Below are 72,089 nucleotides of genomic sequence, written 5' to 3' on the forward strand. Positions count from 1 at the left end.
CTGGAGTACATAACAATGACAAGTCATTCGTTGTTTGGCTAATGACTGACTTTTCAAAAGTAACAGGTAGCCATCTTGTTTTAACCTTGAGTTTCCCTGTGTTCTGCATTAGTCCTGGTAATGTAGGTAAATATTAGGTTTGGTATTTTTCCAATACCTATTATCACTTTACTAAAAGTGGTAATAGGTAGGGAAAAATATTAATAATATGATATATACTTTGTTCGGATATATATTACCTACTGGCGGTCGCCAGTAGGTAGTTATAGTTAGGACCACGTTTCCATAGGAAATCCGCAACATTCTATTTGGAATAACTTTGGCGCCGGTCGACGAATCCTCGCGAATTTTTCAAAATAGGTGGGGCGCTACGCTCCGCTCCTACCCTGAAAGTCTCGGGGGGATTCGTCAAGCGGGGGCTGAGATAAAAGGGGGGTCCCAAAACACGTTTTTCCCATGCATTTTTCCATAGGACCTTTAGACAGGGCTACAGCCCGAACGGCTGAACAGAATTACTAGAAATTTGGCAGAGAGGTAGTCCTCAGGTCAAGGAAGTGCCTTTTGTAGGTCTGGTGTAAATCTGTTCAGTAGGTCCTGAGAAAATAGCCTTTAAATCAATATATATATCTGAGCCAGCTTACGGTACGCTTACGGTACGCTTACCGTACGCGTACGGTGGCGTGCGCGAGCGCGATTCTGATTGGCTCTTAGATCTTAGTAAACATTCGAATCGGCCGAAACCAGGAAGCGGCGGCCGCCATTTCGTGTGTTTCACTCAGAAAAAAAAGAGTGATAACAAGAAAAGGGGGCAAGGAGGAGAGTTACAGACCCCCTTACATTTGTGAGGGGGTCAAAGAAGGACAGAAAAGTACAAAGAAAACCTTTATTGATTTTAAAAAAAATCACGGGGTACGCGTACGGTAAGCGTATGGTAACAAAAAAAAAATAAAAGAAATGAAATGCAGATTTAAGAGTTTAGATATTAGGGGGCTCTAAAATTAGCCGTTGTGTTTATGAAGTTATTTTTTAGTGGTACCTACAAGTAAGTACCGATGCAGAGTCTAAGGTTCAAGAGGAAGACTCTGTTCCCTTCATCATTGAAGTGCACACCATCTCCTCTATAAATGTCTTGCATGTCGTAACGCAAGTTGTTGTGGTAAATGGAACCCATACCATAGTCACGGAGGAAAGCAGAAACAGATTTGTTGACGTGCTTTCTTGCTTTGTCAATCTGTGGACAGAAATGATTGGACCAGTTCCATTTTTGCCTTTGGCATATGTTAGAAAACACAAAGGCAGTTTTAGGGAAAAGTGAAAACAGTTGTGCAAAGGTGTCCTTCATAAGCATTTCCAGACCTACCCCAGTCAAAGTGCCTAGGTCATTGCCACCACAGTGCACTATTATGAGGTCAGGGTGTTGGATTTGCATGAAGGATTTCACCAATGGCATCAATTGGTGGCACTTTAACCCTCTCTGACCAATCCATTTAATGTCTACATTTGGCAAAGCAAGGTCTCTCACCATACCTGTTTTCTCTGCAAACTTTTCACTCCAGAAGACATAGCTGTGTCCTACAATCCACACTGTGAACATCTTCAAAGGAGATCTGGATGCACTCAGGAGGTGTATTTCAGTAGAATGGTAAAAAGAAATGAAAGACAGTTTGGAAATGGAGGCATACATATTTTTTTATTAAAAAAAAAAGAACTGGTTGGCTGTTTCATACCATTCTACACTAAAAACTAGGCTGTATGTGTAAATTTATAGAAGCATGTTTTGTATTGGTACAGAAAAATGTGTTACCAAAGAACAGTACTATGGATTTGCTGTTAGGTTAGAAAAGTCAAGCACTCTTGCTCTGTGGAATTGAAACATTGTTTGGCGAACTTCTGACCTAACTCCACACAGCAGTGTTCCATGAGCTGTTGCTATGGTAGCAGGCAGAAGTCAAGTTGGGGGAAGGGTACTAGGCAGAAGTCAAGTTGGGGGAAGGGTACTTTTGGAAAAGGGTTGGTTTTCAACCAATAGAAATGTGTGATTACATTTGAAAAAAAGGGGGAAGCACTGAGATTTGAAACTTACTGTATATGTGTGGAAAAATAGAGGGAAACTTTGCCATTATCTGGTTCTGCTGAGAGGAGAGAGGTGAACAGAACAGAGATCCTGGCTCTGATAATCTGCTGTTTGAGTGCCACATTTCTTTCACAACTAACTAATTTTAAAGGTGAGTTTAGAGTCTGAGAGGGGATGTATATGGTAAATTAAGAAATGAATAATAGAAATGGAATTCCTTTTGTTGAAGTTGTGTTTATTATTTTCTGTTTTGGGAGAAATTTAAATGTGAGGAACATGTAAAATAATATGGACTATGTTTTCACGATAAATTAAGGTGTATTGGTATAAAAAAAGAATAGTTTAAGGGTTTGAGGTTGGACTCAGTAATGCAAATACATTCAGCATCACTAAGGCTGGTTGCCCTTGCTGGAATGTAGGCAGTCACCCAGGTTACACATGTTGGGAAATATAGGCAGAGATTTATTGTGTAGTACTCTGGTAATTTTATATTTGCATTAGTAGGAAAAAGGGAGAGCCATTTTTTGGTGCAGAAGCAGACTCTTAGCACACACCCAGCTGCTTTCCATGTAGAATCATGCACAGTATTTACAAGCGAGTGGGGTTTGAGGTTTCAGTCTGTAATGCAAATACATTCAGCATCACTAAGGCTGGTTGCCCTTGCTGGTATGTAGGCAGTCACCCAGGTTACACATGGTGGTGGACTGAAAAAGCAGTCTGGACATGTGCTTTTTTAAGAATCTGAAAAGTGGATTCATAATGTGTCAGTCTGTAAAAGTGATTATCACTTGTCAAAAAAAAGAGTAGTAAGTGTGCTTTCAAATTGGCAAAGAAATTTCGTTTTGTGACTAATGTGAAAACATGACTCTGTGTGCATATAGGAATTACAGGTAGAGATTTATTGCGTTTTGCTCTGGTGATTTCACAGTTGCATTAGTAGGAAAAAGGGGGAGCCATTTTTTGGTGCAGAAGCAGACTCTTAGCACACACCCAGCTGCTTTCCATGTAGAATCATGCACAGTATTTACAAGTGAGTGGGGTTTGAGGTTTCAGTCTGTAATGCAAATACATTCAGCATCACTAAGGCTGGTTGCCCTTGCTGGTATGTAGGCAGTCACCCAGGTTACACATGGTGGTGGACTGAAAAAGCAGTCTGGACATGTGCTTTTTAAGAATCTGAAAAGTGGATTCATAATGTGTCAGTCTGTAAAAGTGATTGTCACTTGTCAAAAAAAAGAGCACTAAGTGTGCTTTCAAATTGGCAAAGAAATTTCGTTTTGTGACTAATGTGAAAACATGACTCTGTGTGCATATAGGAATTACAGGCAGAGATTTATTGTGTACTACTCTGGTGATTTTACATTTGCATTAGTAGGAAAAAGGGGGAGCCATTTTTTGGTGCAGAAGCAGACTCTTAGCACACACCCAGCTGCTTTCCATGTAGAATCATGCACAGTATTTACAAGCGAGTGGGGTTTGAGGTTTCAGTCTGTAATGCAAATACATTCAGCATCACTAAGGCTGGTTGCCCTTGCTGGTATGTAGCCAGTCACCCAGGTTACACATGGTGGTGGTCTGAAAAAGCAGTCTGGACATGTGCTTTTTTAAGAATCTGAAAAGTGGATTCATAATGTGTCAGTCTGTAAAAGTGATTGTCACTTGTCAAAAAAAAGAGCACTAAGTGTGCTTTCAAATTGGCAAAGAAATTTCGTTTTGTGACTAATGTGAAAACATGACTCTGTGTGCATATAGGAATTACAGGCAGAGATTTATTGCGTTTTGCTCTGGTGATTTCACAGTTGCATTAGTAGGAAAAAGGGGGAGCCATTTTTTGGTGCAGAAGCAGACTCTTAGCACACACCCAGCTGCTTTCCATGTAGAATCATGCACAGTATTTACAAGCGAGTGGGGTTTGAGGTTTCAGTCTGTAATGCAAATACATTCAGCATCACTAAGGCTGGTTGCCCTTGCTGGTATGTAGGCAGTCACCCAGGTTACACATGGTGGTGGACTGAAAAAGCAGTCTGGACATGTGCTTTTTAAGAATCTGAAAAGTGGATTCATAATGTGTCAGTCTGTAAAAGTGATTGTCACTTGTCAAAAAAAAGAGCACTAAGTGTGCTTTCAAATTGGCAAAGAAATTTCGTTTTGTGACTAATGTGAAAACATGACTCTGTGTGCATATAGGAATTACAGGCAGAGATTTATTGTGTACTACTCTGGTGATTTTACATTTGCATTAGTAGGAAAAAGGGGGAGCCATTTTTTGGTGCAGAAGCAGACTCTTAGCACACACCCAGCTGCTTTCCATGTAGAATCATGCACAGTATTTACAAGCGAGTGGGGTTTGAGGTTTCAGTCTGTAATGCAAATACATTCAGCATCACTAAGGCTGGTTGCCCTTGCTGGTATGTAGCCAGTCACCCAGGTTACACATGGTGGTGGTCTGAAAAAGCAGTCTGGACATGTGCTTTTTTAAGAATCTGAAAAGTGGATTCATAATGTGTCAGTCTGTAAAAGTGATTGTCACTTGTCAAAAAAAAGAGCACTAAGTGTGCTTTCAAATTGGCAAAGAAATTTCGTTTTGTGACTAATGTGAAAACATGACTCTGTGTGCATATAGGAATTACAGGCAGAGATTTATTGCGTTTTGCTCTGGTGATTTCACAGTTGCATTAGTAGGAAAAAGGGGGAGCCATTTTTTGGTGCAGAAGCAGACTCTTAGCACACACCCAGCTGCTTTCCATGTAGAATCATGCACAGTATTTACAAGCGAGTGGGGTTTGAGGTTTCAGTCTGTAATGCAAATACATTCAGCATCACTAAGGCTGGTTGCCCTTGCTGGTATGTAGGCAGTCACCCAGGTTACACAGGGTGGTGGTCTGAAAAAGCAGTCTGGATATGTGCTTTTTAAGAATCTGAAAAGTGGATTCATAATGTGTCAGTCTGTAAAAGTGATTGTCACTTGTCAAAAAAAAGAGCAGTAAGTGTGCTTTCAAATTGGCAAAGAAATTTCGTTTTGTGACTAATCTGAAAACATGACTCTGTGTGCATATAGGAATTACAGGCAGAGATTTATTGTGTACTACTCTGGTGATTTTACATTTGCATTAGTAGGAAAAAGGGGGAGCCATTTTTTGGTGCAGAAGCAGACTCTTAGCACACACCCAGCTGCTTTCCATGTGGAATCATGCACAGTATTTACAAGCGAGTGGGGTTTGAGGTTTCAGTCTGTAATGCAAATACATTCAGCATCACTAAGGCTGGTTGCCCTTGCTGGTGTGTAGGCAGTCACCCAGGTTACACATGGTGGTGGTCTGAAAAAGCAGTTTGGACATGTGCTTTTTTAAGAATCTGAAAAGTGGATTCATAATGTGTCAGTCTGTAAAAGTGATTATCACTTGCCAAAAAAAAGAGCAGTAAGTGTGCTTTCAAATTGGCAAAGAAATTTCGTTTTGTGACTAATGTGAAAACATGACTCTGTGTGCATATAGGAATTACAGGTAGAGATTTATTGCGTTTTGCTCTGGTGATTTCACAGTTGCATTAGTAGGAAAAAGGGGGAGCCATTTTTTGGTGCAGAAGCAGACTCTTAGCACACACCCAGCTGCTTTCCATGTAGAATCATGCACAGTATTTACAAGCGAGTGGGGTTTGAGGTTTCAGTCTGTAATGCAAATACATTCAGCATCACTAAGGCTGGTTGCCCTTGCTGGTATGTAGGCAGTCACCCAGGATACACATGGTGGTGGTCTGAAAAAGCAGTCTGGACATGTGCTTTTTAAGAATCTGAAAAGTGGATTCATAATGTGTCAGTCTGTAAAAGTGATTGTCACTTGACAAAAAAAAGAGCAGTAAGTGTGCTTTCAAATTGGCAAAGAAATTTTGTTTTGTGACTAATGTGAAAACATGACTCTGTGTGCATATAGGAATTACAGGCAGAGATTTATTGTGTACTACTCTGGTGATTTCATAGTTGCATTAGTAGGAAAAAGGGGGAGCCATTTTTTGGTGCAGAAGCAGACTCTTAGCACACACCCAGCTGCTTTCCATGTAGAATCATGCACAGTATTTACAAGCGAGTGGGGTTTGAGGTTTCAGTCTGTAATGCAAATACATTCAGCATCACTAAGGCTGGTTGCCCTTGCTGGTATGTAGGCAGTCACCCAGGTTACACATGGTGGTGGTCTGAAAAAGCAGTCTGGACATGGGCTTTTTAAAAAATCTGAAAAGTGGATTCATAATGTGTCAGTCTGTAAAAGTGATTATCACTTGCCAAAAAAAGAGCAGTAAGTGTGCTTTCAAATTGGCAAAGAAATTTCGTTTTGTGACTAATGTGAAAACATGACTCTGTGTGCATATAGGAATTACAGGTAGAGATTTATTGTGTACTACTCTGGTAATTTTATATTTGCATTAGTAGGAAAAAGTGGGAGCCATTTTTTGGTGCAGAAGCAGACTCTTAGCACACACCCAGCTGCTTACCATGTGGAATCATGCACAGTATTTACAAGCGAGTGGGGTTTGAGGTTTCAGTCAGTAATGCAAATACATTCAGCATCACTAAGGCTGGTTGCCCTTGCTGGAGTGTAGGCAGTCACCCAGGTTACACATGGTGGTGGTCTGAAAAAGCAGTTTGGACATGTGCTTTTTAAAAAATCTGAAAAGTGGATTTATAATGTGTCAGTCTGTAAAAGTGATTATCACTTGCCAAAAAAAAGAGCAGTAAGTGTGCTTTCAAATTGGCAAAGAAATTTTGTTTTGTGACTAATGTGAAAACATGACTCTGTGTGCATATAGGAATTACAGGTAGAGATTTATTGCGTTTTGCTCTGGTGATTTCACAGTTGCATTAGTAGGAAAAAGGGGGAGCCATTTTTTGGTGCAGAAGCAGACTCTTAGCACACACCCAGCTGCTTTCCATGTAGAATCATGCACAGTATTTACAAGCGAGTGGGGTTTGAGGTTTCAGTCTGTAATGCAAATACATTCAGCATCACTAAGGCTGGTTGCCCTTGCTGGTATGTAGGCAGTCACCCAGGATACACATGGTGGTGGTCTGAAAAAGCAGTCTGGACATGTGCTTTTTAAGAATCTGAAAAGTGGATTCATAATGTGTCAGTCTGTAAAAGTGATTGTCACTTGACAAAAAAAAGAGCAGTAAGTGTGCTTTCAAATTGGCAAAGAAATTTTGTTTTGTGACTAATGTGAAAACATGACTCTGTGTGCATATAGGAATTACAGGCAGAGATTTATTGTGTACTACTCTGGTGATTTCATAGTTGCATTAGTAGGAAAAAGGGGGAGCCATTTTTTGGTGCAGAAGCAGACTCTTAGCACACACCCAGCTGCTTTCCATGTAGAATCATGCACAGTATTTACAAGCGAGTGGGGTTTGAGGTTTCAGTCTGTAATGCAAATACATTCAGCATCACTAAGGCTGGTTGCCCTTGCTGGTATGTAGGCAGTCACCCAGGTTACACATGGTGGTGGTCTGAAAAAGCAGTCTGGACATGGGCTTTTTAAAAAATCTGAAAAGTGGATTCATAATGTGTCAGTCTGTAAAAGTGATTATCACTTGCCAAAAAAAGAGCAGTAAGTGTGCTTTCAAATTGGCAAAGAAATTTCGTTTTGTGACTAATGTGAAAACATGACTCTGTGTGCATATAGGAATTACAGGTAGAGATTTATTGTGTACTACTCTGGTAATTTTATATTTGCATTAGTAGGAAAAAGTGGGAGCCATTTTTTGGTGCAGAAGCAGACTCTTAGCACACACCCAGCTGCTTACCATGTGGAATCATGCACAGTATTTACAAGCGAGTGGGGTTTGAGGTTTCAGTCAGTAAGGCAAATACATTCAGCATCACTAAGGCTGGTTGCCCTTGCTGGAGTGTAGGCAGTCACCCAGGTTACACATGGTGGTGGTCTGAAAAAGCAGTTTGGACATGTGCTTTTTAAAAAATCTGAAAAGTGGATTTATAATGTGTCAGTCTGTAAAAGTGATTATCACTTGCCAAAAAAAAGAGTAGTAAGTGTGTTTTCAAATTGGCAAAGAAATTACGTTTTGTGACTATTGTGAAAAGAAATGTAGTAATATATTTAAATAAAATAAAGGATTTTTTTTTTAGTTTTTTTCAGGTATTGCTGAAGAGCAGTGAACAAAATTTAAGATGCCTACAAAATCCAGAGTTAAAAAAGACCACAAAAAAAACCTATATTTGAAGACAACTGGAGGACCTAAGTTAGTAGAAGATGCTCATGTTGGGAAAAAGAAAAAATCTTCTGGTAAGCAGACAAAACAATTTCTAAAAAACATATTCAAAAAAAGGAAAAATGTACAAAATGTCTGTACTGGAAAGAATGTTTTGAAAAGAAAAGGACAAGAAAAAATTGAGAATTTAGTTAATGCAAATATACCTTCTGCAACTGAAAAGATTTACATAAACAGAAAAACAGTGTTTAAAGAGATACGTAGAAAAATGTTTCAGAGAAGAGTTATGTCCAATTTGATAAAGGATGTGAAGAAATATAAGCAAAAGGCTAAGTTTTATAAGAGAAAAAAAGAAATTGAAGCCATTGCAGCAAAGGCATTAGAATTAAAAAGGAAACTATTCATTTTAATTTTGAATAGGATGCGTACATTAGACAAAATGGTTAATGTACTGAAATCACATAGCAAAAGGAAAAGAGTAGTGAACAGAACAAACTTTTGTAAAGTGTTTTTAGGAAAGTGGATGCATAGTTCAAGTAGTGAACCTTTTTTTAATGAAGAGAGCTATTTTCAAAGTAATAGTTTGCTGCATGCAGTTGACACCAGAGGTCGTGCTTACGAAGTGAAAAATGGTTGCATAATGGAGAAGGAGATAATGGTTCCAAGAGATGAGGTACAAGTGATGGCGGATGAGGCTATGGGGAGACGTCCTAAAGCCCCAGTGTACACTTGGAATTGTAGTAGTATTTGCACTGTGCGTCAGGAATCTATTGATACATTTCGTGAGTTTCTAAGAGAATATAGTAAAAAAAGTATAAAACAGAAGATTAAGGTGCTTCAAAGTCTGGATCCATGCAGAGTGAGAGAGAATACTGGTTTGCAGGGTCATTCTCTGGCTTGTCTATCTAGAAAAGTGTGTAATAGTGTTTTCCATCATTTTAGGATGCTGGCTGTTCATCATACTGAAATGAGAAAGTTTGTGAGACGGTTGTATTTTGCTAAAAGTCCAGCAATAAAGTTAAATGAATTGAATAGGGCTCTGTTCCGAGGAACGGTATCAGATGTAGAGAAGGTTGTTGATGAAATTCAGTTTTGTTACTTTGGTCCTGAACAAAACAGTGCAGAGAAGGACACAGTAAATGAGGAAGAAGTGGAAGAGAATGTAGAACCCTCTGTAAGTAAGACATTTAATGATCACATAACAAAATTTGCAATAATCTCTAATGAAAGACCAAATTTTACTTGTATTTGTTGCCGCAGAACTCATTATAGAAAACAAACTAGGAATGTTGATCTCTACAGAAAGAGTGAAAATGAAGATAATTATAAGTGGAAGGATTTTGCCACATATATATTTCTTGAAAATTGTTTTGAATTGGGTGAAGATCAGCGTATTTGTAAATACTGTTACAACAAGTTAGAGGAAAATAGAATGCCGACCAGAGCTGTACATAATAATTTAGAATTGGATGCTATTCCTGCTGAACTTTCTGAATTAAATACATATGAGTCTATACTCATTCAATGTGTTCATCCGTTCCAGACCATAGTACGTATGGAGCCCAAAACTGGTAAATTACCTCCTTCAGATTTACTGAGAGGTTTAAAAGGTAGAGTGGTGTATTTGCCCTTGGATTTGAAAAAAAATATGGAAACTATTGATGCGGATACTTTGGAAACGGAACCATTAATTATTCTGGTTAATGGTGTACCTACAAAGAATAAGAAGATTTGGCAGGAGCTGGTAGATGTACGGAAAGTACAAAGAGCAAATTTGTATTTGAAAAGGAATAACAAATGGTATGAATCAATTTATATAGAAGAAGAAGAAGAAACTTTACAAGAAGACACAGAAACACCAACTGGACAAATTGAAAAAGTGGACAAGTCAAAGGAAGAAGAAATTTATGAACATTTCAGCAAAAATAAGGCAAAAATATTTGTTGATAAATATGTAAATATGTGTTCTGTATTTTAAAATGTTTTAAATAATATTAATACTTTTTTCTTTTTTTTCAGATTGATATAGAAAATTTTCAAAAACGTAAAGCAATTGTTAAAAAAAACAAATGAATAAATATTTTTTTGAGCGGGTATGGTAAGTCAATAGTATCATGGTTCCTTTTTTTCTACTTCTCTACAATCACATTTTCAGTTTTTAATTGTAGTCTCTCAAGGACCTTGTAATGTGATAATTGATTTTTAGTGTTTTTTAAAAAAAAAAAAAAAAATTACGCGCACCGTACGCGTACGGTAAAAAAAAAAAAAAGTTTTTAAGAACATATATAAAAAAAAGATGAAAGATAAGGTTGGCTCTTAAAAGAGCCGTTGTGTTCATGCAGGGACAGAGGAAAGAAAGATTGGGAAAATTAGTCTCTGCGACAAGTGTGCTGATCTATTTTGCTGTTCACTAGGGAAACACTGGTCTCCCTATGACAAATTAGATCATGACAAGAGGCGCATCGAATATCAACCCTCAGAAACCGAGGGTTAATTTCCAGAGGGCCAGCAAAAGGAGATGCTCCCCCCACAGATGAAGGGCTCACCTGACCTGCAGAAAAAGGACTCGGCCCTGCAGATGATGGTCCAGGCTGAGCTGCTGTGGATGTGCTTGGTTGACTTACTGAAGGGTTACCTCTAGTAAGTCGAGCATGTGTCCTTTTGTGTACATCCTTAAGGTGTCTCATCATGGTATGATTCCCAAAGGAATACTTCCTGTCAGGATTCCCTCTTGAAAGTACACGACCACACAGCTTACAAGTCACTAAGGGTGCATTTACCTTTTGCTGGCCTTCTGGAAAAGTAAAATAATCCCATACATAAGAAGTCTTTTGTTTCCTCGCTCTCTGCCTCAAGGTAGTGCTGCTAGCCTCACTCTCAGAAGGGCTCTGCTGTTCTGCCATCGTATCACAAAGACAACCCAGCTCCTTCTCCTAAGGGATCACAAGCAGAAATGAGGGGAATGGGTGTGGTGTAGGAGAGTTCTAGAACTGAAAGTAGTTTCAACCAATCAAAAGTTGTGTTTCATGATCACATAACCTACCGTACGCTTACGGTGCGCTTACGGTGCGCTTACGGCAAAAGTACGCATGCGCGTAAAAAAGACACGCGCTTGCGCGCATGCGCTTAACAGTCACTCCCCGACACTTCCGCGTAACGTGCGCGTGTAGCGTACACGCGTACGCGCCCCACGCGGAGTACGCACGACTACGCAAATTGCGTAACTATACGCAAACAGCATAGATAAATTACGGACATTGCGTAAACCGTACGCTTACCGTAAGCTTACGGTACGCGTACTAAAAAAAAATTTAAAAAAAAGGAAAAAATGTATTGCTAATAAATTTTACCTGTTTATTTTATAAAAAATGTTTAAAAAAAACATATTGTAGAATTTTAAAAATTTAACCATAGTCTTTAAAAAAGGATAGAAAATTAAAATAAAAATATGTAAAAAACAAAAAGAAAAAAATAAATAAATTAGCATTTAAAAAACCTTGCAAATTCACTGAAAAAACCATGAGTTTCACTCACGTTATAGTTAGGAATTAGCATTTAAAAAACCTTGCAAATTCACTGAAAAAACCATGGGTTTCACACACGTTATAGTTAGGAATTAGCATTTAAAAAACCTTGCAAATTCACTGAAAAAACCATGGGTTTCACACACGTTATAGTTAGGAATTAGCATTTAAAAAACCTTAGAAATTCAATGAAAAAAACCAAAGGTTTCACACATGTTATAGTTAGCTGGACATTTCACTCGTAAAAAACCAATGAAATTCCCCCGTTATAGTTAGTTCACCTAACTATAACTCGCGCGCCCGCAATGCACTACTGATGACGTCACATATTACATCACTCATGACATGGTCACTGACATCACTCATGACATCACTGATGACATCTCAAATGACATCACTGATGACATCACTGATGACATCATCCAGTGAATGTGTGTTTTTCTGAAAATTAAATATGTTTTATATATGTATATCTCAAGGTCAATGGAAGAATAAATGGGTATATAAGTGTCTAAATGAATGCTTTGTTTTTGAAAAATTGATTGTGTAAATGACTGATTAAGTGTATCATAGTAAATACATGGCTTACTGAGTAATGTTTAAATAAGAAAAAATCTGTATTAGTCTCTCACTTTGTGTATAAGTGGCTGCATGGGTTGGTGAGTAGCTTCATGGGTGTCTATATAGGCTATTAGTTGTTTTTTAAGTATCAGTCTGAGTGTCTGTATGGTTCGGTGGGGGGTATTATGTAGTGCATAGGTGCATGAATGAGTGATTCACTCTTTGTATGTATTGAAGACAGCATGTGTGCAGGACTGTATGGGTGGATGACTGTGTGTATGGGTGTATTAGTGAGTGAATGACTGTCTCAATAGTGTCTTTATGAGTAACTACATATGTTTTAAACTAGTATATGTGACTCTTGGTGTATATAAGTGAGTATATGTAAGAGTGAGAGATTGGAAGAATTCCTATATGAATAAGTATGTGTTTCTATAAGTGATTGTTTAAAAGAGTAAGTATATGTAAGTTACTATAGAAGTAAGTGTGGTGGTGTGTGTATAACTGTATATGCAAGTAAATGGATGTTTGATTCTTTATTAGCATGAGTGACTATGTGTGTGAGTAACTCTATGGATGAGTGGCGTTGTGTAACAGGATGTGTAGGTGTATGAATACATATGATGAGTGAGTGCATGTATGAGTGAATGTAGAGGACTGTTGGTGAATGAGTGGATGTGTATGTGTTTCTTAGAATTACTGAATAGGTTGTTGTAACTGGTATTGGTATGTCCATTGTTTTGAAAATTTGAGTCTCTATTTTTGAATGTGTGTTTCAATGGTTATATTAGGGGAAGAGGAGGTCTACCACTCTATCACAAGGATGATTTCATCAGTGATGTCATCAGTGATGTCATTTGAGATGTAATCAGTGATGTCATGAGTGATGTCAGTGACCATGTCATGAGTGATGTAATATGTGACGTCATCAGTAGTGCATTGCGGGCGCGCGAGTTATAGTTAGGTGAACTAACTATAACGGGGGAATTTCATTGGTTTTTTACGAGTGAAATGTCCAGCTAACTATAACATGTGTGAAACCTTTGGTTTTTTCATTGAATATATATATGTGCAAAGAATAACTCCACCCCCACCTTTAAATATCCAGAGTCTCTCCCATTGGCGTAAATCCGCTGACCTAAGGTCACATAATTACAACTTCACTTCAGTTCTGCCACAACTACAGCTCCCAGAATGCTGTATAACCGGGTAAGTGTTGCTTGGGAGTGACTGAATGTGATTAACCCCTATGGGTATAAAATAAATTACTGGAAAGGTGCGGAGTGTCCAAATACAGAGTCTTTGCTGGAAAGTATATATATATATATATATATGTTTTATAAATTACAGAGTACCGCATTACTACCACAGTACCAAAAAATAAAAATAAATTTAAAAAACACTATAAGACGCTACATTTTGTAAAGATAGTGTACTAAAGTGTATTTTAACATTTTTAACATATTTAAATATGCGGAATACAAGGTACAGAGCAGCGCGGTAATTACTAGAAATTTACTTGCTACTTAAAATAAAATGCCATTCCCCGTAGAGTGCTACAAGAATAAAGAGAAATTCAGAAATAAAAATAGTAACCTTACAAAATAATTTTTGGGGATGCGATAGTACCGCATTATTCCTGATTCATGCAAAAAAATATGAAGATAGTTATAAATATTTTGAAAAACCTATTACCGCTTTAGTAAAGCATTAATAGGTAGGGCAAACATATCAAACTGAGAGGTATATTTATGAGGAGGTTTATGTCACATTTGCACCACGCAACAAGGTACAAGTGCAACACAAACCTTAAGTAAGATTTAGGAAGCCATGCAAAGCCACTTGTGTACTTCTGTGCACAGTCTTGTCACCTCATTTGCCTCACTACATTAACTATATCTTGCCCCTTTTCCATGCACTACCTATACCCTTGGATATTACCTAAGTTATAGCATATACAATTATTGAAGTAAATAAAACACTTATGACATCAGAAATTACATTATTAGCCAGAACACGGTGCATGGGACAGAGGTGAGTCATATTTAATGTAGTGTGGCAAGTGAGGTGACAAGACTGTGTACGGAGGTGCGCGAGTGATGTTAATTGAAAGGTGATGCATAAGTATAAATGTGAGTTATAAGTATAATTTACAGTAATATGAAAGTGGTGTGTATTAGACCTGGCACCATTGGTGTGGGTCTCCCTTCCATTTTTTGCTGTTGCCTCCTGTGCTTTTGCTATATGTTTTCTGCTGGTCTAGATGCTTTTGGGCACTGTGACACTGCTATTCAGTGCCACACTGCAAGTGCTCCCTATTGTAAAGTGTTGTATTGGATTAGTGACTCCATGATTGGTTTATTTGATTTACTTGTCAGACCCTAGTACAGAGCACCATGTGTGCCCAGGGCATGTAAATCAAATACTGCTGGTGGGATTGCAGCACTGGCTGTGCCACTCACAGAAGCAGCTTGTAAAGTGTGTCTCAGGCCTGCCATTGAAGAGCCTGTGTGCAGTCTGTGACTGCCAATGCGACTTGGCAAGTACACCCACTTACCAGTCCCTAAACCTTCCCTTTTCTACATATTAGTCACCCCTAAGGTAGGCCCAAGGGCAGGGTGCATTGTATGTAAAAGGTAGGGCATGCCCTGATGTGTGTGATATATCCTGATAGTGAATTACAGCCAATTTCGTTTTTCACTATTGCAAGGCTACCCGTTCCCATAGACCAGAATGGGCAGTTTGATTATAACATCTTATAATCGTAACTGACTCAGGGAACTAGGTAGAAATTCGAGTTTAGTATTCCTTAACTCAGAATGATAAAATACATCATTAACTGAAGTTGGTTTTAACATTCTGTGTTTGAAAATACCACTTTTAGAAAGTAGGTATTTTCTTGTCTAACCATCCAAGCCTGCCTCTGCTAGGTTGTGTATTCCATCTCTAGTTTGTGAGTGAGAGGGGCTGGGGTGGCTCCAGGAGACAGGGTGAGTCAGCACAAGGCTGAATAGACCTATCTGCATGAGGAGTGGTGGGAGGAGAAGCACCTGGGCCTGAATAGGGCTGTGCCTGCCTTCCACAATGCTGGCTCTACCGTCTGATGACCCTGGCCCACACTGTCAAAGGAAAGAAGGAGTCCTGTAAACAAAGTGCTCCAGGACTGCACAAAACTGGTTTGGACTAGGTACAAACACTCTCTGCCTTCAGAGACAAAGGATTCTGGTGTATAAAAGGGGTCCCCCTGTGATTAGCATGACCTCCTCTGTAACCCCCTAGTATATAATAGGGCAGGAGGATTAAAACTACCTCTTAAAACGCACCACAGGGCGTGTTTGCACACGTCACCTCAGGCCCCATCCCCTCCCTTCCCCACTGTGTAAACAGGCCCTGTGGCCGTTTTAATTTGGGAGATTAGGTCCCCTTGAATCCTGAGGGTCCCTAGGGGCAAAATAGCCCACTAGGTACGTCCAGTAAGCGCCATTGCAGAGAGGTGTAAAAAGGGGCACGGCCTGCACCACCTCTCTGCAACGCAGCGCAGTGGTGCTTACTGGAAGCTCCTGGTGGGCTAGTTGGCCCCCAGGGTCCCTCAGGATTGAAAGGGAATTATTTCTTCAACTTAAAACGTGCCACAGGGCGTGTTTGCACACGTCACCTCAGGCCCCGTCCCCTCCCTTCCCCACTGTGTAAATGCGCCCTGTGGCCGTTCTAAGTTGAGAGATTAAGTCCCCTTGAATCCTAAGGGTCCCTAGGGTCCAACTAGGCCACTAGGTAACTCCAGTAAGCACCACAGAGCTGCGTTGCAGAGAGGTGTTTAAAGGGGCGTGGCCTCAGAACACCTGTCTGCAACACAGCTCCCTGGCGCATACTGGAGATACCTGTTGGGCTAGTTGGCCCTCAGGGACCCTCAGTATTGAAGGGGAATTAATTCCCCAACTTACAACTCGCCAGGGGGCGCGTTTGCAGAGTGCTGCAAGGAGGGGGCGTGGCCTCTGGCGCGATGCCAGTCTTTTATTTATTTTATTTTTTTAAGAAGGGGGGCTGTGTGGCCCCCCTTCTTTTTCTAATTTATTGGCCCTGGGGACCCCATCCCCCAGGGCCTGCCTGCTAATTTTTTTTCTTTGAAAAAAAAGAATTTGGAAGGGGGCCTCCAAGGCCTTAATCGGCCCCCGGGACCCCAACCCCCGGGGCATGGCGTTTTAAAAAAAAAAAAATCTTTAGGAGGGGGCTGCGCTGCCCCCCTCCTCAGGCCACTTATGGCCCCGGGGACCCCATCCCCGGGGCCGGCCATTGTTTTTTATTACTTTAAAAAATATATATTTATAGAAACACCTAGGACATGCTGGACAAACCGTACGTACCTATCACCATGACGATTTGCGTGATATTCATTAAAAGGCGACTATGCATACAATGAATCCACGTGGAATGTATTTACACCGCAAGTGAAGCTCTGACGTGCCCCCGTCGGTGGGTACTCTCCAAGTAGCCACCCTTGTCGTTTATTTATTCCAACATGGGTAGCTATTGACGGGCACATTTAATACACACGCACACCAAGCCATTCAAAGGGGATTCGACAAAAATTAGACCAAAACTATGCAAGAAACCCCCCTCACGGTTAATAAAAAACACCTCCACCGCCGAATGTGTTTTACTCTTTGGAAAGGAGACAAACCTCACTTGAGAGTCACAGCACGCTCCTGGCTGAGCCCAATGCTGTGTTACACCCACCAGTGCCCGTCGAGTACCACAAAACTCTGTGTTGTATTCCACCAGCTAGTTCGTATGCTATGATACTCTCTAGCACATGTGCACTGTAACACCACCCCGTGAATATGTCATGCCACACTTGCCTTCACACGGGTTATATTGCCCCATCTAACGTGCCTTCCTCGATGCCTATGTTATAACGCACAGCGCTATGCCATACATATTACAATCTGGGATCCATATCTTTGTCACAGTGCATATGCAACGTTACACTCCCCAGCACATATTTTATATTACAACTTTAGAGACTAGTTAGGTTACACAACACTGCCCTGTGCATATTACACTCCAAGGCGCATATCGCATAGCACGCGCTAGTGCCTGTGCTATCTCGCGCTCTCCAATGAATCTGTCATTGCGCACGATGTATTGCATATTATATTTCACGCCCGGTCCATCTTATATCACACTTTTTGGTGCATAGTTTATACCATACACTATATCTAGTTTCATTTTCAATCGTGCTCTCAGGACTATGTTCTATATACCACTGCGTTCACCTACCCTTTTCACGGGCATTACATTTTGCGATGGGGGTGGAGGGTCAGGGGGTGTTTCTGAGAAGTGAGCCCGGAGTCACAGTCACAAACGTCCTCTTCTTCCTGAATAAAAGTGAGATTATGCTGCATACTTGTTCATATTTTAAGTAGTTTGCACAGACACACATTTTAAAAACAATAAAGTTCCTAATACCCACCTTCTCTGAACAGTTAGCTTGCTGCCCCATCCACCTCCTCCCTATCCTCTGTTGTCTGAATCCATGGACTAGCCTCCTCCCTCCTGCCATGCATGGTCTGATGTGCTGCCACTGCCCTCCATTTAGCATGATGTACCAGTCCACTCCTCCTGCCCTCCATTGCCCAATTCTATGCCCCATCATTGACCTCCTGCTTAGCCTCTGTGCTTAGCTTGCTGCCCCTATTCTCCTTCCCCCTGCCCTCCGATGTCTTTGTGCATGCCCCTGCTCCATCCTTTTTGCCCACCATGTTCCATGGACCTGCCACTCCTATCTACTCTGAGTGTTCTGTTGAGCTGCCACTCCCCTCCCAACTGCCTAGCATTGTCAGATGACTGTGACCTGTCCCTGCCACCTCCACCTTGCCTGTTCACATGCCATGCCGCTATCCCCTTCCTCCTATCCTCCATGGTCCATTTTACTGCCACACCCTTCTGCCCTCCCTGGTCTGTTGCGCTGCAACTGCTCCTCCTGCCAGCCCCGCGCGGTCTGTTGTGAGGCCCCTTCCCCTGAACTCTCTTGTCTGTGAAAAAACCAAAGGAAATGATGGACGGAGTGTTGAACATTGCAAGCACTCACCCCCAGTCAACTGATCTGGGTTTAATCCATCACCGTTCTTTAGCCCACTCTGCCACCCCAGTTCAGACATGGCCATATGCAAATCAGTCTGACCCTGTGCCTCATAGGAACAGTTCAGCCCGAACTGCCAAGCCTTGTCTTCCCTGGACCAGAAACAAGCTTCCTAGGACCGGTTTCTGGCATTTCAGCCGTTTTCAGCCAGGCTTGCTTGAATCCAGTGGCAAAGTGAGCAAGGGGCTCACGTCTGAGCATACCCTGCCAACTTATGGCGAACAAAGCAAAAACCAAAGGAAATGATGGACGGAGTGTTGAACATTGCAGGCACTCACCCCCAGTCAACTGATCTGGGTTTAATCCATCACCGTTCTTTAGCCCTCTCTGCCACCCCAGTTCAGATGTGGCCATATCCCCTGAACTCTCTTGTCTGTGCCCAGGTCCTGACCCTCCCTTCTATCCGCCATGGGCCTTTGTGCATGCCCCTTCTTGCCCATCATAGCCATTGTGCTGCCACTAACCCTCCCGCTTGCCATGCATGGTCTTCTGTGCTGCCACAGCCCCTCCCACCTTTCCTGTGTGGTCAGCTAGCTGCCCCTGACCCCCTCCCACCTTCCCTCCATGGTCTGTGTGTATGCCATTATAATCTCACTGTTGCTCTCCATGGTGTGTCTTGCTTCTAGTGCCCATCCAGCCTGATGTCCATGGTCATCTTGCTGCTCCTGCCCTCCCCCCTTACCCCCAGCCCTCTGTTTCCATGTGCAGACCCCTATCCCCTCCCTCCTGGCTTGTCTGTTCCATTGTAATGCCCCTGATCCGTCCCTCTTGCCCTTTTTGGTCTGTTATGCTGCAGCTTTCTCTCCTGTCTGTCCATTATGGTCAGCTAGCTACCATTACCTCTTTCCCCTCTGTTCTCTGTTGTCCATATGCATGGTCCTGTCCCCTCCCTATTGATTCTATGGATTGTTGTGCAGCACTCCCGTCCCGCATGCCCTGTGTGGTGTATTGTGCTGCTGCAAACCTTGAGGCCTGCCCTGCAGGGTCAGTTTGGTGCACCTCTCCATGTGCCGCCTGTCCTCTGTTATCCAAGTCCATGTCCCTACCCCAATTCCTCCTGCCTTCCATGATCCAATGTACCATACTTGCGAACATTTTGAACTTGGTAAGAGGGAGATTTTGAAAAAAACTGGGGTATTGATTTTGCCCTTTGAGTCACATTGAAAAAGAGGAGATTGTGGACAGGAGACAGATCAAATAAAGCCCATTTGAACTTAAAAACATTGGACGTTTCCTGGCTGAATCGGGTCTGTTGGCATGTGTGGTTGTACTACCACTGCCTCTTCCTTCTGCCCACAATGGTCTATTATATTGCCACAGCCTCTTTTGCCAGTCCTGTATTGTTGGTTTGTTGACCCTGCTCCCCTTTCCACTGCCCTCTATAGTCTGTTGTGCTGCCACGGCCCTTCCTGCCTGCCCAGTGTGGTCAAATTGTTGCCTCTGCACCCTCCTACCTGCCTTCATTTTTCAGAGTCCGTGCCCCTGGCCTCTGCCTCTCAACAGTATCCTAATGAACAACTAGATTGCTAACATTCTATAATTATTACAAAAGTGTGGAACGCCTGACGTCATCTTGATGTAATCAAAACTGTAATACCTAGAGCATTTCCTTTAGAAATTACATATATGAAAGGGTCTTATTTGCATCAAAATCATGGTTAGTGCTCTAAAAAACTAAAATGAGGACATATTTTCTGAGTTTTCAAATAGCGACAAAGCACTTTTAAAATTAGTTGTTATCTTTATGTTTTTTTATCCAGTTGACCACTTGATTAAATGTTTCTCTTAGGGGAGAGGATGTGGTGTTACTTTCAGAGCTGCAGACTTTGCAACTGAGGAACGAGGTTGGAGTTTCTGCTTCAGCTCGACATTCTGTGATTCTGGTCAAATCACTTAACCTCCCCATGTCTACAACTAAAATGAATTTGTTCTTGTGTGATGTAACCAATACTCATGTAAAGCACTCCAATACCTGACAAGTCTGCACTATATAAAACTGCAAAAACACAAACAATAAGTGTTTTGCACACTTCTGTTATTGGGCTATACTTGGGCTACATCTGGGTGATATTTGGGCTACATTTGGGCTCTTTTGTCTCTGGTGGCCATCTTGGGAGATTTATTTGTTATGATGTTTCCTAATTTCCTCATTTACTACAGTCTCCTCAATAGGAAGTGCTTTCAGTTTTTTACTTTGATTCCATCAAGAAGGTATTCAGATATGTCACACATTTGCCATAAATTCTGAATGTTAGCACTCTAGTTGCTCATTAGATCACTGTAGTAAAGCTACTGCTCACCACAGAAGTCTGCTGCTGGTATTGCATGTTTCAGCCTGCATGTCAGAATTTTTTAATGAAATAGAAGAGGATTTGAGAAGTCACTCAAAATGTGCCCTCATTTTTCTTTCTTCAGCACTAATCATAATTTATATGGAAAAATGAACCCCCTCATTGTGTTCCTTTTTAAATTAAATGTTTTAAGAGTTACCAATTTATTACAATCAAGATGGCTTCAGGTGTGCCATACGTTTATCATAAGTAGGACTGTTAGCGCTCTAGTTGTTCTTTGGAACACTCTGGGAAGCTGCAGTAGAACACAAAGGAATCAACTGACAGTCTCTGCACTTGTTGGATGTACATGTTTTACTGAGAATGTCAGCCTTCATTCTCACATGACCGAGAAAGATAATGTGAATTTACAGAAATTGTGCTCTCAGTTTAGCTTATAGATCACCTTCCAAACCTCTGTGGGAAAAGCATGAGATCTCTCAAACATGATTCATGATATCCCAGCAGAAGGCTTTTTCACATGGTAAAATCACCTTAGAACATACCACAATTCCTAAAATGAGTATGGTACCATCAACAAATGATTTATAATGTAACTAAAGTCTTAAAACCTTCTATTAACTGTAATGCTTTTTAGTGAGGTGCTATCATGTATATTGGTCCAAAGATGGCTGCCAACACTTCTTGGATGAAGTGCTGACAGCCAATTAGATCTCACGATGAGATGTGTGGTTAGGCTCTGCCCAGATATATATGGGATTTTACTTTTGATTTTCTCAGGAACTACTGAACCGATTTACACCATTTAAGCAAAAGGCACGACTCTGAAGCAAGGTCTACCTTTCTGGCAAATTTGGTGTAATTCCGTTCAGCAGCTCGGGCTGTAGCTGCGGCTAAAGGTCCTATGGGAAATTGCATGGGGAAAATATGTTTTGGGTCCCCCCTTTTTTCTCAGCCCCCGTTACACGAATCATCCCGAGACTTTCAGGATAGGAGCGGACCGGAGCTGGCCTAAAGTTTTGAAAATTTCGCGAAGATTCGTCAGCGGGCGCCAAAGTTATTCCAAATAGAATGTTGCGGATTTCCTATGGAAAATAGGTCCTAACTATAACTACCTACTGGCGACCGCCAGTAGGTAATATGTATATATGGGTATATGTATATATATATATATATATATATATATATATATATTCACTGAAAAAACCATAGGTTTCAGGGGTGTTATAGTTAGCTGGACTTTTCACTTGTACAAAACCATTCAAATTCCCCCGTTATAGTTAGTTCAGCTAATTATAACTCGCGCGCCCGCAATGCACTGCTGATGACGTCACATATTACATCACTCATGACATGGTCAGTGACATCACTCATGACATCACTGATGACATCTCAAATGACATCACTGATGACATCATCCAGTGAATGTGTGTTTTTCTGAAAATTAAATATGTTTTATATATGTATATCTCAAGGTCGATGGAAGAATAAATGGGTATATAAGTGTCTAAATGGATGATTTGTTTTTGAAAAATTGATTGTGTAACTGACTGATTAAGTGTATCATAGTGAATACATGGCTTAGTGAGTAATGTTTAAATATGTAAATATCTGTATCAGTCTCTCACTTTGTGTATAAGTGGCTGCATGGGTTGGTGAGTAGCTACATGGGTGTCTATATAGGTTATTAGTTGTTTTTTTGAGTATCAGTCTGAGTGTCTGCATGGTTTGGTGGGGGGTATTACGTAGTGCATAGGTTCACGAATGAGTGACTCACTCTTTGTATGTGTTGAAGACAGCATGTGTGCAGGACTGTATGGGTGGATGAGTGTGTGTATGGGTGTGTTAGTGAGTGAATGACTGTCTCAATAGTGTCTTTATGAGTAACTACATATATTTTAAACTAGTATATGTGACTATTGGTGTATATAAGTGAGTATATGTGAGAGTGAGAGATTGAAAGAGTTCCTGTATGAATAAGTATGTGTTTCTATAAGTGATTGTTTAAAAGACTAAGTATGTGTAAGTTTCCGTAGAAGTAAGTGTGGTGGTGTGTGTATAACTGTATATGCAAATAAATGTATGTTTGATTCTTTATTAGCATGAGTGACTATGTGTGTGAGTAACTCTATGGATGAGTGGCATTGTGTAACAGGATGTATAGGTGTATGAGTACATATGATGAGCGAATACATGTATGAGTGACTGTATAGGACTGTTGGTGAATGAGTGGATGTGTATGTGGATCTTAGAATTACTGAAGAGGTTGTTGTAACTGGTATTGGTATGTCCATTGTTTTGAAAAGTTTAGTCTCTATTTTTGAATGTGTGTATCAAAGGTTATATTAGGGTGAGAGGAGGTCTGCCACTCTATCACAAGGATGATGTCATCAGTGATGTCATCAGTGATGTCATTTGAGATGTCATCAGTGATGTCATGAGTGATGTCACTGACCATGTCATGAGTGATGTAATATGTGACGTCATCAGCAGTGCATTGCGGGCGCGCGAGTTATAGTTAGCTGAACTAACTATAACGGGGGAATTTGAATGGTTTTGTACAAGTGAAAAGTCCAGCTAACTATAACACCCCTGAAACCTATGTTTTTTTCTGTGAATTTCAAAGGTTTTTTAAATGCTAATTTCTAACTATGCCTACAGAGATAGGACATGTGAAGAAAGAAGAAAAAATGCACAGAAAGAAAAAAAAGAAGTGCAGAAAGAAGCAACAGAAGTCCTCAAAGTCGAAGAAAAGTGCATGAAGAAGGAGTTCATGCAGAAAGAACAAAAAGAAGAGCAGAAAGAAGCCTTGTTGCAAAATCATCCTGTACCCTCAACTTTTTCAGAAGGATACTGGTGGTAACTGAGTCTGACTAACCAGTCCTAGAGCCAGTGCTATGTTAAAAGACACTTAGAATACAGTGAAAACACCTACATACACTAGGGAACATTATGCGTTGGGGTCCCCCTGTGATTAGCATGACCTCCTCTGTAAGCCCCTAATATATAATAGGGCAGGGGGATTAAAACTACCTCTTAAAACAGGCCACAGGGCGTTTTTGCACACGTTAACTCAGGCCCCGTCCCCTCCCTTCACCACTGTGTAAACACGCCCTGTGTCCGTTTTTAGTTGGGAGATTAAGTTCATTTGAATCCTGAGGCTCCCTAGGGTCCAACTAGCCCACTAGGTACCTCCAGTAAGTGCCACAGAGCTGCGTTGCAGAGAGGTGTAAAAAGTTGCACGGCCTGGAACACCTCTCTGCAATGCAGCTCAGTGGCGCTTACTGGAAGCACTTGGTGGGCTAGTTAGCCCCCAGGGGCCCTCAGTATTGAAGGAAAATTATATCCCCAATTTAAAACGTGCCATAGTGCGTGTTTGCACACGTCACCTCAGGCCCCGTCCCCTCCCTTCACCACTGTGTAAAAGTGCCCTGTGGCTGTTCTAAGTTGAGAGATTAAGTCCCCTTGAATCCTAAGGGTCCCTAGGGTCAAACTAGACCACTAGGTACCTCCAGTAAGCGCCACAGAGCTGCGTTGCAGAGAGGTGTAAAAAGGGGCTTGGCCTCAGAACACCTGTCTGCAGCGCAGCTCCCTGGTGCATACTGGAGATGCCTGTTGGGCTAGTTGGCCCTCAGGGACCCTCAGTATTGAAGAGGAATTAATTCCCCAACTTACAACTCGCCAGGGGGCGCGTTTGCAGAGTGCTGCAAGGAGGGGGCGTGGCCTCCGGCACGATGCCAGTCTTTTATTTATTTTAATTTTTTAAGAAGGGGGGCTGTGTGGTTCCCCTTCTTATTCTAATTTATTGGCCCTGATGACCCCATCCCCCAGGGCCTGTCTCCTAATTATATGTTTTTGACCCCAATCCCCAGGGCCGGCCACTGTTTTTTATTATTTTAAAAAAAAATATATTTATAGACACACCTAGGACATGCTGGACAAACCGTACGTACCTATCACCATGACGATTTGCGTGATATTCATTAAAAGGCGACTATGCATACAATGAATCCACGTGGAATGTATTTACACCACTAGTGAAGCTCTGACATGTCTGATGCCCTACCGTGCCTAATCCCGGTAGACACCCTTGTCGTTTATTTATACAAACATGGGTAGCTATTAACGGGCACATTTAATACACATGCACACCAAGCCATTCAAAGGGGATTCGACAAAAATTCGACCGAAACTATGCAAGAAACCCCCCTCACGGTTAATAAAACACACATCCACTGCCGGATGTGTAATACTTTTTATTTTACTCTCTGGAAAGGGGACGAACATCACTTGAGAGTCACAGCGCGCTCCTGGCAGAGCCCAATGCTGTGTTACACCCACCATTGCCTGCTGAGTGCCACACACCTCTGTGTTGTATTCCACTAGCTAGTGCATATGCTATGACACTCTCTAGCCCATGTGCACTGTAACACCACCCCGTGAATATGTCATGCCACACTTGTCTTCGCATGGGTTATATTGCCCCATCTAACGTGCCTTCCTCGATGCCTATGTTATAACGCACAGTGCTATGCCATACATATTACAATCTGGGATCCATATCTTTGTCACAGTGCATATGCAACGTTACACTCCCCAGCACATATTTTATATTACAACTTTAGAGACTAGTTAGGTTACACAACACTGCCCTGTGCATATTACACTCCAAGGCGCATATCACATAGCACGCGCTAGTGCCTGTGCTATCTCGCGCTCTCCAATGAATCTGTCATTGAGCACAATGTATTGCATATTATATTTCACGCCCGGTTCATCCTATATCACACTTTTTGGTGCATAGTTTATACCATACACTATATCTAGTTTTCATTTTCAATCGTGCTCTCAGGACTATGTTCTATATAACACTGTGTTCACCTACCCTTTTCACGGGCATTACATTTTGCGATAGGGGGTGGAGGGTCAGGGGGTGTTTCTGCCAAGTGAGCCCGGAGTCACAGTCACAAACCTCCTCTTCTTCCTGAATAAAAGTGAGATTATGCTGCATACTTGTTCATATTTTAAGTAGTTCGCACAGACACACGTTTTAAAAACAATAAAGTTCCTAATACCCGCCTTCTCTGAACAGTTAGCTTGCTGCCCCATCCCCCTCCTCCCTATCCTCTGTTGTGTGAATCCATGGGCTAGCCTCCTCCCTCCTGCCATGCATGGTCTGATGTGCTGCCACTGCCCTCAATTTAGTATGATGTACCAGTCCACTCCTCCTGCCCTCCATTGCCCAATTCTATGCCCCATCATTGACCTCCTGCTTAAACTCTGTGCTTAGCTTGCTGCCCCTATTCTCCTTCCCCCTGCCCTCCGATGTCTTTGTGCATGCCCCTGCTCCATCCTTTTTGCCCACCATGTTCCATGGACCTGCCACTCCTATCTACTCTGAGTGTTCTGTTGAGCTGCCACTCCCCTCCCACCTGCCTAGCATTGTCAGATGACTGTAACCTGTCCCTGCCACCTCCACCCTGCCTGTCCACATGCCATGCTCCTATCCTCTTCCTCCTGTCCTACATGGTCCATTGTACTGCCACACGCTTCTGCCCTCCCTGGTCTGTTGTGCTGCAACTGCTCCTCCTGCCTGCCCCGTGCGGTCTGTTGTGAGGTCCCTTCCCCTGAAATTTCTTGTCTGTGCACAGGTCCTGACCCTCCCTTCTATCCTCCATCGTCCTTTGTGCATGCCCCTGCACCCTCCTTCTTGCCCATCATAGCCATTGTGCTACCACTAACCCTCCCACTTGCCATGCATGGTCTTCTGTACTGCCATGGCCCCTCCCACCTTCCCTGTGTGGTCAGTTAGCTGCCCCTGAACCCCTCCCACCTTCCCTCCATGGTCTGTGTGTATGCCATCACAGTCTCACTGTTGCTCTTCATGGTGTGTCTTGCTTCTAGTGCCCATCCTGCCTGACCTCCATGGCTATCTTGCTGCTCCTGCCCTGCCCCCTTCCCCCAGCACTCTGTTTACATGTGCAGACCCCTACTCCCTCCCTCCTGGGTTGTCTGTTCCATTGTAATGCCCCTGATCCATCCCTCCTGCCCTTTATGGTCTGTTATGCTGCAGCTTTCTCTCCTGTCTGTCCATTATGGTCCTGTCTCTTGCCCCTCTGTTCTCTGTTGTCGATGTGCATGGTCCTGTCCCCTCCCTCTTGCTTTCTATGGATTGTTGTGCTGCACTCCCGTCCCCCATGCCCTGTGTGGTGTATTGTGCTGCTGCAAACCCTGATGCCTGCCCTGCAGGGTCAGTTTGGTGCACCTCTCCATGTCCCTCCTGTCCTCTGTTATTCAAGTCCATGTCCCTACCCCATTTCCTTCCATGATCCAATGTACCATACTTTCGAACATTTTGAACTTGGTAAGAGGGAGATTTTGAAAAAAAACTGGGGTATTGATTTTCCCCTTTGAGTTACATTGAAAAAGAGGAGATTGTAGACAGGAGACAGATAAAATAATGCCCATTTGAGCTTAAAAACATTGGACGTTTCCTGGCTGAATCGGGTCTGTTGGCATGTATGGTTGTACTACCATTGCCTCTTCCTTCTGCCCACAATGGTCTATTACATTGCCACAGCCTCTCATGCAAGTCCTGTATTGTTGGTTTGTTGCCCCTGCCCCCCTTTCCACTGCCCTCCATAGTCTGTTGTGCTGCCACGGCCCTTCCTGTCTGCTCAGTGTGGTTAAATTGTTGCCTTTGCACCCTCCTACCTGCCTTCAAGAGTCCGTGCCCCTGGCCTCTGCCTCTCAACAGTATCCTAATGAACAACTAGATTGCTAACATTCTATATTTATTACAAAAGTGAGGAACGCCTGGCGTCATCTTGATGTAATCAAAACTGTAATACCTAGAGCATTTCCTTTAGAAATTACAGATATGAGAGGGTCTTATTGGCATCAAAATTATGGTTAGTGCTCTAAAAAACTAAAATAAGGACATATTTTCTGAGTTTTCAAATAGCGAGAAAGCACTTTTAAATTATTTGTTACCTTTATGTTTTTTTATCCAGTTGACCACTTGATTAAATGTTGCACTTAGGGGAGAGGATGTGGTGTTACTTCCAGAACTGCAGACTTTGCAACTGGGGAACCAGGTTGGAGTTTCTGCTTCAGCTCGACATTCTGTGATTCTGGTCAAATCACTTAGTCTCCCCATGTCTACAACCAAAATGAATTTGTTCTTGTGTGATGTAACCAATGCTCATGTAAAGCACTCCAATACCTGACAAGTCTGCACTATATAACACTGCAAAAACATAAAATAATAAGTGTTTTGCACACTTCTGTCATTGGGCTATATTTGGGCTACATCTGGGTGATTTTGGGCTACATTTGGGCTCTTTTGTCTCCGGTGGCCATCTTGGGAGATTTATTTGTTATGAAGTTTCCTAATTTCCTCATGTACTGCAGTCTCCTCAGTAGTAAATGCTTTCAGTTTTTTACTTTGATTCCATCATGAAGGTATTCATATATGTCACACATTTGCCATAAATTCTGAATGTTAGCACTCTAGTTGCTCATTAGATCACTGTAGTAAAACTACTGTTCACCATGGAAGTCTGCTCCTGGTATTAAAAGTGCATGTTTCAGTCTGCATGTCAGAATTTTTTAATGAAATAGAAGAGGATTTGAGAAGTCACTCAAAATGTGCCCTCATTTTCTTTCTTCAGCATTAATCATAATTTCTATGGCAAAATGAACCCCCTCATTGTGTTCCTTTTTAAATTAAATGTTTTAAGTGTTACCAGTTTATTCCAATCAAGATGGCTTCAGGTGTGCCATACTTTTGTCATAATGAAGACAGTAAGCGCTCTAGTTGTTTTTAAGAACACTCTGGGACATTCTGTCATTGGGCTATACTTGGGCTACATCTGGGTGATATTTGGGCTACATTTGGGCTCTTTTGTCTCTGGTGGCCATCTTGGCAGACTTATTTGTTATGAAGTTTCCTAATTTCCTCATTTACTGCAGTCTCCTCAGTAGGAAATACTTTCAGTTTTTTACTTTGATTCCAAAGGCATTCAGATGTGTCACACATTTGCCATAAATTCAGAATGTTAGCACTCTTTTTGCTCATTAGATCACTGTAGTAAAGCTACTGCTCACCAGGGAAAACTGCTGCTGGTATTGAAAGTGCATGTTTCAGTCTGCATGTCAGAATTTTTTAATGAAATAGAAGAGGATTTGAGAAGTCACTCAAAATGTGCCCTAATTTTTTTTTCGCCAGCACTAATCATACTTTTTATGGAAAAATGACCCCCTCATTTTGTTCCTTTTTAAATTAAATGTTTTAAGAGTTACCACTTTAATCCAAGCAAGATGGCTTCAGGTGTGCCATACGTTTATCATAAGTAGGACTGTTAGCGCTCTAGTTGTTCTTTGGAACACGCTGGGAAACTGCAGTAGAACACAAAGGATTCAACTGACAGTCTCTGCCCTTGTTGGATGTACATGTTTTACTGAGAATGTCAGCCTTCATTCTCACATGACTGAGAAAGATAATGTGAATTTACAGAAAATAAGCTCTCAGTTTAGCTTATAGATCACCTTCCAAACCTCTGTGGGAAAAGCATGAGAAAATATTTTTCTCTCAATCATGATATCCCAGCAGAAGGCTTTTTCACATGGTGAAATCACCTTAGAACATACCACAATTCCTAAAATGAGTATGGTACCATCAACAAATGATTTATAATGTAACTAAAGTCTTAAAACCTTCTATTAACTGCAATGCTTTTTAATGAGGTGCTATCATGTATATTGGTCCCAAGATGGCTGCCAACACTTCTTGGATGAAGTGCTGACAGCCAATCAGATCTCAGGATGAGATGTGTGGTTAGGCTCTGCCCACATATATATATGATTTTACTTTTGATTTTCTCAGGAACTACTGAACAGATTGACACCAGACCTGCAAAAGGCACATCCCTGACCTGAGGACTACCTCTCTGCCAAATTTCAAGTAATTCTGTTCAGCCGTTCGGGCTGTACCTTGGACTAAAGGTCCCTATGGAAAATTGCATGGGAAAAACGCGTTTTGGGACCCCCCTTTTTTCTCAGCCTCCGCTTGACGAATCCCCCCGAGACTTCCAGGGTAGGAGCGGAGTGGAGCGCCCCACCTATTTTGAAAATTTTGCGAGGATTCGTCAACCGGCGTCAAAGTTATTCCAAATAGAATGTTGCGGATATCCTATGGAAACACGGTCCTAACTATAACTATCTACTGGCGACCGCCAGTAGATAATATATATATATATATATATTAAGAAAATTCCTCCCCAAAGAAGAAGCAGGTCGCACTCCAACAGCTTTTCAATTGAAAAGCTGTTGGAGTGCGACCTGCTTCTTCTTTGGGGAGGAATTTTCTTAATATTGGCGGTTTGGTTCAACCGCGAGGCTACGCACCCGCCGAGTAGCGCCTGGAGCAAAGAAAAACAGAACCACCTGGGACGATATATATATATATATATAAAAATATATGTATATATATACATATATGGACATATATATGTATAAATATGTATATATATATATATAAGTACCCAGTTCTCCAAATTTGTAAAAGAACGCCAGGACACCTTGAAATTGCAGTGAAATAATACTGGTGCAGTCAGTATTATTTCACTGCAATTTCAAGGTGTCCTGGCGTTCTTTTACAAATTTGGAGAACTGGGTACTTATAATTCAGGGTGCCAATACCCTGTGCGTGGACCGCCCTATATTGACAGCCTCTACGCATCTATCGGGATTGGTATTTGTATATATATATATATTTTTTTTTTTTTAATTTATTTATATACACACACACACGTGCACACCCGCACACCCGCCTAGCCTGATTGTTAAACTGCTCTGCTGTGCTGTGAGTTGTATTGGGTTGATCGGCCTGGAACAGAAGATGACAGACCTATGACCAGGCAGCTGTACGACATGAAAGGTAAGGCTGCATGTTCATCATGTCTGTGTTGCACTTACTCGGTTTGCTGTTATGTCCACATGCAACTGTTCACAGTCTTTAAATTTGCAATATCTGATAGTGAATCAGAAAAAGTGAGTGGGATTGGTAGGCACTGCTGCCCAGACTCAAGTGATAAAATTCCAGCTGTTACGAAGAACCAACTAGAGCCCACATTGTGTCACACAGCCAGTTTGCCAATGTGTGTGAAGACGTAGCAGGAGCCACAGTTCCATAACAGTGGTCTCCTTCACGCAGAAATTCCTTTTTTCTACCACTCTTGCTAGGTATAGCCTTAAATTTCTGTTGCAATACCGAGCCAGCTGTTGTCCCATAAGCCCAGTGGTCGATGTGCATTAAAAATAGTATTGGAACTGCAATGCTGCACGCAATGGGAGCGGGGTGGGTGAGTGTGGAAGTCAAAGGTGTGGCTAAAAAACCAAAATATTCTATAACTTTTTTAAGTCTTTCACCGTCAGTAACTCCATATATTATAAATCACAGCTTAAATGAAAATTGAATGCAAGTTATGTTAATCAGTGGGAAATGCAGTCATTATGAAACCTCTATTAGTTAAGCCACTGATTTGAATCCTGGTTGGTACAGTGGTGAATAGTGACGTGTGTATGTTTAGTGCTACGAGTTCACAGTCTGGTCTGTGACAGAAAGCACAGTGAATATGTAAATCATTATTATAAACTTCCAGAACTCACAATATAAGATAGGCTGCTACAGAAGACCCTGGGTCTGAAGTCACCACGCCTGAAATATTGTCAGGGCCGGTTTTGGTTCCCAGTCCGGCCCTGGATACATGTAAAAGACAATAAAGTTTGTTTAAAAAAAAATCAGTGGTCTGTTGGGCTGTCAGTTCCCTAAGAATTTAGTGAGTGTCTGGCTTCTTGATTGAATGTGATCTGCCTGGGAACTTGGATAGAATTCTGCATTTTGTTGTTAACCTTTGAAATATTGTGTGCCTTTCGCACTAGACAACAACACTCTAATCATCTTCGGGACAGCAAATTCTTTCTAAATGTATTTCGCACCAGTTGCCATTTTATCAGACTCATTCTAAGACAAGGAATGCACACTAAAGGCAAAGGACTTCTAAGGCATAAAATATAATCTCTGACCTGATTCAGAAGACAACATCGACCTTTGTGATCCAGGGGTGTCGAATCTGTGCGCCATCCACGGGCAGCCATTTTAGGAGCAAAGGCTGACATACAAAATGCCGCGCACGCAACCGCCCACGATAGATATTCAGTAAACCAGAGCGGTGGCGATGAGTCATTTGTCAATAGAGTGTGCAAGTAGAGGGACCTAGAGGGACACAAGGAAATAATTTACCATTAGTCACTTGTGTTTTAATCTCTCTAAGAGCTTTAGTGACATTTACATTATCCCATTAATATACTCTGCATATTCCCCTTTAAACATGGATACATGCCAGGGATGTGGCTAGGGGAATGCGTCGAATTTTTAATTTTAGTGGAAGGGAAGTCGTATTAGCAACAGCTAGTCTGTCATTTACTCTGAACGCTGCCTATTTATACTACCAAGGCTGTCCGTCGATAAAACTGTGTTGATCCCCTCATAAAGAACATTATTATATCAGCCACTGCTGCACTGGGCCTTGAAAACGCATTCAACCATTTCTGTCTGTAAACTCCGTGACTAGTTTCGGGCACAATGGCTGGAACAAAACTACGCAGACGGCGGTGGTTCTACGTGTAGGATGGCCCGCTTGATGTCGAACTTATATTAAAAACACATAAAAATAAATACATAACAGCAGGGAGGCTGTGAAAGCTGCACTAAGGCAGATTAATTTTGGTGGAGAGATGGTTCTCTGTTGGGTGGGGCAGCTCAAGCCCACATTTGGTGCCTTTGCCACTAAGCACTGTGTCAAAATGTCTACTCTACATTTGTGATTTATCTAAAAATCGAATTGGAAATTAAGTTATAACCCAATCAAAGAGCAATTAAAGAATAAAGTTACCACAATAAATATTTTATTCACATTTCAATTATAAGTCAACAGCGGAAAGAGGAGATAGTAAGTTTAGAGACTACTGCTTGTGTAGAAGGACTGGGGGGTTTCACTGTGAAAAAAAGAATGAGTTTTAGCTGGTTAAATATTATGGCTCTGATTCACAACTTTGTTCCTTGACGAAGTGTGTTTATCTCAGTGTGGTAAGTGTGTTTACTGAATAATGCTTCCATTCTTTTGAGATGCTCATGACCTACAAGTTGAAGGTAATTTGTGCATGACTTTCCACTCAAGCTGTTCCTCCCCCGCAATACCAGGATCTCATCCTGAGCTTGGCTTGCCTCGCATGTTGTGGTGCGCCTGTGGGCACAGTATCCCCTGGAATAACGAGTTCTGAGGAAACTCACAAATTAATTCAGAGGTTAAGATCGAAGACATATACAAGAGTTGCCTCAGTTTAAGTTTGTACCCCACACAGAGAAGTGTGTTGATGGTTCACTGGGTAGTCATAGCAGCAGGGCCAGACTGGCCATATCAGGCATCGGGCATTTGCCGGGAGGCTAGAAGGGTGGGGGCCAGTTTTGTAGCGATAGGGGCCGGCTTTGTTAGTGGGGCCCGGTTTTGTAGCAGTACTGCTATATCGGCCCCCAGTAACAAAAGCAGTAAGTAAACAATTACAGCCTTCTGGTCCTTGCAGTGCTTCCCCAGGGGCTGGTCCGAGAAAATTGCCATGGCTGCTGAGGGTTCCCAGTCCAGCCCTGCAGGGCAGGCGTTCTGGCTGGGCTGAAAGGAGGCACGTTGGCCAAGAGGACTTTCCTTCCACAGGAATGGATGTATGTACTCTTGAAGCCAAGAAGGCACACAAGATTACCAACATGGTTGAGGCGTCCGTCTATTGGGACACCCTATGCTACTAACATAACATTTTTCCTCATCGGAGGACCAGTCCCCGTTGGTGAAATAAGAGCACACTATCATATACAAAATGGAACAAAGACATCTGGTTTTAGCCAGTTCTGAAAATGATCAATGTTCTGGAAGAAAATCCATTTTCATCAGTTAATGTATGCTTCATTCTTTCAATTTTCCCACCAGCTCTGCATTCACTCTCAGCGGGACTGGTATACTGCACAGCTGCAGCGTGAGGCTGAGGTAAGCTGTGGCAAAGAAATTGGGGTTTTAAACGAGGTTGATGCTTTGGTCTCATATAAAAGTTACATAAAACATAGACAACTAACCACAAACTGGTACAAGCAAGATATGCACACACTCGCGTCTGCTCACATGCACACGCCTCATATGCACACAGTGCCACGGTCACTGTGGTGCAGGTACAAAGACAAAAGCACAGCCACCTGCGAATGAATATACGGCAAACTACCACACCGCATACCCAAACAGACATGCTAAAAAACTACTTCCATTCACTTGAGCCCTCGAAACACTTCTTCACACACACACACATCTGCAAACACTCATACACACACCATCTCCCTTGCTCTCATATCCACATAAACATACATATAAAAAGATGCCCCACGCAGCACCCCATACACACCCGCAACACATATTTCTCACATACCTGCACACCAAGCTTTTCCCTGCCACATAAAATCGTCACTCCACACTTTCGTCTCTCTCAACATACACACAGACTACACACCACTATCCCACCTATAACACCTATAACACCATCGGAACAGCCAGTGTGCATTTCCTGCTTGTGGAGTAAACTCGCTTTGTTATTATTTGTAGACACAGTTTCCTCCAACCCCCTTGTCCTGATGTCAGTTGACCTGATTATCATTTGTTTGATACTACCGACATTTATGCGCAAACCTCCTGCAGATGTTCCACCTAAGTGTGTTTACTGACCATGTCCTTCCTAGGAAATATCTGTGAAAGTCAACAGTCTAAAACAAACTGCTTTGTAAAGATATTGCAACATTAAAACCCTCCACTCCCAGCGACATAGGAGGTCATGATTTGACGTGGGTAGGTGAATAGTTTATGGGTAGACATGCAACAGGGGAGACCAGAAATATGAGGAAGGTATATGAGTACACCGGGAGTTGTGTATACATACCTCTGGTACACATACCGAAGATGAGATATGGGGAGGAGGCACCGAGGTACCTCTCGGGTATACATTCATGGGGGGGGGGGGGGGACTGCTCTCTTTTATATTTTTATCTATATATTTTTTGTATTTTTTTTTTTACTGCTGGTGTTCCATATCTACCTCAATACGTATTTTGTATATGGATGTAGTCCACAGGGGCCTCGTATAATCGCTACTGTGCAAACTCTATAAAGCACTCTGATACCCTCTGGTCAAGTTTATGCTACAAAAAACTCGATGAATAAATAGATTGATAAATAAATAAACATGTAAATACCTCAGAATCTATGGGTTCTAAATCAGTGCTAGAGGGAGACAGATGAAAATAGGGCAGATCAATAGGTACAGGGAAGGAACGAGGAGCACGTGACAGACATTTGAATACTGCGTGAGCGTCAATTCCAGGAGAGGAAGGGAAAGGGGGATATGAGAGAGATTCATTCACCGCAGTTTTATGAATAGGGAAGGGAGAGAGAGATGGAGATATGAGAGGGGCTTTTTAATAACACAGGGCCATTACTACAATGGAGAGGTTGAGTACATATCAGCAAAAGTTTTATAAAAAGGATTAAAGGCACACAACTTGTCTGGCTGAGACTCAACCGTCACATAAGCACTCAAAGCACTACCTACAAGCGGAAGCAGCAATGAACACACCAGAAACAGAATTAAAATGCCTGGGATAGATTGAAGGAAGCGACCATAGTGTGACAGCGAAGAAAGCAAGATAGTTACGAAGTTAAGTGCTGATCTACATATTTATCTATTTGAAAGTTTTATATAGCGGGAACATGGCCCATGCACTTTTCAGGATTTTCCCACTTTGTTACTGTGCAGGATTTTCATTAGTTGCTTTTGAGTTATCTCGGTAAATCACTCTACCTTAGTACATCAAACTGTGGCCAACAAATTGGCTGAAAATCACCTGGGATTGGTTGGACTCCTGTTTAGAGTGGATCTCCCATAGGAGTTCAATTTTGTAACATCCAAGACAGAGTTGCATATGGTTGGTCCTTGCCTGCAATGGTACAAACGACCTTAACTCAGGGATGTCCAAGATGGACACTTGAGGACCTGATCCACGACACAATTGCAGGATATACATTCACATCCAATTAATTAATTGAAATAGTCAATGGCTGTCCTGAAAATCATGTATAGATCTGTCCTCCCCCCCACCTACATGGAAGTGGCCTAATTTAATAGCTTGGAATGCACCCTATTATATTTGTGTTCTATAAAACGGGGATGGGGAGGTCATGGTTTACTAATATCATCTTTTTTATGAAATGGTGCTATCCATCAGTAAAATTTGTTGTTGCGTGGCCAGCGTGTGGTGGTGCTGCAGCAAGTCGGAGATTGCAACAGGTAATGAAAGTGTTTATCCTGCAGTGCCATTTGTGTTCTGCGGGCTGCCCCGGGCCCACGAAGGGGGCCCTCCTAAGAGGGCGGCCCCCACTTAGTGCCACATGATGGCAAACGAGTCAGCCGCCCAGTGTTTGGGACCCCAAAGGGTCCACATGCCCGCGTCACTTCCGGGCAGGAGGGGGGCGGGGGCGAGGTACTTATACCTCTCCCGCCCACTGGTCGCCCTCTTTTTCTGCTGCCCAGACGCCGTTTCGGCTGTGCGAACTGCTGCTGAGATCGAACTTGGGATCACAAGGTTAGTCACCTTTGCCCCCCCTGCCCCCAGCCCCATTTGGGGTCCACCACGTTGCCTTGCCCGGGAGGGACCCCGTCCCAGTTACCAGCCCGGCCCCCGTGTGGTCTGCTTTCACCGGTACCGTGGGGGCCGTGGGGTAGGGAGCAGGACAGGAGTCTGGGCGGGAGAGGTGACGGTCGCGCAGGCAGCAGCCACTCAGGCCTACCCGGCAGTCGCCAAGGCCACGGCTTCAATCACGGGGGTTAATCCTCACCAGCACGGCCTCCCCCTACCCCCCCACACTGCAGGCTAGAGTCTTTGCACTGCACCCCTGCCCCCAGGTGTGCCGATGAGTTCCCTGGGGTCAGGTGGTAGGCCAGGCCCGGCCCGGGCCCTCGGTCTTGATGGCTGTGGGATAGGAATACCAATGAGTTGGGGGAGGGGGGGAACAGTGAGACCCCTGCCTCCTCGATCATACGATTAGGGGGCCCACATGGGGATCATGGGAGAGCGGTGAGACTGGTGGGAGCAGCACTACTGTTAGTGCTTTACCTCGGTGACGGGCTGCGGGTTGCTGGGGCCCGGTCGGAAAGCATCACCGGGGTAGGGCAGCGTTGCTTGCGCGGTGCCTGTTGGAACGGAGGTTGTCCCCGTGCGCCCGCGATTCCCCGGGGCCCGCGATGCGCTAGGCCAGGCAGGCTTGCCAGCCCTGATGGGCAGCGGGTGCTTGTGCTTGCCCTTGTCCCTGCGCTGCCCGGCAGTGGGTCCTTGCCAGTCCGATGCCCTGCGGTGCAGCATCAGACCTCGGCCCGCGGGGGGCCATTGGGAGGCGGGCCGGTCTCAGGCTCCTCCCACATTGTGGTCACGGGTGGCCCACCAGCTGGAGGACCGTGCCCATGGGCCTCTGCTGATGGCAGCACTCCACGCGATGCAGTAACATCGACAGACTGCCTCCCCTACCCGTGTTGGTGCCGGTGTGAGGCATGCGCTGCCACCCTGAGGGTTCATAGGGCAATGGTATGGCAATGGCTGTGGGGCCCTGTGCCGGTGGGGGGGGTCACACGATCTTCGCGACCATCGCCAGTTCGCACGAGGACAGCCCTGTGAACTCCCCAGGGCGCCCGGGAGATCAGCAGCCTGCAGTTTGTGCAGCAGCCTACAGTTTATGCAGTGTGTAGTTTGTCCCAGAACCCTTCCTGGGACACAGAGGGAGGACCCCTCAGTTTTCTCACCCATCTTACTGGGTTGCAGAAGGCATACATCGGGTTGAGGTTGCAGGTCAGGGCCCTCGCGCACCGCTCGCTGTAGCCAGGAGTGCGTATTTCATGCATCACTTCTGGAATTAGGTCGATTAGATGCGTGACCTCCCGCCTGGACAGAAGGATGTAATTAGTAGGGAGGGGCTGTGGTTTAGGAGTGTCTGTTTTCTGTTCCAGAATTGCACAGGGTTTTTCGATCACCACCCTACACCGAGCGGGCTAGTCTCCGCAAGGCTCAGATCAGGTGCAGCGTACAGGGCACACTGGGGCACTTGGGTCAGTGTGCAGGGTTCTGGGTTAGTGCTAGGGGTGGGCGGAATTTGCGTAGTTGCCCTACGCAAATTATCGTGAAATTGCTCTAAACCTCCGCGAGCACGCGGAATTTTCGCGAAGACGCAGAGATTGCTTTTCCCGCCCGTTCGCGATGTGTTTTTGCGTGCTCGCGGGGAAATATATCTCTAACTTGCCCATGCGGTCGCTAATGGGCGTGGCCATCTTGCTCACTTATGCTTATTTCCTGTTCCGGGTCGAATGACGTGTTCGCGAACGCAAACTCTCACGGGATAGCGCAACCAGCTATCAACAATCCAACATCTCGTGGAGCACGCGAACGGATAGGAAAAGTGTCGGCGAACGCAGTGATCCGGTAAGTCGCTACCGCGCGCGCAAGAACGCATTTTTAAAGCACGAACAAGAAAATACTTCCGCTTTCACAGCGGATCGCGTAAGTTTCGACATCTCTGCGTTCTCCGCGGAATGCGGAAATGCCCAAACTTCACAACTTCCACGAGCGGAACGGAAGTTTTCGCCCAGGCCTAGTTAGCGTGGCCAGGAATGAAGTGTAATGTTTTTTCTATTTTTACAGGACCGATTGGAACAAGCACTCAGGCACCACTCAGAGAGGGGATTGCTGGGAACAGGATCAGGTATGGCCAGGGCGCGCTCCAGGGGTGGAGACTGAACGCGGGTCCACGTTAGTGCTACTTGGAGTGCGGAGTGCTTGGCACCCAGGGGAGGGGTCTCAGGACGTGCCTGAGGAAAATGCTAACCTTCTCCTTTTCCTCCTCGCACTCAGAAGTACTCACCGTATTGACATTAGAATGCATGCAAGCATAAAGTCCAACACCCTTTCCTGATTAAGTAAGTACTAGGACTGGGCACGGGGGCAGAGCAGCTGGCGGCGTTAGAGTCTTGGAGGCCAACCTAGACACAGTGTGAAGTCCAGTGTGCTTTTTTCTGACACCAATATTTGTCTCCTCTGATTGGGTGGACCATGGGACCTTCAGTTCGGCATGGATGGCCAGGGTTCTCCCCCCCTAGTCTCGTAGACGTCCCAGGTGGAGGACTCTTTGCCGGACACCTCCCAAGACACACAGTGGGCGACATTTATACAGATGGCCAAGACCAAGGGACTGGCACGGGCCACAGGGATCTTGAAAGCTGTTGATCCGGAGGACTCGGGTATCGTCAGCGAGGCTCCTACCCCAGAGCAGGAACACAATGCGGAGGCAGGGCCCTCGAGGCCCAAAGGAGTCCGCAAGCCCACGTCGAAGGACTTTCCGGCAGACCCGCCACCTGCCAAAACCAGGGTGCTACCCGCTCCCAAGGAGTCTGGTCCCCCACTGTTCTCCCCCCGCCCATGGGCCGGAAACCCCTCCGGATAGTGTGACGGCCGCAGGGAACTACGCCACCCGGGAAGATCTGGGTAAGCTCACGGACACGCTGAGGAACTTTATGGCGGATTTCAGGGCTGGTCAGACGGGCACCAGCTCCCCGCAGCTCGGCAGCGTAATACCCACGGGAGAGGGAGGGGTGCTTACAGCTGCTGTTATGTGAGCAAGCCAGGGGAGCGTGCAGCAGGCACAACGAGGGGCCCCAGCCATGGCCGCCCCAGTGGTGGTGAAGGAGGGTGCAACCACACCAGGGTCATGCAAGTCTCCCACGGCCTCTGGGGGAGTTTTGCTGCCATCTACCCCCGCCATCCTCCCCCGTCAATGAATCTTAGCCTGGGGACAGTGGTGGGTACGGCAGACACGCCAGCCACCATGGTAGCGTCACCGACTCTCTCCAGCATTGTGTGTGTTAGTTCCCCAGCCAGCAACGGGGACCTCCCGTCAGGACCACACACATCTCCAGCCATTCCCCTGCCCGCAGTTGTTACTCCACTTCAGTTGAGCATGCCTCCCGCTCCTGCCCAGCTCGTCACAGCAGCCCTGCTGCTGTCAGGCCATTGCTCCCTAGCCTGGCAGGTACCACAAGAATCCAAGGAAGCAATTTGGAGGCGAGAATTGATAGACATTTTCTCTCTGCTCTTGCTCGGCCAGGATGGCATAGATGCCAGAAAAGGTGGGGTGAAAAAGGAGGACAAGAAAGTTAAGTTCCAGGCTTGGCCTGAAAAGCGCATTGAGAATTGGCTGGATGCTTTTTCTATCTTGTTTGCCATCATTTTAGATATATGGCAGGTTGATTCACAATGAGGCAATGAAGTGGGGGGGGGGGCAGGGCTGGTTGAATTATGACAGGGAATTCAGGAAAAAAATGCCCATGTGTCCTGAGATGGCGTGGGTCCAGAAGGAGGTCCAGTTATGGTTAGACCACATGGGATCGCACGCACTACAGAGCACAGGGGCGCAGCCCAAAGTTCAGGCGGGCAGGGCATCAGGCAACCAAACAGACACGTGCGGTGCCAGGAAGTCTTTTCAGGGGGGAGGGACAGAGGGGGGGGCCAGAGGGGGGGTTTCAGAAGTTCTCCCCGGGGACCTGCCGCTTGTTTAACTCTGGTTCGTGCTGAAGGGGCAAAACATGCACGTTTTTGCACATATGCAACAGTTGTGGGGGCCTCACCCCGCGGTCTCTTGCCATATTCAGCAGGGGCGTCAGCCCACCGCCAAAGGAAAGCAGGATAGCTGAGGTTGGGGGGGGCGCATCAAAACCACACGACACCCCCTTCCTTTTCTCAGACGCAGTGCATCCCCTGTCCCCGCGAATGCAAACGGCAACACCTCTTTCACCAACCCCCGCCTTGGGCCATGCCCTGGTCCACTTGCGCACAGTTAAGGGCCCGTCGCCAGTCTGCCTGGCCAACCTATTGCCTCTCCTCAGACAGTACCCAAACAAACAAGATAGTCTCTAGCTGCTGGCCGATTTTAGCGAAAGCTTCAAGATCCCCTATGTGGGCCCCCAGGAAAGTAGGGAGGCCGACAATCTTAAATCAGCTAGGGAACTACCGGCAGTAGTCAGAGCCAAGGTGGAGAAGGAGAGGGCCCTAGCCATGGTGGCGGGCCCCTTCCTGTGTCCCCCGTTGGACAACTTTGTGGTCTCCCCCCTGGGAGTGGTGCCCAAGAATGAGCCAGGGGCCTTTCGCCTAATTCACCACCTGTCATACTCGGAGGGAAACTCGGTCAACCATGGGCTGGAGGAGGGATCCTGCTCTGTGACGTGTTGTACCCTGGACGTAGCATTGGACTTAGTCAGGAGGGCGGGTAAGGGGGCTTGGTTAGCCAAAGCTAACTACCAGTTCACACGAGCAGTCAACACCTGCTGGGTTTCAAGCTGCAGGGCAGGTACTTTTACGACAGATGCATCCTCCCCCGGGTTGGGCGGTTTCCTGTGCCTACTTTGAGGCTTTCAGCAGTTTCCTTCAGTGGGCTCTACAATCATGCTACGGGGTGGTAGGGGTGACACATTACCTGGACGACTTCCTTTTCATCTGGGGTAAGGGCACGCAGGATTGCAGGAAGGCCCTTGGGGACTTTGAAAAGCTGGCCAGTCATCTTGGGGTCCCTCTGGCGCCAGGGAAGATGGAGGGTCCGGCGCAGGTTTTAACATTTTTGGGGATTGAACTTGACACCATAGCAGGGGAATCCAGGCAGCCAGCAGACAAGGTCCAGGACCTGGCACTTCATATCCAGTCAGCCTTATGCCAGGACAAGGCCTCCCTGGGTTTCATACAGAGCCTCCTAGGAAAGCTAAACTTTGCGGCCAGAGTAATATAAGCGGGGAGGGTGTTTGTGCGTAGGATAGCCAGGGCAACTGCTAAGGTCAAGAAGAAGCATCACCTGGTGAGGTTAAGCAAGGGGATGAAAGAAGACCTGAGCATGTGGGCTAGCTTCTTGGAGAGCTTCAATGGCTCAGTCATATGGAGGGCTCCTTGGGCGGGGAGCCCGGAACTAGCATTATTCACAGATGCGTCAGGCAGAGAAGGTTTCGGGGTGATCCTAGACAAAGAGAGGTGCGCGCAGAGATGGCCCAATGTTTGGCACAAGAAGAAGGTCATGGCCAACATTACAGTTTTGGAATTGTTCCTGATAGTGATAGCTTTTCACCTGTGGCCCGCAATACTACCAGCGGAAAGGTTCCTGTTCTGGTCCGACAACCTGGCTGTGGTGCAGGCCATCAATTCCCAGTCGGAGTCTTGTCCCCTATTCTTGTGTCTATTGAGGGAACTGATGCGGGCTTGCCAGTTTAACAATATTGAATGCAGGGCCCGACACATTCAGGGGGTGCAGAACACAGCGGCTAATGCTGTCACTCGTTTTCAGTGGCACAGGTTCCGGGAGACGTTGGCGAGAGCGAGAGAAGAGATGACGCCTTTTCCACCACACCTTTGGTTCCTTCTGAAGCTGAAAGGCGTTTGAGGGGGTTAGGCGAGCTGTCCTTAGCACCTAGGACCAGCAAGCAAAATAGGGCTTGTGTGGCCAAGTTTTATGCAGTGGCTGGCGCCTGGGAAGAAGGGAGGTCATCTTTGGAGAGCAGGATTCAAAATTTCATTGTATGGGCCAAAGGTCAGGGGAAAAGCCACCAGTGGCTTGCGGGCCACCTGTCGGCAATCAGTCACCACGCCAGATTAAGAGGACAGGATGACTTCACAAAATCATTCCTGATTAGGGCGGTGCTTAAGGGCTGGGCTAGGAGTGAGCCACGGGCACCAGACAACATGTCCCCTATATATTTTGAGACTCTGCAAGGGATGCTTGACTGGGTGCACATGGCTACCCATTCAGCTTTTGAAGCAGCCCTCTTTTCGGCCACCTTTAGCCTGGCCTTCTTTGGTGCACTCAGAATTGGTGAGCTGGTAGCCAGGTCTAAGCAGGATACATTTGGGGAGGCCTTGAACAAGCAGGATGCTGCGCTGTCTGGGGATGCCCTCAGTATATGGGTAAGAAGATCAAAAACTGACCAAGAAGGGGAGGGGAGGGTGATCTCGCTATGCAAACTAGACATTGCCAAGTATTACCCGGTGCGCCTAGTTTCGACTTACCTGGCACTGCGCCCAGCGACAGAAGGTTACCTGCTGGTGCATGCAGACAGTACGCCCCTTACTAAGTTTCAAGTTTAACGCATAATGGAAGCTTGCTTGGAGTTGTCAGGCAACAAGGTTCAGGGCAAACGCTTCTGCAGCCACTCATTCCGGATAGGGGCAGCTACCACAGCCTTTAGGTCAGACTTGCCAGCTAAGCGCATCAAACAACTGGGGCGGTGGGAGTCCCAGTGTTACAAGAGATACATTCAGTCCTGAGGGCACGCAGTTAGGCCTGGGGATCTGGGGGAAGTGTGTATGCGCTGGTAGGGTTAGGGGGGCACCAGGGGAAATGTTGCGGCACCAGATGCCGGTGGCTTGCAGTGGAGTGAAATGAAGTGCAATTTTAGATGTTGTCATGGTGTTCAGTCTTCAATAAAACAAGTTTGCAAACCTTCACTTCTTTAGTTACCAGGAACGAAGGCCTGGGTGATTGGCCATTCAGGCGTCCTGCGTGTGTCACGGTGGGCGGAAAGCAGGAAATGGAGGCACAGCCTTACTGCCACAGAGATTATTTGGCTGGGATTCCCAGGCATGTGGTGGAATTGTTTGCTGAAAAAACTGCAGCAGAGACTGGGGGGGGACAACTCTCCGCCCAATGTGTTGGTGATTCACCTGGGAGGGAATGATCTGGCATCTCTGGGGAGAAGGGCACTGCTGCAAGAAATGAGGACTACAATGTGTGAGTTGAGCAACAAGCTGGGGACCTGTGAATTATGGTGGTCTGAAATAACCCCCCGGCAAGTGTGGCAGGGGGCGCGGTCAGGGGAAGCCATGGAGACCTCGCACAGGAGGGTTAACAGCGCTATGCATAAATTCACCAAAACAAAGGGGTTTTGGCTTCATCCGGCATGGTTTACTGCACGCCAAGTCAACGGGTGTTTTGAGGAAGATGGGATACACCTGTCCAGAGTGGGAATGGACCTGTTCTTGCTTGATCTGGGGGAGGCCTTGGAATCAGCAGGGTGTAGGTAACTAGGCCTATCGTGGTGGAGAGCCCTGGGGTGACAGTGGCCACACCCAGTGCTGTGGCGGAGTTACAGGGTGATCCAGAGGCTGTAGGGTACAGAGGGGTACCCGCTGCATGAGCACCACAAGAGTGCAAAGGCCAAATATCTCCAGGGAGGTCCTCGCGTTGGACCCTGAAGGAGCGACTGTGACCCGTTAGTCCTACGGGCGGTTTTGGACCTGAGCAACCCGGGGTTGCCTGCAATGCTCCGCCTCCCTTCTGTGGGCATGAGTAAGGGGGTGGACTGGCAGTCCACCAGAGGGAGGGGCTATCCCCTCCCCCAATTCTGGCAAACACCGGTTGGCTAGGGCCACGGTGTAATTTGGCTCATCAGGTGGGCAGGCGGCGAGGGGCTGCCTGCCCTGGGATCGCCCGTAAGATAACCCACCATGTTGACATATTTTTTACGCAAATAAACCTGCAGCAATTTTCTCCACAAAGAAGGTGTCTTGTCTGTTTATTTCTCCAGGATATTACTGTGGGAGGGATGGGGAGTGTTGCCGATATTGGCACTATGAATTTGGGACCCCAGGGGCGCACAGATCTTGCCACACAAAATGGCGCCTTTGCTTTCGCAGCTCGTGCACCTGTGCCGCACATCTGACAGTAGGGCATTTGGAGTCTTTGCCCCAGAGGCACATCTAAAAGACCCTCGGTGCTCCTCAACCCCTCATCACCGTAATTACCCCTTCTAAGCCGCTCATGCCCCAGTGGGCTGCCGGCGAAGAGCAGAGCTTGCATGCAATTATTTTACCGGCTCGTTCCCCGTTTCTTTTTCAGTGGCCTGTGACTGCGTTTGTCTTTGTGTTTTGAGTTAATTGACTCCCCTTTCTACTTCCCGCCCTGGACCCTGTGCCTTTTCTCTCCAGTAAACAATGGCGCCAAGCAGAAGACAGTGGGGCAGACATGCAAGGCTTATGGAGAGGGACATGGAGGATTCATGTCTTTACACAGTCCACCCACCGCAGGGATCCAGAGTATGAGTTGTGTGATAATTATCACACCCTGGCAGTTTTTCCCTCATATTTTCCAGGAGGTCAATCTTGCCGAAATTTCTCTGGAGAAAAATCACGGCAAAAAACAGACAAAACATGCGGAATTCGGTGTGTTACCAACCGATCCTACACGTTATGCCCCACTTTCCTCTTTAAAAAACTCAGAATAGGAAGTATTTTGCACATGTGGTGGTAATACCTCACCCTGGGGTGATGGGATTTGCCACTTGTGGTAAATACTCTACCCTCTACTGACAAATTTCTAATGAGGGCCTTATTTTCCAATTAGAAAGGACACCCAAAGTGGCTCAGGAAAGTTGACTTGGCTTTTGAGCATACCAGGCAAATAGCATTTTGCCTCCTAAATAGGGTACCTGATTTTGAAAACCCCAAACTGGCATATTCCACCAACACGGAAGAAGACTGCAGGTTTGCAGCAACCACGGGGCACAAAACAACTTATTTGTTATCAGTCACTAACATACAAATCGCACACAATAAGACACACAAAAAGAAATTCAACTTTTACCAACACTGTGTGCCTTCTTTATGGGATTTTGGCTTAAGGCAGCGCAGCAGGTCACCTTGCTGCACTGCCCTACCTCAACGCGAAAGCGCAGGAATGCACATATTTATCCATACGGTGCTTTCCTGCCCTTTCCCTCTGCTCTGGTGCCGTTTTGGCAGCCTAGCGTCAACGCAGGCATCCTTGCACCATGGTATAAAGGTGCCTGTGTAGGTATCCGGATTGCTTTTGCACAGCAAGGGGCACATTCCTACACAAAAACCCTAGGAGGCTTTTTCCTCTTTCTATGTGTCATGCAGAATGCAGCACATGTGAAAAGAGGAAACAACAAGGAGAAATAAAGTTATTTCTCTTCGTTGGGACCTCCCTTGGCGAGGTGTAAGGGTTTGACACATTCCCAGGTTTACATAGTTTTGTGAACCTGGGAAAAATATCAAAATCTATGGATGTTGCGTGGGAACACCCACTGCAATGCCCATGGAACGCTTCTCTAGCACAGAGTAAGGCAATGCAGCGATTTGCGCTGCCTTGTCTTACTCCATATTTATGAGGCCATTCAACGCCACGCAAAGTGGCTTTGTAACGCTCTGGCGCGCAAGGGGCTTGTAGATATGCCCCATAGTTCTAAGTCACAACCCAATTAAAGAGGAAACATGGAGTAGTAAGCAGACTTGGAATAAAAGTGAGAAAAGTAATGATACCAAAATAGTTCACCTCCAGCGGCCCTTTCTAGTTTAGTCATATTAAAAAATCAATTCAACCATGCCAGAACCAAAGTGTTACAATCAACAAGTTTGCAACAGTATTTGAAATAATCAGCAGATCAAGAAAAAAATAGTGAGTGAAACATGACAGGTCACCTTTGCAAAGCTATGTGTGCATATATGTTCACTTACATGAAAAATTAACCTTTTTCAGTGGCATAGAATGACTATTGCTAATGACAAAGGGATGCGTTTACACTAAAAGATGCAGTCATATATACTTTTTCATGTAATTAGATCATCTACTAGGGGTGGTAAATGGGCATTTCGGGAACGGAATGCCCTGTAAGTTTGAGAACACCAACTACCACCTCTGTTTGTGGTTATTCACAACCTGTTCTCAACCGATGTTTGCTTGGAAGACAGTAGAAGATTGACTCGATTTCCAATGGGGATATAAGAAGGGAGCACTCCTGATAGTGGCGGGAGCTTGGCGAGTGGTTTCTCCGTGCAGGAAAACATCTTCCTTGATTTAAAAAAATAGTTAAAATGTGCAGCTATACTCGTGGTGCAGTTTCATCTGTGCATTTGTTTACTATGTATAATTATACATACAGAAATGCCATTGTATTAGCATAAGTGAAGTTCTCAAAGATTTTCAAGGGGTACTCTGGAGAACCTAACACTGTCATGATTTCCTAGGAGTACTTATTCTAACCTTTGAGAAGTCAAGAAATGTATAAATCAACACTGAAAATAGTTGTAAACCTAAGATTACATATGCCCTAATTTATTTTCGAATCAGAACCCCACTGCTCCGAAAGTATCCTCTCGTATTTTATTAAACAAATAGGACATGATTTTTAAAAATCTAAAAAAATCAAAAAGCAAAACCATTTTATATATTACAAAATGTTAAATGCATATTGATACATAAATGTATAACAGAAAAAAACAAAAAATGGAAAGGCTATAGAAAAATGTGCAATTATTCAGCTAAGGCTATGTGGTCAGCGACACAAAGGGAGAAGTATGTTTGTAAAAGTTGGCAGAAGTACATCTACTACTGGTTGTAGTTTTCCAAATATACAGTATTCACAAAAATCAAATGTTTACAGATGTCTAGGCTTAGACATAGATGGAAATGCCCCCTTGTGACTAAGTAAACTAGGTGTATTGTATACATATGTAAATTAAAAGAGTATGCAATTCCTAAAAGGAGATAAAGAGGTCGGACACAGCCTGAAGAGTCAGATCGGGGGACCTGATTCATCAGGAGCAAGAGCCCTCAAACACTCAAATGGGTGTCATGCTTTATCATCGGGCAGCTCCTCTTTGGGATGGCACTGCAATGGCAAGCGGGCCCCACGAAGGCTAAAAACAAAAGATCTCTGGCAAAGAACCTTTGCCAGAGTTCTTTTGTTTTCAGCCGAAGTGAACAGTGAGGTGCAGTGTTAGGTGTGATAATGTGAGTAGACTGACGTAGTGTGAGGTTAAAAATAACCAAGGAATACCCAAAGTAAATTTAATGCTTAGAAATCGAAACAATGGTCCAAGCAAGCTCAAAACGTGATACTTAAAAGAAGGTTGACATGTTTCTTGCCTATTTAATGTCAAAACTGATCATGGCCATTCATCAGGACCAAGATCCAAATCTACTCATAGTTAGGTCAATAAAGAGTGCATGATATGTAAGCCGTACCCAACAGCAGTCACACTAGTATATAATATGCCTTTAGGATTGAAAACAACCATATGAGAGGAAGTACTATACCCCAGCATTAAGTGGCAGAGAAAAACGCTCACTGGCGCTACGCAACAGTTTGTCAAGACCGACATTAGCGAACAACCTACCCCGGTCTCTGTCACCACAGAGGGGTCTACCCCCCTTGTTGATTCCTATTGTATACATATGTCAGTAACCACGACCATTAGGTACATTTTTCCTACAACTAACATTATGCAGGTAGCATGTTGCCGCTCTGCTGTGTTGCATTCTGAATGTGGGAAAGAGCAAATTTGCCACGATCAAACACCAGGCTGCAATAACAATCTGAAGCACATAAATACAATCAACAGCCGGTGTCCTGCTCTCTTCCCTTTATGCTGTGTGTTGATGTTGTGCACAAAATAAACCAGGATGCCGACAATCACACTAAATAGGGAGATTAGGTTGACTGGAGATAGGGCTTGTGGTCAGAGTTGTAGTTCTGAAGTATACAGTTATACAGTTTTGCAGTTTGCCACTTTAGTGTATTGCATGGTCTGTCTCCGCACATCCTCAGATGAGCAAAAGAAGCGGGCAGTATGGCTGAACTTCACTGACAGAATGAATTCATTGGGGTGGAAACTACACACTACTAGCGTGATCTAAAAAGGAACCAGCAAGGTGATAAGAGGCATGTGAAGGATAAGTTCGCCAAGATACAAATGGTAGCTGTAGTTCCCAATTCTACACAGAAATACATGTTCACAATCTGCTTTATTCTTCCAAGAGCCAGTGCAGTCGCGGGATCACGGACCAGTATCATTGGTCACCTACATTGTGGAGAGAGCACAAACAGTACTGGCACAACATCCTGCCCATCGCACACAGTCAGGTAGGTATCAGAGCAATGTCTGTCATACCCACACACAGATGGCCTGTCACAGGGTATGGCCACTGTCACTTAGCTCTCAACCACCCAATTCTGTGTGTGCACATCTTATACCATTCCACAATGTGGATGCATATCCTATTTCTATAGCACGAACCTGCCAAAAGGCAGTGGAGCCTTGTACATGGTCAAGAATAGATATAGAATGATAGAATTAATGAGCTATAGGAGAGGTAGCTTGGTTGTGGATTATTAATGCATTGTGAAGTTGTAGAGAGGTGTGTCTTCAAATCTTTCCTGAATTGAAATAGAAATGAGATACGGAGATGTTGTTCCAATTCCTGGGTGCATAGATGGAAAGGCCTGCTACCTTGTTTTTTCTTACTCACACTTCTTAATCTGCTGTCTGATTATGTCCTCGCTGTGGTGGTGCAGAGAAACACCATAAATGGTGTGGGCCTGTCTGGTAGGTGTGCTGGTCATGGTGGATTTATAAATGATGCCGCTGGATTTGAGGGTGGCGAAGGGCGGGAAGGGGAGCCAATGGAGTTCTATCAGAATGGGGGTGATGTAACCATATTTCGTCAGCCCTTGATGAGACGTGCTGTAATGTGTAGGATTCCTTTTAGGGGTTTCAGTGTTGGATCTGGGAGGCCATGAAGCAGGACATTACCATCATACAGAAGCAAGAGTGCAAAGGTTTGAATAATAGTCCTGAAGTCACTTTATGGAAGAAATGGTTTCAATTTCTGAAGAATAGAGAGCAGGGACCAGGCCAGGTCTTTTTTTTTTGGCAATGTATTTTTTGAGGGTGGGGTTGGTGTCCAAGTTGAATCCAGGTGACTTCAATGAAAATTTGAATTTGTAGCCGGCAAGGTTCATAACATTAAGCCAGGTTTGTATTGTTTTTTGTGTGCTGTTCTTAGCAAATAACAAGAATTCTGTTTTGGTTGGGTTGAGCTTTAGATGGGCTATTGGGGACCCTGCACAAAAAAACTATACATACTCTCTGTCTCCAATGCAGAACCTGTGCTGCCAGCTCCCAAGCCACCTACCACCCCCTCCACTGTACACTTTGAAAGCACTGTAGCCAATGCAATGCATGCCTTTTATAGCAGTGTCGTGGGTGCCCTCCTGGGATCCACGTCTACACTGCCGACACACAACACACACACCCTTCCCATAGCAGTCACGTCACTATTGTCACTTACCCCTTGGTATGCAAGCAACAAATGAGGTGTTGCAACTTTCCACCTGTATCTTGAAACTTTAATATACAGAGTTATGTTGTTACGTACAGAACACACTCTCTCAAAAGCTAGAAATGTCCTAAATTCCTAACACACTGTGTACTGTGTAGCTATCATGGCTTGTAATGTAGCTGACCATGTTGTCGACCCTGACAGTGTCATGTCACCTAATACACCACTGCAAAATGCCAACTCCACCACCGTGGCAGTATCAGTCATGCAGGATCCCACATAGTGAAGGTAAAAGCCTCACTCCATGTACAAGCTGTTATTTCACCTTCACGATGTTACCTGTTTTTTTTCACATGCCTCAATATATACTTCTTCTCTGAGACAGTCTTGCACCGCCTCCTGATCACAACACTCTGACTCACCTATAACCTTTTGTCTGGGAACCCACACCATCAGCTGTTGTTCATCCATCAATCAGGTTCACTAGTAGCCCTCTTCCTCAATAGCACCATGTGATGTCATTTATTACAATGTCAACTGACAACTAGCACATTTATGGAAAAGTAACACATGGTGTTGATGTAAGTTGTTGAGCAACACTTGAGGATCAAATGGATCCATGTATCAGGACCAACAGCTGTATCAGATATCCTATATTTAAACATCTAACTGATATGTTTTCCACATTACTAAGACAGCTGCTCCTTCCAAGCCGAAGTGCCCCCAACCCACTCTGAGCCCCGGCAGAGTGGATTTGGCATGGTCTGTTGGCAAACAAACCACTCTTGGCACTGGCAGCTGAGACATGATACTGTGAAAAGTCTGTAGACCATTGAAGGCACCCTGAAGCCAACTATTCAGACTTTAGTTGGTAATTGTCTGTGTCACTTTCGCAAGTCCAGCAAGCATATCACAGCATGTCATATCTGTCAGGGTCACTTTATCCATCCTCACCAATGGGCCAGCTAGTGCCTCTGTTAAATCACAGCAGCTAGAGAATAGTCTGAGGATGATGCTACACTCTGTAGTATAGAGCTGTACGCAATTCCTATAGAGGACCTGCTCTTGCAGGCTACCATCATGGCAGCACACATTATTAATGAGGACATGCAGGTTCTTGGCACTGCGCAGGAGGACCCACCTATCACCACGTCCCTGCCAGTCATAAGAGTCCCTGGTAGCGCAGTCCTCCAAATTGTAAGATGTGCACAAACCGACATTTCACCGCCAGAATGATGACAGGTCAGTACAGCACCAACATTTTATTTATAGGATTGTCACCCATGGCAACACGCTGATTTTCCTTGAGGCCAGCTGAGCACTATTAAGGTTTGGCCATCTTGCTTAGCGCTATCTAGCGCTCTCCATGAAATCTTTTGTTTATGATATATACATCGACACGATTGAATAAATAAAATATTTTCAATTGAAAATAAGAGTAAGTCTATTACAGAGAACTAATATTCGAAAGTACAATCTTTATGTACTGAAAACTTCAATAACCCCTTCATTGTGTGATGGAAAATGATTCCCCCCCCCACCCCGGCAGAATGTGCAGAGGGGCCCCTGAATCTCCCGTATCTCACAGATGGTAACCCTGGGCGCGACACTACGCTTCGCCCACGTAGTGTACGTAGCGCTGCCTGCTTCGCAGTTTTCGAACTAGGCGCAGCAGGCAGCGCCTACGCACACGCGAGGGCGAAGCGTAGCTGCCTGCCGCCCACCACCCGCCTCCCGCCCGCCCTACTTTTAAAAGATAACATAAATTTATAATAAAGCAAATTAAAAGGCACTTACCTGAAGCGCGGCGTCTCCGGGGCTCCCTCTTCCTGGTTTTCAACTTTCCTGACAAATGCGCATGCGCGGACGCCCGGGCATGCGCATTTCTCGCAAGAAATGCGCATGCGCGGGTGTCTGCGCATGCGCATTTGTCAGAAAAGTTGAAAACCAGGAAGAGGGAGCCCCGGAGACGCCGCGCTTCAGGTAAGTGCCTTTTAATTTGCTTTATTATAAATTTATGTTATCTTTTAAAAGGAGGGTGGGCGGGAGGCGAGTGGCGTGTAGTGGGGCTACGCAAAGCGCGTAGTGTGCGTAGATTCGGGCACACTACGTGCTGCTTCACGTAGCCCCACTACGCCCACCCTTAGCCCCACTACGCCCACTACGCCCACCCTTAACAGATGGTCATAGTTCTTTGGGGGAATGGGGCCCTCTTGAAGGGTGGCACTCCTCCCCCCCCGCCCTGCTGCAGGAGTCTCCCCCCCACCACGTCCTGGGGTTCTCTGACACAATATCAAAACCAAGAATATGAATCACAAAAATGTCTTTTTTCTATACATTAAATGATAAGTACAAAAATATCAAAAATATATATAGTTTTACACTAATATCAAAAAAATATATTCAATTATTTTTTTAAATAATACATAGATGGTTAAAAACAGTAAATATTAAACATTTTAACATATAACATTAATATAATGTAAATTAAATATGTTTCATATATAGAGATACATATAAATACATACTAAATTAAGCAAACTCACACACATATATATGAATGTGGATATATGTACATACACATCTATAATATAAAAGTATTAAAAAATATTAATCATAATCTATATTTTAATTTTCAAATGTTTCTTAAATATACCAATATAACAACTATACATATATATATATATGAGAACGATAAAATACAGCACGTGTCAGTTTATAAAAATTATATCCACTATATATGATGCCAGCATTATGAATAACTTTTAATAAGAAGGCAGACGGAGTTTACACAATTCCCTGCAGGAATAACGCAATGAAATGCATCATGGGACATGAAGTGTTAAACAACTGCCACGTGACTTTTAAACTTATAATGCACTTTGCGGATGCAGACTCCACCCTGTGATCAAGGCGAAAGGTCGCCGAAACGCGTAAGGAGAAAGGAGATGAAATTACTTGCGCTGTTGTACCTGCAAATAAACAGCTTGAACTCTGGTATTGGGCCTCACTTTCCTCTGTGATGCAAATCGTTAGGATGGGTCTCTCCAGGACCATCGCCGTGAGGCCGCCCTGAAGGGTCTGGGGCTCCTGTGCCTGGAGGTCTTTTGTGGATATATATATATATATATATATATATATTATATTTACATACCCATAAAAATAGATAATAAATATAACAATTAAATTGCAAAAATAATAAAAAATATTTCCAATTCACATAAAAAGTAGACAATAGATAAAAATCAGTTTCTCGAAAATTATATTAAAAATGGCATACATTTATATATACAAAATATAAAATTCAATCAAAATCACAAAATAAAAATAAATACTTAAATAATGCTGAAAAAATTACCAAACTATAATAACAATAAATATACTATTCCCACTACATTATGTGCGACAGTAGGAAAAGTGTTTGACACCGAAGGGGTCAAATTTGCTATTCCCACTCCAGTATATGTAACAGAAGGGAAAGCGTTAAGACACCAGAGGGGTAAAATTTACTATTCCCACTCCAGTCTTTGCAACAGTAGGGAAAGAGTTGAACTCAGGAGAGGTTAAATGTATTATTCCCACTCCGGTCTGTGCAACAGTAGGGAAAGTGTTGGACTACGGAAGGGTACAATTAACTATTCCCACTCCACTATGTGCAATAATAGGGAAAATGTTGGACTCAGGAGGGGTTAAATTTGCTATTCCCACTCCAGTCTGTTCAACATTAGGGTAAGCGTTGAATGCAGGAGGGGTAAGATTTACCATTCTCACTCCAGTGTGGTGACTATGAATAAGGCACTGCAATGGGAGCGTCATAGGCAGCTCCTGCAGGGCATGGACTGTCAAGTCCGTGCCCTGCAGGAATTGGAGGTGCATGCATACAGGGGGGCACACCATGTACCCCCCACATGCATCCCCTGTCGCAGAGGCAACAGGGGGCCTTGTGTGTTTCCTCACCACCACATTTTTCATGGTAGTCTCACCTCCATGAAAGGTGTGGCTATGAGGAAACTCCTAATGTGCTTTGCGGTGCTGTAGCAGCACCGCCAGCATGTTAGGTGCCTCAGACCCTTGCAAGACCGACAGGAATCATGGATCTCTTGCTGCAGCAGTGTTTCCATGGCGTACGACCACCGATACCGTAGTAGCCGCATCGCCACCGTGGGTTTGGCGGTCCATTGGACTGCCAAACTCATAATAAGGCCCTTACTGTTTTTGGTATAGCTTGTAGAGGGCTATAATGCATAATAATATGTATTTCTTCTTGTTAGTTACAACGTTATTGTGTCTGGATTCGTTTTGTGCCCTGGGCTGAAGCATGCCTGGATCTTAGGTTTCCTGAATCCATGCATTGAGTAATAAATGAATCCAGGTTTTCCATTTGTATTCTGGTAATCTTAGACCTCAAATCATAATGGGATGAAAAAAGCTGTAAGAAGAAGCCTGTTAAAAGTGAATGGGAAAATATAAATAGTAGAGAGAAAAAGTTAAAAGTTACAAAGGTTCCCGGTCTGGAACTTTGTCCCAGAACGAAGCAAGCATAAAGGTGATGGTGCTCTCCTACTTGCAGCAGAAGACATCATTCTAGGCCCCACGCACCTTGAGAAAGAGACCTTAATGTGGATTCAAAGAAGCTATTGGAAGTAACATCACACACCCTTCAACACCAGACTTTGTAGGAAGTGACATCAATTGCTTAGATTAGGGAGAGGCAAAGTAAAAGCTTGGAATACAGATGTTGTGAGGGCATTCTCTTACGTCCCAGGGCTCTACCTGGCATGTCTCACACAGCTATCATTATTGTTATCTATCAGGGTCTACTCCCCCCCCTCCCTGATCCATCCTGGATTATTACCTACTTACATCTCTCGATGCCTCCCTTCTATATCCTTTGCTTTCCTGCTTCCACTTTGATGCCAAGCCACCAAAATGTGTACAATTGGCTACCCACAAAGAAGTAGTGCCTCCATCCGGTGAGATGCTAGTGTTTAGGCAAAGACCACTCCATCCCCAGGGCTCCTTCCGCATGCTGTCTCTCTTCTTACCTCCTTTACATGCTCCTGGTTCTCCATACCCTCTCACTTGTACCTCATCAGCACAGAGAGGCAAATTTAAGATGGAGTAAAATGCCAGATTAAGAACCAACGAATATGACACGGGACCCCACATGCATTTGCAATGCATGCCATTACCCTGCATTTTTTACTCCGCAAAATCTTTTACACGGCAGGGCTTTCCATGCAATCCATTACAACGCATAGTCCCTATCAACGCAATTTACTATTCTAACTCCACTGGGGCATTGTAATGGGGAATGCATTGTAATGGTTTGCGGTGTAAAGGCCTGCATTGTAAAAGATTTTGAGGAGTAAAAAATGCGGGGTAATGACATGCGTTGTAACACAGTCATTGTAAAGGATGTTTACCACAACCATCACAGCTTAACTGGGGGAACAGCCATTACAACGCGGGTTTTACCACGCGTTGCTATTACATAGCATGCGTTACAACGCATGCGATGTTACAACGCGTGGTAAAACCACGCATACCATTACATCGCTGGCGCTTTTACAACGCATGCGATGTAATGTGGCGGCTATCCAAGTAGTTGTGAGGAAACTCAGGCTGTTTCCTCACAACGACGTGAAGCAAGCAGGAAGGAGGAAGCAGGATCCGACGGCGACGCTGGAGGGGAGAGAGGTAAGGGGGTTTGCGCTTGGGGTGAGAGTTAACTGTTTGGTTTTAGGGTAGTGTAAAAATAGTGTTCTGTGTGGTTATCTTAACGTTTTAGTGTGTTTTTGTAATGTAATGTAGTGTATTAGGGTTTAGGGTAGTGTTGTAGTGATTTAGGGTAGTGTTGTAGAGTTTGTGTAGTGTAGTGATTTAGTGTTTTAGGGTTTAGGGTAGTGTAGTAGTGTTTGCGTAGTGTATGTTTTAGGGTTTAGGGTAGTGTAGTGTTTGTGTAGTGTGGTGTTGTAAGGTTTAGGGTACTGTAGTGTTTTAGGGTTTAGGGTAGTGTAGTGTTTGTGTAGTATTTTAAGGGTAAAGGATAGTGTAGTTTTTTTAGGGTTTAGGGTAGAGTAGTAGTGCTTGTGTAGTGTTTTACGGTTTAGGGTAGTGTTTGTGTAGTGTTAGGGGGTCGTGTAGTGTAGTGTAATGTAATTGTAGGGAGAGGACTGGGGCGGGGAAGGGTTGTGTAGGGGTAGGGTAGTCACTTACCTTCCAAACTAACCACGAATATAGCTTTACCACGCATGCCTTTGTGTTGTAATGGCATGCGTGGTAAAGGCATATTCGTGGTAATAGTTTGCGATGTAATGGCATGCGATGTCATTGACATCGCGTAGTAATACCCGCGTTGTAATGGCATGCGTGGTATTACTATGCGATGTAATGACATACATTCGCTTAACTGTACTTGCAATAGGAACAACTCTGTATTTCTCCAGTGCATTCCCTCATAGCAGGATGAACTCTTATCGGTAAAAAACAAGTACGACCATGAAATGCCGTGGATCTAGAGGGGAACCACTTCTCGTTCCACTATATAGCTTCCTTAATACAATATCATAATATCGTAATAACTTGAGTCAGCAGACTACCCAAGAGGCAGCTTTTTTGGACTTCCTGAGGGCAGAACAAGAGGCCACAGAGGTGTAATGTAGTTCTTGAATTAAATCTCATTTTCCTATTAGAGAGGATAGATTGAGTATTTTTTTGATTGCTCAGCAGTTACTGCATTTATATGCTGGACTAGTTAATCAGCCTTTTTTATTATTAAAGCGTCTTTTACAGTATATTGGTTTGTGTAGGTGGAAAGAAAGGCCTCTGTGAGGATTTATTTGAATCTTTGGTCAGTTTTAAAGTGAGACTCCAAGAAAGCTGTCCTAGAATGTTATTTGCTGCCGCAGAATTCATTTTCATGCATCAAACCTTTTTTCTTAATGAAAATGCTGTTTAGCCAAAAGATCGTGCCATCCAAAGGTGATCCTATTGAATTTGTCAATGTTTGTTTTGACTTCTCATTTCTTGTCTCTTTTCAGTTTTGCTGACTTATAACCTTCTTTCCAGTGGCGGCCGGCACTGATCTGGGGGTCGGGCGAGGAGGCGGGGGTGGCTGGCGATGAGGTGGGGGAAGGGGTAAATAAAATTTGTAATTAAACTTACCTCCTCGCCGCGGCATCCTCCACGTCCTCCTCGTCGCATCTCTCCACTCCTCCCTTCGGCCGTAACAGGAAGCACCCAGGCTCCCTATAGCCAATCACAATGCTGCAATGCAGCGCTGTGATTCGCCTGAGCACCCTGGTTTGGCTCTCAGATGGGGACTGGGGGCCTGGGCATGTTCTCCACCCATGCTGTAATGCAGCCTGGGTGGAGAACATGCTAAGTGTGCATAAATATTTGGCCGGCCCGAGACAGCCGACCAAACATTCATGCGCACTTATGGAGTGAAAACCACTCCTCCTCTCCACTGCTCTGTCAGCAAAGCAGTCCCGTCCCGCCTCGCAAAGCTGTCGCACCTGCAACAAGAAAAAGTAAAATGATAATAACATTGAGTTATTATAATTTTATTTTTCCTTATACTGCTGAAAAGCAGTGGGGTGAAGCTCCATCGCCCTAGGGGAGGAGCCGCCACTGCTTCTTTCTCTGTTTGTTCATTCTAATCCTTCTTTTCCTGCCTCTACAGTTTTTCTGCTCTCTGAATTGCTTGTTTTCGCAGTTCTGTTTCTTTAGGATTGGTTCCCTATTGTTCATGGCCCCTATAGATCAGCTAAGAGCAGGGGGACTGACGACCTGGCGGACATTTTTTTTTTGTCTGCCATTGTTTTGAACTTTGTTAGACTTGTCAGTCTTAGGGTGCACATTGGACCTGTCAGCATTAGGGTGTTCGTCCTCCAAACTTTTTGCCTTCACCCCTCATCTTTTTGCAGAATTTGTTTTTGTTGATCTTAGGTCTCTGTGCACTTTATCACTGCTAACCAGTGCTGAGGTGCTTGTGCCCTCTCCTTTAAACATGGTAACATTGGCTTACACTTGATTGCCACATTTAATTTACCCATAAATCCCTTGTAGAGTGGTCTACCATATACCCAGGGCCTGTAAATTAAATGTTACTAGTGGGCCTACAGCACTTATTGTGCCACCCACTTCGACAGCCCCTTAATACATGTCCCAGTCCTACCATTGTAGCCTGAATGTAGATTTAAACTGCCAATTCAACTTTGCAAAATAACCCCTTTCCAAGCCTTAAACTCCCCTTTTTTGCATATGTAACCCATAAGGTAGGCCCTAGGTAGCCCATAGGACAGGGTACATTGTAAATAAGAGGTTGGACATTTCCTGGTATTGAAAAACTCCTAAGTTTGTGTTCACTACTATGAGGCCTACCTGTCCCATAGGATTAAATTAGGTTACCTAATTACATTTAATAAGTGCTGACTTTTGGTTGGGAACCGGTAAACATTTCTTGTTTGGTATCTGAGAAATTGTAATTCAAAATCCTCTTTAAAGGTAAAGTTGGATTTTAAGTTACAATTTTGAAATTTGCCACTTTTAGAAAGTTGGCATTTCCTATCCTAAACTATTGGGCACCTGCAGCCTCTCCTGGATCAAATGAATGGGTGAATTTGGCAGTTGGGCTTTGTTTATTCCTCTCAACAGCCACACAATAGAGGGATTAGGTGAGTCTAAATGGCCCACGCCCAATGGTCTCGCGCAACTAGATGTCTGCAGTTGGTGCTTTGACCTTAGACACTAGATTTGACTACAAACATAACAAATTAATAACTCAGGTTCTACTGATTGGATTTTTGTTGTTTTAGTCTCAAATAATTTATGAAACTTTTATGAATTTTTCTAAATTGGTAACGGGATTTTCTTTTGTGTGTTTCAGTTTATTACTGTTTGTGTGCTGCATAAATGTTTTACATATTGCCTCTAAGTTAAGTCTGACTGCTTTTGCGCCAAGGTACCTCAGGGTTTAAGCACAAGTTAATTTAGGGCTTCTTGTGGTTCACCCTGACAGGAGTTAAGGCTGTTGCTTGAAAAGGGGCCACCCCCTCTTTCAACCAATAACTCAATTTAACAACACTCTACATAACATTACATGTTATTAAAAAAAATGTACTACTGATCCCTACTCCTATTCAATCATTTAGATCCACTTAATGATACATGTGATAATTGTTCATATTTTTTCTGTGGCTTTGCATCTTGTGCATAAGTGCTACTCTTAAAACATTTACTGGACCACGGCCAAACAAGTTGGATAATCCTGAATTAAAAACTATGTCTAACAACTCACCCGCACAAGCACACCTCCAGAAGTGCACGCCAGCTGCCTGTGCTGGCAGAGAGACATACCTCACTTTCCCTATAGGTGGCACTGCTGCACCCATGTATACACACTCCCCAACCCTGTCCCTGCACCTGTGTCTGCTAAGGGTTTTTCCAGGCAGAACAGTGAACAGCCACACCTACCTGGCTTGCTGTGGTGAAGCCTCAAGCGCTGACCTCAACCCGCTGTGGCTGCACGCCCTGAGAGCTCTTTGGAGAGCTCTCTGGAGATTTGGGCTAACCATGATTCACTGAACCATGTGCTACTTAGCAGATTCCTTTATCTCCCTGTGCCTGAAATGTGAAAATATGTTTGATCGAGCAATTCTAAAATGTGTAACTACGTATAACCAGACACGTGTATTTTTTCCCATTACAGCTTGCATATTATAGTCTGGTTTTCTTGAAAATATATCTTTTGTGTATCAGATATTCTTCCGAAAATCTTCCTGTGAAGTTGATAATGTATGTTGTGTTCTGTAGGCCATAAAATATGGTTGGATAAATGGCAGAATTCCCCCCTCCTCCTCACTGGCATTCAGACCTACAGATCACATAAAAGTTTCTGCAACAGGCACCTAACTCACTGAGACATTTTATCGGTTGAGTCTGATTTCCTCCAAGGGACTGTTTGGTAGTGATCTGCTATTTATTGTCAGAGCTAGTTGAGATTATTTCCTTTATTACTTTTTTTTTTTGTTGAGAGTTTTATATAGCGCGAACTTGACCCAAATCGGGTATCAGAGCGCTTTACATAGCACCAGTTGCGTTACATTAGGGCACATTCATTTTTGTGAGGCACGGGGAGATTAAGTGATTTGCCAAGAATCACAGGATGTTCAGCGTCATTGCTGAGACTTGAACCCAGTTCCCCAGATTCGAGGTCGACCGCCCTGGCCGTTAGGCCAACTCCTCTCCCCTTTTTAGGTCTCGCCTGACCCAGCGCATGCGCTGGTCTGGCGAGACTTATTGAGAGGGCTCCAAAAAGTGCTACCAGGCCAGCCTAGAGCTACAGTGCATGTGCTGGTCTGGCGAGACTTATTGAGAGGGCTCCAAAAAGTGCTACCAGGCCAGCCTAGAGCTACAGTGCATGTGCACGGGCGCGCGCACCGAGCTTTACCCCGATTACTTTCACTTTCGCGGCCACACGGCCGATGTGCATAGCCAATAGGTCTCGCTTTTGGGACCTTATAAGTATTTAGTTATGCAACTGTTGCATGGCTAAACACTTATAAGGTCCCAAAGGCGAGACCTATTGGCTATGCCAATGCTTGTTTATTCTAGTGGCTGTAGGGACACCTTGCATTGTCGTAGCGTGGGGGGGCACAGGGGTGGTTGCCCTTCTTAGGGGGCATTTTTAGGGGCGCAAAATTCTTAGGGGCATTTTTAGGGGCACAAAATTTTGATAGGGGCGCAAATTATTTTAAAGAAAATTGGAAAGATACTTGCCTTGCCCTGGGTGCTGGCAACCCAGACTGCTCTGCTGGGGACACGGCAGCAGATAGGGATTTAAAATTAACCAATATTTAGAAGCTGGGGTAATGATTTCCTAAGGAGAGAAGGGTAATTGTCATTCCAGATGAAAGAATTTTTGATATCTGTTAGAACTGGGGGTCTCTAGTTGGCTGAGGTACGGTACCTTAGTCCAAATAGGGACCCTTGCTTCTAGTCAGGGTAGGGGGGGACACACTCTTGGATAACAAAAGAAGTAGAAAAGTGGCAGCAAGGGATAATTAACGCTGCACTGACCAACTGTACACTCTTATAATGTAAAGCACAGAGTTTCTGTTGCCCACCTCCAAGGTCCACTGCCAATAGACCTATCTACTATAATAAAAAAAGAAAGCACAGAGAGGCAACACAGAAGTAAAACAGCACAAATGCTAAACAAGAACAAGATCTCTTCGGACTCTTCAATGACGTTAGTCAAGTTTTTTAATGGTGGCTTGATTCAAGACAGCGAAGCCCGATGCAGCAAATGAGTTTCACCCTGAATAGGGCTTCCTCAGGGCAAAAAAGAACCGTACTGCGATTATTGGTATATTCTCATAGCTACGCAGATGGTGAACAGATCCGTGGAACCTCAACTTGATGAAGTTAATTCACAAATAGCTCCCACCGTTGATGAAATAGTAGGCAAGTTGCCTACTATTTCATCGACGTGGGAGCGTGAAAGATCGCATCCCATGGAAGGTGCCGAAACGCTTCCTACACTTGGAATACAAACCTATTATTGTTCACCTTACCACAGTGAACATTTTATTGTTCACCTGGACTGGATGAGTGGGACACGCTATTTGTGAATTAACTTCATCAAGTTGAGGTTCCAACATTTGTGCTGTTTTACTTCTGTGTTGCCTCTCTGTGCTTTCGTTTTTTTACACTCTTGGATAACCCCTGTTCACCCCCTGGTAGCTTGGCATGAGCAGCCAGGCTTATCTCCAAGGCAATGTGGAAAGTATTTGCAACCACACTCCCCAGTAACACAGTGATAACACCACAAATGGACACCACACTGGTTTTTATAAAAAATAGTGGTATCTTTATCAAAAGGCATATGGTGAGACCTAACGATAGAAATACAACATATGCGTATTTGTAATCTTTCACTTTGCTGGTTATTAGGCCAGCAATCACTTATAGGTTCTTGCGGTATTAATGAGCAGTTCACAATGATCTAATGCAGTTCTAATGCAATGATATGCAGTTTGTAATGCAGTTCGTAATGTAGTAATAACACAGTTTTTAATGCACGTACTAATGCAGTTCATAACGCAGGAATAATGCGATTTGTAATGCAAGAATAATGCGATTTGTAATGCAGGAATAATGCGATTTGTAATGCAAGAATCAGGCAGTTCGTGATGCAAGAACAATGCGATTCGTAATGCAAGAATCAGGCAGTTCGCAATGCAAGAAATAATGCGATTCGTAATGCAAGAATCAGTCAGTTCGCATTACAAGAATAATGCAATTCGTAATACAAGAATCAGGCAGTTTGTAATGCAAGAATAATGTGATTCGTAATGCAAGAATCAGGCAGTTCGTAAATGCAAGAATAATGCAGTACGCCAAACAGCGCGGTCCACTAGGGCCCCTACTAGGCCCCAACACCAGAGACAACAGTCATAAGCTTAAAGGGGCGGCCTCAGTACTGCTGGGCAGGTACGGGCCACTCGGGGACTCAGGGCGTCTAACGGGGTGAAGCGGGAGAGAGCTCGGAGCACTCCTGTACTCCTCCTGCACGTCTCCCCAGGCCACACTCGCTTGCGGCTCCTGACCGGAGTCAAAGCCTTATCTGGGGGGGTGCGCTGCCTCGCTCTCTCTCTCTCTACCCACTCGACGGACGTCCTGCTGGGTGGCCCCGATGATGTTGCAGCTCCGTTGTTAGGCGACGCTGTAGCCAGATGGGTTAAGGTACTGCCTTCTCCTTCGTTGACGATTTTGGGCAGATTCTTCTCAGTGAACAACGATCACGATCCCTTTCACCTTGCGGCTTTCTTAGCTTCAAGAAATCCTTTAGCACGTTGTGGCTCAGACCGGCGGCAGTGATTCTTATTTACAACCTCCGTTACGATGACGGCTCGGGCCACAAACAGCAATATAGCAGTGTGGACGATGTTTCATGCTGTGGGGGCAATGCGATCATGTGGCACCTAGTGAACAGTACCACGGACCACACAGCAGTCTCAGGCGTGCAAAAGCACCATGCACCAAGCGTCGCTGAGACACGGTTGGAAACTTTTATGTTCCTGAGTTTCCACAACAGGGGACCAGCTCTCCTCGGGCCCTTGGAGACAAGTTACTTCAGGACACAGTAAAGTCCTCACAAGCAGGGGGACACGGCACACAGCAAAGTCCCTTGGCCTCTCCTTAGTCAAATCAGCAAACTGCAGGCCAGCCCCAGAACACACAGCAAGGGCAGTCCTCCTCTTCAGTCTCTTCAGCTGTTCTTCTTTGGCAGAGGTTCCTCTTGATCACAAAGTAGGTTCAATCCCTTTTCAGTCTGGATTTCAGTCTTGAGTTCAGGGGTTTCAGCTCTTAAATTTATACCCCTAAATGCCTTTGAAGTCTTTGTGTCCAGGTGGCTCTGACCCCGGTCCAAGCCAGACGTGGGTATCTTCCTGCCAGTGCACACCCTCTTCCTTTGATAGTCAGGGTCTGGGGCCCAGACGCTCAGCAGGAGGTCGAACCATCCTTTTGTGGGAGCAACACAGCCCTCTTCACATCCAGGGGGCTACTCCTCCCCCCCACATCAAATGCAGGCCAGCCTGTTGCTGTCTCACCTTCTCCCACCTGGGGTCAGGACTCTTCCCAGACCCTGCCACATCCAAACCCAGATGGTCAATACACAAACAGGCAGAGGCACACAGGATGGTTTAAGACAATAAACCAGCCACTTTTTAAAATGTGGTTTCTAAGCACACAATTTAAAAACCATCTTCACAAAAACATGTGTTATTAAATTCTGAGTTCAGGCACACTAAACTCCATCTCTCTATCTTATGCCTATGGGAAGATATGCTGGAAACATATTACACAGCCTCCCCCATTCGGTTCTATGGGCAAGATGGCCTTGCAACAGTGAAAAACGAATTTGGCAGTATTTCACTGTTAGGACATGGTACACACCTCAGTACATGTCCTCCCTTTCACATACACTTCACCCTACCCAGTGGGGTGCCTTGGGCCTACTATAGGGGTGTCTGATGTGCATAAAAAGGGAAGATAAAGCCTGGCAAGTGGGTGCACTTGCCAGGACAACAAGGCAGTTAACAAACTGCGCACAGGCACTGCAGTGGCAGGCCTGAGATCTCTTTTTAGGGCTACTTGTGTGGGTGGCACAATTAGTGCTGCAGGCCCACTAGTAGCCTTTCCATTACCAGCCCTTGCACACATAGTGCACTTTACTAGAGACTTTACTAGTAAGACAAATATACCAATCATGGGCAAACAATTACCATAACAATTTACACAGAGAGCATATGCACTTTAGAACTGATCAGCAGTAGTAAAGTGCCCAGAGTCCTAAAACCAACAAAAACAGGTCAGAAACAATACCGGAGGAAGGCAAAATGTTCAGGGCTGACCCTGCAAAAAGGGCCAAGTCCAACAAAACATAAACAATAAAAAAATATTTTTTCTCTTTTAAATTATAGGTATTCATTTTGTTCAACCTTTGCTCACTCCGTAGCTGGAACATGTATGCGCATGTATATTAAAAGATGTATTGCTCACCTTGACGCCCCTTTTTGGGTCAGGTAACAACAAAAGTAGAACATATATTTATTATGTGGCCTTTGCATAGCGCACAACCTGCCTCTAGCGTGGCATTGCAATGCATATATCTTTCAGCCTGAAAAAGTAAATAAGGCCGTGCGCTCGGAGCAAGCTTAGATTATTGGGAATCTGTTATTACACAATTGTAGGGTAAACAACACTCCAAGAACTCTGCTTATCCGATTGGCCACTGGGGGCGGGTGTTACGGTTTTGCTCACCAGGTCTGCAGGTGTCAGTATCCTGCCACTAGCTTGGGATTGCCGGTCTACTGGGTCGCACTGGAACAGCAAATAGGCCCGGGTACCAAATTAAAAGTGGCTCACACTTGTGGATCGCTTTGCAAAAAAAAGAGGCCTATATTTAGAAATCAGGGAAATTTTAAGCGTGTAAAGACAAGCATGGGAGACTGCTTGGATTTTGGCTTATTACAGGCAATGTTTGCGGTAATATCAAGTATATCAAATGTAATACCTGTCTCACTAGGTCATAAAACTTGTCAACAAACAGTCAATACACTCACCTGTCAGAGCGCCCTTCGGGCACTGCCAGATTGCCCAATAGGCCAGTTCGACTCTGCTCATCGGATGCCGCCACTTCATTTGGTGCATGCACACAAGAAAAAGACTCTTGCACATGCGTGAAGTAGCGGATCAGGTCTTAGAATAAAAAGGGTTTTGAAATGGAGGTGTTAGAGCTCCTCTTGGATCTACCAGTGTTAGGGGCCAGTTACAAAGGATCTTTTTCAAATCCCAGGCAAGTGAAGGCCCTGGCACACAACATCCAGTGTAGAAAAGTGCCTAATGCCAGTTGTAGAGTATTGCATTGCTAGGCAACATCTTCGTGCGCCACAAGCAGGGGGTGCCTGGTTACTCCTAGAAACTTGAAATGTGGCCCAATTGTTCTGGATGGGGACACAAAATGTTACTTTGCGAGGGATGGAAAAAACGTGTGGGCCCTGGTGCCCACGACCAACTCTTTCCTTAGGGTCGGCACTAGGGGGTTAGTTAAAAAGAAGTCAATGGGGGAGAGGGAGTTGGCCTAACAGCTAGGGCAGTCAACCTCAAATCTGGGGAACCGGGTTCGAGTCTCAGCAAAGACGCGCAACATCCTGTGATTCTGGGCAGGTCACTTAATCTCCTGTGCCTAACAAAAATAAATGTGTTCTCATGTAACGCAACTGGTGCTCTTATAAAGCGCTCTGATACCCGATACCTTCGGGTCAAGTTTGCGCTATATAAAACGCCATAAAAAAATGTATATATATATATATGTTACTTCACCATCTTCCCTGTGATGGTCCGCCCACGTCAACTCTAAAAATGATTCCTCAACATCAGCCAAAGGAAAAATCGAGAAAAGCCCCCAGTATAGCTGGGAACGGAGGGGGCACTCTACACAACAAAAACGTGACAAACGTTACTGGAGGACAGTGCGCAGTAATTAAGGGTGCATTCTCACTTTAATGCGGAAAGTGTCAAATTCCAAATGCAATTCCCCCTTTTAAAGGTGGAAACACCTAACAGGTGCAGATTATCGCACCTGGTAAATTTCGAACCATAGGGAATCAGATATTACTGGCTGCAATACATTTTAACTCCCAATACGTGGCACTCGTTTTGAGATCGTAGAGCGCAAAACACTATTGCAGCCTGGTCTGAAACAGTGCTGGTATATATCCACATTGCCCTATGTATTTTTTTTTGTGCAGATTTATATAGCTCGAACTTGACCCAAAGGTATTGGAGCACTCTACATGAGCACCAGTTACGTTCCACAAGGACACATTCATTTTTTTTTTGGTAGGCACAGGGAGATTAAGTGAGTTGCCCAGATCACAGGATGTGGAGTTGACCCCGAGGCTCGAACATAGGTTTCCTAGCTCCAAGGTCGGTAGACTAGCCGTGAGACCACATCCTCTCCCCTAAGGATCCTCTCCCCTATTTAAAAGCATGACCCAACTCGGAGACACAGACCCTACAATAGCCCCGCGCTGCTAAGGCTTCCTTTGCTCCCCTAGGACTGCGTCACTTCCGTGGCGTGTTTCATGCTATCCTTACCCTCTTCTATGATCCGCCCCCTTCTCAAGCGTGCTGCTCTGGGACTGAATCTCCCTGGAAGTCCGCCGCACATCTTTCCCTTTCTGGATTGATTTCTAGTTAGCCTAGCTCCTCAGTGCTCGTTACTCATTAGCCATAATTTACCTGTCACCCAAGCAGAGCTGCTCCGGTGTTTTCCGCTGAAGAGACCTTAATAGGAATCGACCGCAGATGGAGTCTCTCCTGCCTCCTGGGGAGTCTTTGTAGGTATCCGTTCACTTAAGAGTTGATGTAGGTTAATGCCGATAAGCGGTGCTTTGGGACTGCTGGACTACATCATTGACCATAGTGCTAGGTCTATGTTGTTTCTGTTTGCACAAGAATTTGTGTCAAATTTACATGGAAAACCAGATCTAGCTTCTTTATAGTAAACATACTCACATTTCATGTTTATTGTGCTTGTGTCTCAATGCAAAATGTGAAATATAGTGGGTTCTCAATCCGCTCTATCCGGTGACCCTATAATGTTTTCTCTGATAAGCTCATTCATTGGATCCATGAAATGCTGTCTCACAGTCACGACTGGCTATCCAGATGTGGGCCATGTAGGGTCTTTTCTGTGGCTCCTGGAGCAGCAGGTGCGCAGTCCTCTTGCATGGTCACATCTTCAAGTGGCTTCTGGTTCCCGTGGCTGCAAAGAGCACCTAAGATGCTTGCGTTGTCAAAGTGACCTCCATGTAGGCTTCTACTGGGCCTAGATGGGCCTAGCTGCTGTCTTTTTTCAAGGGCCAGGCTCCTCCCCACACACTGTGGCCTGTTTCGCAGGACAGGCCACAGAATAACACTGCTTCCGGATCCCTAGAATTGTTCAAAACATTGAAGAAAAAGCAGTTTCCAGAGTCCTGTGTCCTGATCAGACATTACTATGTCTCACGCAGATGAGCTTCTCCCAAGGTTCAGGCGGATATTGCATCGTTTATCTAAGCCTGGATGATTGGCAGGGAGCCAGGTCCACTCAGGGGGCCAGATTCAAAAAGCTAAATTCTAGCCAAAGTAGACACCATCTTTGTGAGCTTTCCAGTATGGCCAGGGACTACCGGAACCCCCCCCCCCTTTTGTTAACCAACATTATTAAAATTGACATGAGAAGGATTTCTTTGGAGGCGGGGGTCGTACAACCCCCGGCCGTATTTATTAAAACATAAAATAAAACAAAATTGAAATAAACAATATTTACATAATTACACAGAAAAATGTTTCATGACATTTGATTGCAATTGATATATACAGATATCAGATGGCTAATCTTAACATAATTCTAGTACAAGATATTTCCTATCCGAATCTAACATATGAACCATAATCATACAGTAATTACTTTTCTGCGTATCCTATTTGGGCCTACGGCAAGGTCACTAACTGGTGTCAGATCCTTATGAATTAACCATGCCCTCCAGTCGGAGTGCGCATGCGCAGAGCGCCTGTTTACCATGAGGGTACTTCCCCCCCGGGTTACCCCCGTACGCTCTATTAACTCCATTAAAGGGGGCCCTTGCATCTCTGTCCCGTTTACTGACGTCATTGTGCATGTGCGGGGTTGCCAACCAGCCTAGAGAAAGCGTGACTCCCCCCGCACCCATCCAGCCAACAGGCTGTACTGCCCCTGGAGTTCTAGGAGAGACCACTTGTCCCTCCCATTGGGCGACCCCATTCAAGAATGGCGCCGCCCTCTAAGGACCTTAAATTTACTGCTCACCAATCATGACCTTACCGCCTGACCAAGGAATAGCAATAAATACGACGATTGATGACCTATAAACGGGAAAGAGTTCTAAGGAACAAAACATATTAGTCCGACACACCTGTCATCCATATACATTTGGAACATACCTGCGAAACAACCTTCATAAAACACAATACCAATCATCTGCTTTAGGGGATGGTGGGTGGGTAAAAAGAATTATAGCTTCCTGGAGTCCTCCGAGATTAAGTCCTCCATCAAGCCTCTTCTACCCAGATTCACCAGGTCGTTCCCACCCAAGTGTAGGATAACTATCCTGGGTGGAGCCCCGTGTCTACTCAAAAGATCTGTAACGAAACCCCTAAATAGACTAAGGCAGAGACCCCCTTTCCCACGGAAAGATACCCTAAAACCGTCCCGCTCAGCTCTGTGTCTGTAATTTCCTGAATGAAAAAGTGAATTCAAACGTTTTACATACGAATGACCAATGACCCTAACATGTGCTCCTGCGTCCTGTGGATGTGCCTGTCGTTGTGTTGCATCTTGCTGCTGGTGCGCCGACGCCAGTTTCCCCCCTGCGTGACACGTTTGAGAAACAGAAATGTAAGCAGAGATGGGACATTCATCAGTACAAGTGCGAAATGCCACACTCACAGCATGTGTAGCCGCACATAGCGCTTATAACAATTGGAGGACCACCTCCCAATCCTTTTCACACTGTTGCTGTGCAAACCTCTAGCTGTTGCTTCTGTGGCAGCCCCTATTCTGAACGAATGTGTTCCAAAGCACTTTGGATCTAAACCTGTCCTGTTTATTGCCATGTCCATGACCCTTTTAAACTGGAACCTGTTGAGTGGCGTACCGTCTGCATGTATTAGTAGTGTTCCCCCCATTGCACTATTCCTCTGTCGTAGGAATGTTTCTAGCTGAGTCACTGGGCAGCAAGGATTATCATGTCCGCGGTGAAGTACTATACCTTCGCCACGGGCTTCCTGATCTGTTTTGGATTTTCTAATGGATATTAGTAACGTGTCGCCCTGCACCTTTACATGTTCAAGCTGCAGCACTCCCTGCACATCCTGTTTATTCTGCGCCACCAACTCCCCAATCCTAAAGGCTCCATAAAAGGCAAATGAAAAGGCGGCTCTGAATAGCAACGCCTCCCCTGTTGAGCTGCAAATGCCACCAAGAGCTGCTAGTAGAGATGTCAGCAGTTCTATCCCAAATGGGCGGCTTGTGTCTGGTGCTGACCCCTGGAGGCGGCGCCACCCCTTCAGTGCCTTTCTAACAATTAAACTATTCGTAGGATCCCTGCTGCCTTTGATTTGTGCGAAGAAGGAGATTGCTGCTACATGTCGCCTGGCTGCCGCCGCAGAGCGCCCTTCCTTATTTAAAGTATCTAAGTACCGCAGGAATACCCCTGTCTCATGCCAGCTGTCTACCCAATTCTGCCCCAAAAAAGCACAGTAAGCCCAAAACGCCCCTTCGTAAGCTTTCCTGGTCTTGGGCGCTAGGCTAGCTGCCACGAGGTTCTGTACCTGGGAGCACTAATCTGCCAAAGTACTTCCGGGAAGAGTGTTGGTGTTGCCTCCGCAGGAGGTAGGTGTTCCCTGAAAACCTGCATCTTGAAGCGAGAGAGTGCGTCAGCAGCATTATTCAAAACCCCCGGGACATGTTTAGCTTTAAACTGTATGTTCAGCTTCATACACAACAACACTATTTCCTTCAACAGGCGGTGGATCATTTTACACTGTGCAGCCTGTTGGTTGATGCATTCTACCACCGTCATGTTATCTGACCAGAAAATCACAGATTCATTACGCAGATGATGAGGCCAAACCGTGAATGCCACCCAGATGGTAAAGAGTTCCAGGAAACCAATGTTGGCTGTCACACCATTCTCCACCCACCATGACAGCCAATGCTATGCCACCCTTTCATTCTCAAGTATGGCACCAAAACCCAAACTGCCCGCAGCGTCAGTCCATAAACCTAACTCCGCAGAAGTAGTGGGAGGACCGGGCCACACCACCCTGCCGTTGAAACCCTCCAGAAATGCCATCCAAATACACATGTCCTGGCGAACCTCAGGCGACAATCTTGTGTGATGGTGTTTTTCCTGGAGACCTGACATGGCCTGCGAGATGGAGCGGGAGAATGGTCGTGCCATAGGTATGACTCGTAGTGCAAAATTCAACTGACCCACTGTCTGCTGTAGCTGATGTAAGGTTACTTTATCTTTTTCCAGGCATCGTTGTAATGCTGTTTTAAATCTTGCAATTTTTTCTTTAGGTAACCGGAAGCACCCCTGTACTGAGTCTAATTCAATGTCTAAGAATTCAATTGTGGTCGCTGGACCCACCGTCTTCCCTGGCGCCAGGGGAACCCTGAAGGCACGCATGAGCACGCAAAATTCCTGCAATGCTCAAGCACACTCCCGGGAGCCCGCCGACCCCAGAAAAAGAAAGTCATCAAGATAATGCATGACATACTGGTGCCCCATCTCCTGTCTAAAAACCCATTCCAAAAATGAACTGAATTTTTCAAAGTAAGCGCAGGAAACGGAGCATCCCATGGGCATGCACATATCCATGTAGAATTTGTCCTGAAATTTAAAGCCCAGAAGGTGGTGATCAAGACGATGACCCGGCAGCAAACGGAAGGCAGACTCAATATCTGACTTGGCTAGCAAGGCCCCGGGGCCCAGACCCCTTAGCATATCTCCTGCCTGGTCAAAGGAAGCATATTTAACACTACAGATGTCCTCATTGATAGCGTCATTCAATGACATGCCTCTAGGGGCTGACAGATTATGAATCAACCTGAACTCCTCCTCCTCCTTCTTGGGGACCACTCCAAGGAGTGAGCAAACAAAATTGTGCACCGGGATGTGATCAAAAGGCCCAGCTATCCTGCCCAAGCGTAATTCTTTTGCAATCTTTGTTGCTGCCACCCCAGGTTTGGTCCTTACAGAAAGCTGATTTTTGCAATCCGGTGTCCCTATGTAATCAAATGCAGGAATCCTAAAGCCATACAGAAAGCCTTCTTGTAAGGTCCTAGCCGTGGCATGATCTGGGTACTTGTTTAACCAAGGAGTTATGGCCCTAACGTCAACGGGTGAGTGTGTTACAAGTTGTGCCCTCTCCTCACTCCTGTTTCTTCTTTCCCCTAAATCCTGATTTCTTGAGGCATTTTGATTCTGGGTGAGATGGGTTATTGCAGAGCATGCGTGCCTGAACTTACAAGTGCCTTGGGCCCTGGTGCATGTCCGCCTATTAAAATCCCAACAGGTCCCCTTCCATCCCCTCCCACTCCCTGGACTGGGGGCCGTGCCCGTGGTTTGGAGTGGCCGTAAGGGCTGAGAAACTTGGAATGTGTGACCCTTGTTGAAGTTCTGCACTGTGTTACCAGGCTGCCCTGGCCCAAACTGATCTAACCATGAGATTGTGTCGACTCGGTCCCAGGAGAGTGATGAGTTGGTTGCCTTAGCCTTCCTGAAATTCCTGTCATATTCCTTCCACCCTACGCCCCCATATTTGTCATGGGACATAGTAATCCTGCTCTGGTAACAAGCCATCTCAGCTTGTAT

This window comes from Triturus cristatus, chromosome 4_2, assembly GCF_964204655.1.
Source record: "Triturus cristatus chromosome 4_2, aTriCri1.1, whole genome shotgun sequence".
NCBI classification, from domain to species: domain Eukaryota; kingdom Metazoa; phylum Chordata; class Amphibia; order Caudata; family Salamandridae; genus Triturus; species Triturus cristatus.